General features: G+C 46.9%; 1 protein-coding gene across 1 annotated transcript; it reads right to left on the bottom strand.

The window, feature by feature from the left end:
* Positions 1 to 33,373: 33,373 nt before the first annotated feature.
* LOC100077542 (potassium voltage-gated channel subfamily A member 3-like) lies at positions 33,374 to 57,543 on the bottom strand. Its single transcript, XM_029069668.1, has 7 exons — positions 57,418 to 57,543; positions 53,989 to 57,357; positions 52,590 to 52,630; positions 51,096 to 51,133; positions 50,725 to 50,853; positions 50,391 to 50,509; positions 33,374 to 40,061 (listed from the first exon to the last, which is right to left on the bottom strand). Exons 1-2 carry the CDS (start codon positions 57,541 to 57,543, stop codon positions 55,792 to 55,794), a joined length of 1,692 nt encoding a protein of 563 aa, XP_028925501.1. The 3' UTR covers positions 33,374 to 40,061; positions 50,391 to 50,509; positions 50,725 to 50,853; positions 51,096 to 51,133; positions 52,590 to 52,630; positions 53,989 to 55,791.
* Between the last annotated feature and the right edge of the window lie 14,546 nt (positions 57,544 to 72,089).

Here is a 72,089-nt window from a genome sequence, read left to right as displayed (position 1 = left end):
AGGGTAAGAGAAAGGTCACATTCAGGTTATTTCTGCCAGACCTTCTGGAACCCTTCCGCTGCTCTTCAGGCACCTCTCTGCCATCCAGCTGAGAAGTTGAGTGACAACATAGCCTAATGGAAGGAGCACCGGACTGGGAGGCAAGAGACCTGATGGCTAATCCTGGTTCTACCACTTGCCTGCTGTGTGACCTTGGGCAAGTCACTTGCACTCTCTGGGCCTCAGTTTCCTCATCTGTAAAATGGGGATTGAATACCTGTTCTCCTTCCCCATTAGACTATAAGACTCTGAGCCCCATGTGGGCCAGCCTGATTATCTTGTATTTTCCCCAGAGTCTAGTGGGGTGCTGGGCACATAATAAGCTCCATGAGGTCAGGGAATGTGTCTACCAACTCTATTGTATTGTACTCTCCCGAGTGCTTAGTACAGTGCTCTGCACACAGTAAATAAAAAAACACTGATTGATGGTAAACATTTAACAAATGTTAATTAATTGATGAATTCATGCCATGATGGAGGAGCTTCCACTGCCCAGACCATGACAGAAGGGTTCACCCTGGCCCAGACCAGGTGGTGGCCAATGACAGTGGATGGTGGCACAGTTGGTCCCCTCCCATCCCAACTCTCCCTTTTCCCACCACTCCCCTCTCCCATCCTTCCCTCTTCCCCCTTCTTCCTATATTTTCCTTCTCTCTCTCTCTCAGCTCCATCTGTTCTTACCCCCTTGTTATAGAAGAAACTGTATCACAAGACAATAGGACCATAGGAGCCAGAAATCCAAGCATTAGATGGGATGGTCATACTTTTGGGGTTAATTAATTATGGCATTTGTCAAGCACTCACTGTGTGCCAAGCACTGAACTACCTGCTGGGGTAGATGTGAGATAATGGGGGAAACAGCGTGGCATGAGCTTGGGAGTCACAATTCATGGGTTCTAATCCCAGCTCTGCCACTTAATAATAATAATATTAATAATGTTGGTATTTGTTAAGGACTTACTATGTGCAGAGCACTGTTCTAAGTGCTGGGGGAGATACAGGGTAATCAGGTTGTCCCACGTGAGGCTCACAGTTAATCCTCATTTTACAGATGAGGGAAATGAGGCACCGAGAAGTGAATTGATTTGCCCACAGTCACACAGTTGACAAGTGGCAGAGCCGGAATTCAAACCCAAGACCTCTGACTCCCTAGCCGAGGTTCTTTCCACTGAGCCACACTACTTGTCAGTTGTGTGACTTTGGAAGAGTCACTTAACGTCTCTGTGGTTCAGTTACCTCATCTGTAAAATGGGGATGAAGACTGTGAGCCCCACGTTGTACGACCCGATAGCCTTGTATCTATTTCAGCACTTAGAACAGTGCTTGGCACATAGTAAGCACTTAGATACCATCATCATCATCATCATTATTATTATTAGAAGTTTTACACAGTCCCTATCCCACATGAGGCTTACAGTCTAAGGGGGAGGATGAAAAGGCAGTGAATCCCCATTTCACAGATGAGGAATTAGAGGCTCACAGAAGTGAAATGACTTGCCCATGGTCACACAGAAGGCAAGTGGCTGAGCTGGGATTAATAACAATGATAATAATAATAATGATAACTGTGGTATTTGTTAACTGCTAATTATATGCCGAGCAGTGACTGTACTAAGCATTGGAGTAGATACAAGCTAATCAGGTCCCACACTGGGCTCAGAAGTAGTCTACCGAGTAGTCTAAGTAGGAAGGAGAGTGGCTATTGCATCCCCATTATGAAGATAAGGGAACTGAGGCCCAGAGAAATTAATTGACTTGGCCAAGGTCACACATCAGGTAACTAGTGAAGTAAAGATTAGAACCCGAGGCCCCTGCTCTTTCCTCTAGGCCACGCTGCTTCCATTGCATGATAGGTCCAAGGCAGAATCAATTAACGATCCTGCTCTGGGCAGGGGTGGCAGGATGGATGGAACTTGCGATCTTGATGGCCTGGCAGAAAAAAATTGCCGTTAACTAGCGCTAAACAAGAGGCGCCTCGCTGGTCTTCAGCCGCGGCAGCAACAACCACTACCGCTAGGGCTGCCACTGTCATCACGGCCCAGAGCCGCTTAACACAGGCAGCAACAGTAATAATAATAATAATAATAATGTTGGCATTTGTTAAGTGCTTACTATGTGCAGAGCAATGTTCTAAGCGCTGGGGTAGATACAGGGTAATCAGGTTCTCCCACTTGAGGCTCACTGTCCCAATCCCCATTTCACAGATGAGGTAACTGAGGCACTGAGAAGTGAAGTGACTTGACCACAGTCACACAGCTAAGTGGCGGAGCCGGGATTCGAACCCATGCCTCTGACTCCCAAGCCCGTGCTCTTTCCACTGAGCCGCGCTGCTTCCCGACAGTGGTCCTGGGCCATGCTGGAGAGCATGGGGGAGGAAGAGAGGGCCTGGGGAGAAGGAGAGGGTATTCTTATGGGGGTTGGGGAGGCAGGTCCATCCAGGGGCAGGGAGGAAGAGAAGGCCAGTGATTCCCAGAGGGCGGAGACTGCTGGTCTCGCTACCCTGGCTCTTCAGCCCCTGAGGAGCCCTGGGAGATGAGGTAAGGGCATTCCCCAGGCCCTCTGAGCCTCTCTTGTTCTGGGTGGTGAGAGGGAGCAGAGATTTGTGCTCCCAGTGCTCCAGGTCTGGGTCACTGCTCGGTTTGAGAATGGGACTCATCAGCTTGGGAAGGAGGAGAGTCAGAGCTCTTGTCACGGCAAGTGTGAGGAAAGTGCAGGCCCCTGGATCGCAGGGGGGAGGAGGCCTTGAGGGAAGGTGGTTTCTGTTATACTTTCCCAAGGACTTAGTACAAAGCACCATACTCAGCAGGTGCTCATTAAATGCCAGTACCCTTCCAAAATGGAGGTAGCCAGCCAGAAACCCTGAAGAGTGGAAATTGGGGCCTAAGTACCAGTCGTCAGGACCCAAGGAGGTCCCTGAAGAGCCATGGGGATTCTTCTTCAGTCTAGGTATGCAGCCTGGATTTGAGGTCTGAGTTTGTGGCCTGGGTGGAAGCCTAGGCTCAAGACCTGGGTCTCAGGCCTGGATCTAAAGCCTGGGTCTGAGACCTGGGACTGGGCTGTGGGTCTGAGGCCTGGGCTTGAGTCCTAGGTAGCCTGATCTTGAGACGAGCCAAAGGCAAAGAGAGAAAGCCGCAAAGACTTTTTTCTGGGACAGACCATTTGGAACAGACCCTGGTCAGACACCCAGAGTTCTGAGTCACCTTCGGTCAACGAGACCGGAACATCCAGTGGCCAGGATGACACAGGGCAAGGAGATTAACTGAAGGGAATATTGTGCTTGAAATAACCTTGCCTGAGCCAGATTTTGTCAGCAGCTACAAACAATTTGAAAGAAGAGGGTCATCAGGGAGGGCCCCACTTTGGGGGCTCTGGCTTAGGCCCCTGACAACAGGGCAGGACAGATGAGGGTGGTCTCCCCTCAAGGGACCGGCCCTGTGGCCACACACAGCGACCTAACAGCGTGGCTCAGCGGAAAGAGCCTGGGTTTCGGAGTCAGAGGTCATGGGTTCGACTCCCGGCTCTGCCACTCGTCAGCTGTGTGACTGTGGGCAAGTCACTTAACTTCTCTGTGCCTCAGTTACCTCATCTGTAAAATGGGGATTAACTGGGAGCCTCACGTGGGACAACCTGATTACCCTGTATCCACCCCAGCGCTTAGAACAGTGCTCTGCACATAGTAAGCTCTTAACAAATACCAACATTATTATTAATATCCGTTTAGACTGTGAGGCACCGTCTGAAGTTCCGTTTAGACTGTAAGCCAGTCACTGGGCAGGGATTGCCTCTATCTGTTGCCGAACTGTACATTCCAAGCGCTTAGTACAGTGCTCTGCACCTAGTAAGCGCTCAATAAATACGATTGAATGATCCATCCAAGCAGTGCCACCTGGTGGTCATGGGGCTGACACCCAAGGTAGTCGGAGCAGACTCACAAATACAGTCAGACGTGACCAAAATAAACACCTAAAAAGAAACATGAGGATTGGAATAAACGAATACTGATAGAACTAAACAAGTCATCTTCATTGCAAGGAGTTTGGGAGTGTAGATAGCAAATTCCTCTTGGGCAAGGAAAGTATCCTTGGCTTTCATTGTACTTACTCCAGTACGTATTGAGTATTGAGTGTACATTGCACACTGTAGTTAATCAGTAAATACCATTACTGTTTCTGCTATTATCTAGAGTAGTTTGGAATGAGGAGGTGCCTGGGCGGGGGGGAAGGGGGACAGTCTAGGTGTGGTGGTGGCAGGTGCGTTGGTTCGGAGGTGATAATCGCTTGCATAGAGCAATGGCTGGGGCAGAGAACAGGGACAACTTTCTCACTCTACCTCCATCTCATCTATCTCCCCGCCCGCCTCTCGCCCATGTCCTGCCTCTGGCCTGAAACAGCTTCCCTCTTCATACCCAACAGACAATTATCTGTACTAGTTTGGAATGAGGAGGTGCTGGGGGGTTGGGGGAGGGGACTTTTACCTTCCCCTTTACCCTCCCCTCCTTCAAACCCTTACTGAAGGCCCATCTCCTCCAAGAGGCCTTCCTTGATTAAGCCCTTATTTCCTCTTCTCCCACTCCCTTCTATGTCACCTTGCTCCTTTATTCATCCCCCGTCCCAGCCCCGTAGACTATGCATGTACCTGAAATTTTATTTATATTGTCTGTCATCCCCCCGCCACCCCCCAGACTGTAAGCTCACTGCGGGCAGAGAATGTGTGTGTTATATTATTGTATCGTACTCTATGTGCTTAGTACAGTGCTATCCGCGGGCAGAGAATGTGTGTGTTATATTACTGTATCGTACTCTATGTGCTTAGTACAGTGCTGCACATACAATAAGCTCTCAATAAATACAATTGACTGATTGACCGACTGGGGCCGTGTCCAGGGCTGAGGAGGACTGACATGGATGAGGAACTGGGTCCTGGTGCTGGAAATCCAGAGCAGTCCATCCCAGACTCCTAGGGAACACAAGGCCATCCACCTCCGCATCAAACGGAAACTCATCACTATTGGCTTTAAAGCACTCAATCCCCTTGCCCTCTCTCACCTCACCTCACTACTCTCCTACTTCAACCCAGCCCACACACTTCACTCTCTCAGTGCCAACCTTCTCACTGTACCTCGATCTCATCTATCTCACCGCCATCTTGCTCACATCCTGCCTCTGGCCTGGAATGCCCTCCCTCCTCGTATAATAATTATGGTATTTGTTAAGCGCTTACTATGTGCCAAGCACTGTTCAAAGCACCGGGGTAAATACTGGATGTTGGGGTATTTGGGATGGATCTTGGGGTTTTCTCCAGGGCTTCCTGAGGGCCAAGCAGGAGATCGTTTAGACTGTGAGCCCGTTGTTGGGCAGGGATTGTCTCTATCTGTTGCCCTCATTGTACACTCCAAGCACTTAGTACAGTGCTCTGCACATGGTAAGCGCTCAATAAATACGATTGAATGAATGAATCGAGCCCTGGGAAAACTCCCACGTGTTTGATTGACAGCATAAGGCACCCTCTGACAGGCAAAGAGGGCATATCTGCCCCCTGTTCCCGGAGGGCATCGAAGGCCGCAGGAAGGGGCGTCCTTGAACCCCATGGGATTCCCTGGCACGGGCCGGGGATCTCTGAGAAGGAGAGTCTCACCTCTCTGCACACCCTGGCTGCAGTGGGAGAGAATCATTCATTCAGTCGTACTTATTAAGCTCTTACTGTGTGCAGAGCATTGGACTAAGTGCTTGGGAAAGTACAATACAACAATAGTGTCAATCCCTGCCCACAACCAGTTTGCAGTCTAGAGGGGGGGCGAGGGAGAGACAGACATTGATACAAATAGACCTCAATATAAATAAATAAAACTACAGAGATATAAATAAGTGCCGTGGGGCTGGGGGTGGGGAAAGAGCAAAGGGAGGAAGTCAGGGCCGGTCAGTCAGTCGTAATTATTGAGTGCTTACCGTGTGCAGAACATTGTACTAAGTATTTGGGAGAGTTCAGTATAACATATAACAGTCATTCCCTGCACACAACAAGCTGACAGTCAGGGTGATGGAGAAGGGAGGGGGAGATGAGGAAAAGTGGGGCTTAGTCTGGGAAAGCCTCTTGGAGGAGATGGGCCTTCAGGAAGGCTTTGTACTTACTGTTTCTTGCTCCCTTTGCTCTTCTCCCCTCCCAGTCCCTCAGCACTTACGTACATATCTGTCACTTTATTTGTACTGATGTCTATCTCCCCCAGTCTAGACTGTAAGCTCGTTGTGGGCAGGGAATGTCACTGTTAATCGTCGTATTGTACTTTCCCAAGCACTTAGTACAGTGCTCTGCACACAGTAAGTGCTCAATAAATACTATTGAATTGAATGTTTTGTTTTTCACTGGCATTTGTTAAGAGCTTACTAAGTGCCAGGCACTGTACTAAACGCTGGTATAAATACAAGGTAATCGGGTTGGGCACAGTCCCTGTCCTACATAGGGCTCACAGTCTTAATCCTTATCTTACAGCTGAGGAAACAGGCACAGAGAAGTGAAGCGATTTGCCCAAGGTCACACAGCAGACGTGTAATAATAATAATAATAATGTTGGTATTTGTTAAGCGCTTACTATGTGCCGAGCACTGTTCTAAGCGCTGGGGTAGACACAGGGGAATCAGGTTGTCCCACGTGGGGCTCACAGTCTTAATCCCCATTTTACAGATGAGGGAACTGAGGCACTGAGAAGTTAAGTGACTCGCCCACAGTCACACAGCCGACAAGTGGCAGACTGGGATTCGAACTCATGAGCCCTGACTCCAAAGCCCATGCTCTTTCCACTGAGCCATGCTGCTTCTCTGTAGCAGAGCAAGGATTAGAATTCAGGTCCTCGACTGTGCTCTTTCCTAATCAGATCTGTGCTCTTTCCTAATGGCCACGTCGCCAAGGTCCTGGCCCTGATCCCATGCTGCAGTGGTGGTACACAGTGACTTGCCCACGGTCACAGCAGAGAAGCGGCAGAGCCGGGATTAGAACCCACGACCTCTGACTCCCAAGTCCGGGTTCTTTCCGCCGACCCACACTGACACAGTCCTTGCCCACATGGGGCTCACAATCTTAATCCCCATTTTACAGTTGAGGTAACTGAAGTACAGAGAAATTAAGTGACTTGTCCAAAATCATACAGCAGACAAATGGCAGATCAGGAATTAGAACCCAGGTCCTTCTGAGAAGCAGTGTGGCTCAGTGGAAAGAGCGCGGGCTTGGGAGTCAGAGGTCGTGGGTTCTAATCTGCCACTTGTCTGCTGTGTGACTTTGGGCAAGTCACTTCACTTCTCTGGGCCTCATTCACCTCATCTGTAAAATGGGGATTAAGACTGTGAGCTCCACGTGGGACAACCTGATTACCTTGTTTCAGAACAGTGCTGGGCACATAGTAAGCACTTAAATACCAAAATTATTATTATATTCTGACTCCGGCAAGCTGCTCCTTCCTCTCCTCTCTGCCCGCCCCCCAAAATGGAAGGAAGACTGAAGGAGACAATGCCCTAAGCCGAGAGATCGCAGGAAGCCCCAGACCCTTTTCCCTACTAAACAAAACACGGAGTTGCACAGCCATAGAGTACATCAGGCCGAAGTGGGTAGACAGCCTTGCCCTGTACCCACAGGTGCCCATTTCTGTAGAAGGAGCATGGTCTAGTGTAGAAGCAGCGTGGCCTAGTGGAAAGAGGACAGGCCTGGGAGTCAAAAGATCATGGGGTCTAATCCCGGCTCTGCCAGTTGTCTGCTGTGTGACCTTGGGCAAGTCACTCCACTTCACTGTGCCTCAGTTTCCTTATCCGTAAATTGGGGATTAAGACTGAGCCCTCTGTGGGACAGGGACTGTGTTCAACATGATTTTCTTCTGTCCACCGCAGTACTTAGTACAGCGCCTGGCACATAGTAAGGGCTTTATAAATAGCATCATTATTAGAGAAGCAGGGTGGCTCGGTGGAAAGAGCACGGGCTTGGGAGTCAGGTCATGGGTTCGAATCCCGGCTCTGTCACTCGTCAGCTGTGTGACAGTGGGCAAGTCACTTCACTTCTCTGTGCCTCAGTTCCCTCATCTGTAAAATGGGGAAGAAGACTGTGAGCCTCACGTGGGACAACCTGATTACCCTGTATCTACCCCAGCGCTTAGAACAGTGCTCGGCACATAGTAAGCACCTAACAAATACCAACGTTATTATTATTATTAACTTCTCTGTGCCTCAGTTCCCTCATCTGTAAAATGGGGATTAAGGCTGTGAACCTCAAGTGGGAGAACCTGATTACCTGTATCTACCCCAGAGCTTAGAACAGTGCTCGGCACATAGTAAGCGCTTAACAAATACCATCATTATTATTATTATTATCATTATTATTATTATTGTCTCCGAGGCACCACCCGCAGTTGCGCCCACAGACCAGCAGGTGGCGGCATCGCCCAGAAGCCGCAGTTCTGTCCGAGAGGCGGGATTGGAATCCGGAGCCGAGCCGGTTGAGGCCCCAAATCATCCTTCCTAAATCGTGGGGATCCAAGCCCCTAGCCAGACCCCCTTCCTTCCTTCCTTCCTCTCCCCTCTGTAGCCCTGGCAGCTCCAAGGTAGGGTGGAGAGAGGCTGGGAAGAGCCCTGGAGGCAGGAAAACGACATCCCTGGGCCTAGGATACCTCGAGGGCAGGGGAGAGCTGTTAGGAAGAGCCATGCGGGACCCACCCCTGTGTTGGGGTTAGAAGTGGCGAGGTTTTCTCTGAGGAAAAATGATGTCGAACTGGGACTGGTGTTGTAGTTGTCCTCCAGCCGGTGTCGTGAAAGGGTCAGCACAGTGCTCTGCACAGAGTAAGCGCTCAATAAACACTACTGAATGAATGAAAGGGTGTAAGTCATCCAGGGCGGAGAGTTAGTGGAGGAAGCTTAGGGATAGGTGGGAAACAGAGGGGACCTCGGACTCAGACTGACAGACTAAGGGTGAAGCCAGTTGGAAGTGAATTCTGCGTTCTTGGTAACGCTGCTCTTGGCCACGGAAGGGTCTGTCAGTCGGCACCCCTGGACTCATCGAGATAAGCCCCTTACTGGACCGGTAGGGACACCCAGAACTCCAGTCGAGCTTCGGCTCCAGTGCTGTCTCTCCACTTAAGGAAGGGCAGATGTGAGAGGGAGAGGTTTCCTCAATGAGCAAAAGCTTCTGGGAATTGGGTTCTGAGGTCCTGGGATGCCTCACTGAGTAATAATGATAACAATGGTATTTATTAAGCACTTACTATGTGCCAGGCACTATACCAAGAACTGGGGTGGATACCAACAAATCAAGCTGGACACAGTCCCTGTCCCACGTGGGGCTCACAGTCTCAATCCCCATTTTACAGATGAGGTCACAGACCCAGAGAAGCAAAGTGACTGGCCCTATGTAACCACACAGCGGACGAGTGGCAGGGTCAGGATTAGAACTCATGACATCCTCATTCCCAGGCCTGTGCTCCATCCACTACACCATGCTGCTTCTCTAGGCTGTGAGACCTAGAACGCACTCCCATCTCCTGGAGTTCTTAATGTTCTCATGGAGTGGGCTGCTCCAGCCTTCCCTTCCACCTCCACTGAGATACCTGAGAGAGCCTCAAGGCCCAGCCCAGCTTTGGGAGAGGACAAGACTTGAAATCCATAACTCGGAGAAGCAGCGTAGCTCAGTGGAAAGAGCCCGGGCTTTGGAGTCAGAGGTCATGGATTCAAATCCTGGCTCCGCCACTTGCCAGCTGTGTGACTGTGGGCAAGTCACTTCATTTCTCTGTGCTTCAGTTACCTCTTCTGGAAAATGGGGATGAAGACTGTGAGGGCCCATGTGAGACACCCTGATTATCCTGTATCTACTCCAGCGCTTAGAACAGTGCTCTGCACATAGTAAGCACTTAACAAATACCAACGTTATTATAACTCCCGATCCCAAACACTTTGGACCCCCCCAGGCCTGAAAGAGCCAGTATCCAAGCACCAGGCCAAACACTCTTGATTGGCCTGGCCGAAGTGGAGAGAAGCAGCATGACCTAGTAGAATGAGCATGGGGCCGAGTAGCTGGGTTCCAATCCCGATTCTGCCACTTGCTTAATGGATGACCTTGGGCTAGTCACTTAACTCTTCTGGGCCTCAGTTTCCTCAACTGTGAAATGAGAATTCTCTCTCCTACTTAGACTGTGGACTCCATATAGGACAGAGACTATCTTTTTTATTGCTGGTATTTGTTAAAGACTTACTATGTGCCAGGCACTGAAGTAAGCACCGGGGTAGATACAAGCTAATTAGGTTGGACACAGTCCAGTGACCCACATGGGTTTCACAGTCTTAATCCCCATTTTACAGATGAGGGAACTGAGGCACTGAGAAGTGAAGTGAATTGCCCCAGATCACACAGAAGACCAGCGGTGGAGCCAGGACTAGAACCCAGGTCCTTCTGACTTCCAGGCCCGTTCTGTATCCACTAGACCTTGCTGCATCTCTTGTCATGTATCTATCCCAGCTCTTAGTACAGTGTTTGGCACATAGTAAGCCCTGAACACGTACCACAGTCATTTTTATTGCTAGAGTTGCCTTAGTGCTCGGCAGTCTGCAACTGATGAGGAATTTGGCCCTGAACAGAGAGAGGGACACCCCCTAGGCCCACTGGTCCAGCCTGCACCTGCTCCTTGTCAATGGGGCCTGACGTAATTCCTCCTCCACCAAAACTGGGATCCAGCAGCTGGGGGAGATCACTTGGACCGGGGAAAATTTTCCCAGGCAGAGGAACTTCTCTGAGAGGGAATGTCAGGGGACCTTTGCCGGTGAGTGAAGCCTCGGGGTCAAACCATCTGATTCCAGGCCTGAGATCAGAAGTCTGGACTGGTGGGGAAGTGACGCGTTTTATCACTTCCTGTCTCTACTCCATCCTGCTGTGCTGTCATCCCTCCTGGGGCCCAGTGGGGAGGAATTCATTCATTCAATCGTATTTATTGAGTGCTTACCAATAAAAATAATAAATGATAGTAATTTTGCCATCTGTTAAGTGCTAACTATGAGCCAGGCACCATACTAAGTGCTGGGGTGGATACAAGCAAATCACGATGGACGCAGTCCCGGTCCCACGTGAAACTCACAGTCTCAATCCCCATTTTACAGATGAGGTACCTGAGGCACAGAGAACTATTGATTTGCCCAAGGTCATACAGTGGACAAGTGACGGAGCCCGGATTGGAACCCATGACTTTCTGACTCCCAGGCTCATCCACTACACCATCCTGCATACTGTGTGCAAAGCACTGACACTAAACCCTTGAGTACAACAGACACATTCCCTACCCACAATGGGCTTACAGTCTAGAGGGCCAGAGACCTTAAGGTGAAATTTTAGGGAGCAAAGATCAGAACACCCAGCCACCAGAGAGAGTTTCTGCCCAATGAGGGCCTCAATCACCTCCTGCTTGTCCCTGGGCCTGTACCCATGTCCTGCTCACTTCCCTGGCCTCCTGAGCCTCCAAGCCAGAACAGAATGCAAGCAGCTCTTGGGCTAACAGATCCTGCCCCAGGGGCTACACCAGACTGGGGAGTTTGCTAGGGCCGTGTCCATTCTACAGATGGAGAAACTGACCCCACAGCAGGACTGCCTGTTTATTATTATGAATAATGAGTAATGGTATTTGTTAAGCACTTACTATATGCCAAGCACTGTTCTAAGCGGTGGGGTAGATACAAGGCAATCGGGTTGTCCCCCGGGGGGCTCACAGTCTTCATCCCCGTTTTACAGATGAGGAAACTGAGGTGCAGAGAAGTGGCTTGCCCAAGGACACAGCAGACAAGTGGCAGAGCTAGGATTAGAACTCACTTCCTCTGACTCCCAAGCCCGTGCTCTTGCCACTAAGTCACACTGCTTCTCTACTTGTTTGCTTGTTTTGCTGTGTATATATCTATAATGCTATTTATCTGTGTTGATGCCTGTTTACTTGTTTTGACGTCATTCTCCCCACTTCTAAACTGTAAGTGCAGTGTGGGCAGGGACTGTCTCTCTTCGTTGCTGAATTGTACTTTCCAAGCGTTTAGTATAATGCTCTGCACAGAGTAAGCGCTCAATAAATACTATTGAATGGAGTGGCTCAGAGAAGGCTTCCCAACTTCCAGGTCTGTGGGCCAGCTCTGAAGGCAGAGGCTCAGCGGCCGCTCTCTGCTGTGTGTGGACACTTAGTCCGCCCAGCAGAGCAGGCCCTGCAGGAGCATAGAGAGGCTTTGCTGGATCACAGATGCGCAAGGTTCTCGAGGGTGGGCACCGCTGCCTCAGTGTGGCTTCAAAAAAGGCAGTGCCTTTTTGGAGAAGCCTGAGGAGACCTCGTTGTAGGGTAGGGAATGTGTCTGTTTGTTATATTGCATTCTCCCAAGCTTTGCATACAGTAAGCACTCAATAAATGTGATTGAATGAACGAATGAGAGGGGGCTGATTAACAGGAAGCTCCTTGGGGACCACTGCCGGGCACTGTAAGCACTGGTTGGGCAGGGACTTTCTCCCTCCTCTTTCTCCCTCCCCACAGTAGAATTATTGTTATTATTATTCTTCTTATAGTATTTGTTAAGGGCTTAATGTGTACAAGCACTGTTCTAAATGATAGGGTAGCTACCGAGTCAGTGAGGTTGGACACAGTCTCTGTTCCACATAGGGCTCACACTCTTAATCCCCATTTTACAGATGAGGTAACCGAGGTACAGAGAAATGAAGTGACTTCCCCAAGGACACACCGCACAGATGTGGTGGAGCTGGGATTAGAACCCAGGTCCTTTTGACTCCCAGGCCCAGAAATCTATCCACTAAGCCAAGCTGCTTCTTTTCTATAGAATATAAGATCCTTGAAGGCAGGGATGGTGTCTGCTTAGTCTACTGCATTCTCTCAAATGTTTAGTCCAGTGCTCTGCCCAAGGTAAGTAGTTGAAAAATACCACTGATTGATGGGTTGACAGCTGCTTTGGCACAACAAGGCTATGACTGATTGGGTGGCACACGAGAAGTAGCACGGCGTAGTGGGTAGAGCACGGACTCGGGACTCAGAAAGTCATGGGTTCTAATCCTGACTCCACCACATGTCTGCGTGACCTTGGGTGAGTCACCACTTCTGGGTGCCTCAGTTACCTCATCTGTAAAATGGGAATTGCGACTGTGAGCCCTACTTGGGACAGGAACAGTGTCCAACCTGATTTGCTTGTATCCACCCCAGTGCTTGGCACATAGTAAGCGCTTAACAAATGCCACAATTATTATTATGATGTTTACCCCTAGGTCTCCTCAGCTCTGTCCCCACTCCCACCCAGTCTGACCTCTAATGCCAGTTCAAGACCTGTGGACCCCTCTCCTGCCCCACGCCAACCAGAGTCTATCACAGCCGGATAGATCCGTCTTTTGGACTTCAAGTCCCTCTCCCAAGCCAGGAAGCCTTTCCTGCCCCACGCCAACCAGAGTCTATCACAGCCGGATAGATCCGTCTTTTGGACTTCAAGTCCCTCTCCCAAGCCAGGAAGCCTCTCCTGCAGATCAGAAAACTGTGGGGAGCCTTTGAGAGGGCCCTCTAGAGTGGCCTTCGACACTAGGGATGGGTTCCTGCCCCAGAGGAATAACCCAGTCCCTCTCCCTCTCTTTGAAAAGAAATGACTCCGGGCAGATCCTGAAAGCTGCTGGCTGGAACCTTGAGAAGCTGGCAAGCCTGAGAGACAAAGAGGGCCTAAATTAAACATTTCCTCAGAGAGGTTTTCTGAAGTTCCTTAGCCTGACCTTGGGAGGAGATTTGTTTGCTGTTCTTTCAGTTGCTTCTCCAGAACAAGGATGTTAATAAAATCCTGTTTGGACGTTTAGGGTCAATCTTCTAACCTTGTGTTTAATCGCTGTGGCAGAAAGAGAGAGAGGAGAGAGAGATAGTGTGTGTGTGTGTGTGTGTGTGTGTGTGTGTGTGTGTGTGTGTGTGTGTACACAGAAGCGTGTGAGCACACAAACTAGTGGGCGTGATCATTCATTCAGTCATTTATTGAGCGCTTACTGTGTGCAGAGTATGTACTAAGTACTTGGAAGAGTATGCTACAGCAATAATAATAATGGTATTTGTAAAGCGCTTACTATGGGCTAAGCACTATTCTAAGCCCTGGGGTTGATACAAGGTAATCAGGTTATCTCACGTGGAGCTATCTTAATTCCCATTTTACAGATGAGGTAACTGAGGCAAAGATGAGTTAAGTAACTTGCCCAAAGTCACACAGCTGATTAGTGGCGAAGCAGGGATTACAGTTACATTCCTTGCCCACAGTGGGCTTCCAGTCTAGAGTGGGAAAGGCAGACATCAATACAAATAAATAAAATTACAGATATGTACATAAGTGCTGTGGGGCTGGGAGTGGGAAGAGCGCCTCTCATCCCCAATGATCTGGCCACCTATTTCATCACAAAAATCAACACAATCAGGTCTGAGCTCCCCAAAGTCACCCCTCCGCCTCTCCCCTCCCCTCCCACCAACCCCCTCCCCTACTTTTCCATTCTTCCCTGCAGTATCCTCAGAGGAGATCTCCTCCCTCCTCGCAAGTGCCACCCCCTCCACCTGCGCCTCGGACCCCATTCCCTCTCACCTTATTAAAACCATCGCCCCTGCCCTCCTCCCTTCCTTAACTTCTATTTTTAACCACTCGATCTCCAATGGCTCCTTCCCCTCTGCCTTCAAACATGCCCAGGTCTCCCCCATCTTAAAAAAACCCGCTCTCGACCCCACTTCCCCCTCCAGTTATCACCCTATCTCCCTACTACCCTTCCTTTCCAAAATCCTAGAACGAGTCGTCTACAATCGATGCTTAGAATTCCTTAACTCCCATTCTCTCCTGGACCCCCTCCGATCTGGCTTCCGTCCCCTCCACTGTACCGAGACTGCTCTCTCTAAGGTCACCCGTGACCTCCTTCTTGCCAAATCCAATGGCTCCTACTCCATTCTGATCCTCCTTGACCTCTCTGCTGCCTTTGACACTGTCGACCATCCCCTCCTCCTCCATACCTTATCTCACCTTGGCTTCACAGACTCCGTCCTCTCCCGGTTCTCCTCTTATCTCTCTGGCCGGTCATTCTCGGTCTCCTTCGCTGGCGCCTCCTCCCCCTCCCATCCTTTAACTGTTGGAGTTCCTCAAGGGTCAGTTCTTGGCCCTCTTCTGTTCTCCATTTACACTCACTCCCTCGGTGAACTCATTCACTCTCACGGCTTTGACTACCATCTCTACGCCGATGACACGCAGATCTACATCTCCGCCCCTGTCCTCTCCCCCTCCCTTCGGGCTCGCATCTCCTCCCGCCTCCGGGACGTCTCCACCTGGATGTCGGCCCGCCACCTAAAACTCAACATGAGCGAGACTGAGCTCCTCATCTTCCCTCCCAAACCCGGTCCTCTCCCAGACTTCCCTATCACCGTGGATGGCACAACCGTCCTTCCCGTCTCTCGGGCCCGCAATCTCGGTGTCATCCTCGACTCGTCTCTCTCGTTCACCCCATGCATCCTATCCATTACCGAGACCTGCTGGTTTCACCTTTACAATATAGCCAAGATCCGCCCTTTCCTCTCCACCCAAACGGCTACCTTACTGCTACGGGCTCTCGTTATATCCCGGCTAGACTACTGTGTCGGCCTTCTCTCCGACCTCCCTTCCTCCTCTCTCACCCCACTCCGGTCTATTCTTCACTCCGCTGCCCGGCTCATCTTCCCGCAGAAACGATCTGGGCATGTCACTCCCCTTCTTAAACAACTCCAGTGGTTGCCTATCGACCTCCGCTCCAAACAAAAACTCCTCACTCTAGGCTTCGAGGCTCTCCATCCCCTCGCCCCTTCCTACCTCTCCTCCCTTCTCTCTTTCTACCGCCCACCCCGCACGCTCCGCTCCTCCGCCGCCCACCTCCTCGCCGTCCCTCGGTCTCGCCTATCCCGCCGTCGACCCCCGGGCCACGTCCTCCCACGGTCCCGGAACGCCCTCCCTCCTCACCTCCGCCAAACTGATTCTCTTCCCCTCTTCGAAACCCTAATTAAAACTCACCTCCTCCAAGAGGCCTTCCCAGACTGAGCTCCTCTTCTCCCTCTACTCCCTCTACCACCCCCCCTTCACCTCTCCGTAGCTTAACCCTCTTTTCCCCCCATCTCCCTCTGCTCCTCCCCCTCTCCCTTCCCATCCCCTCAGCACTGCACTCGTCCGCTCAACTGTATATATTTTCATTACCCTATTTATTTTGTTAATGAATTGTACATCGCCTCGATTCTGTTTAGTTGCCATTGTTTTTACGAGATGTTCTTCCCCTTGACTCTATTTATTGCCATCGTTCTTGTCCGTCCGTCTCCCCCGATTAGACCGTAAGCCCGTCAAAGGGCAGGGACCGTCTCTATCTGTTGCTGACTTGTTCATTCCAAGCGCTTAGTACAGTGCTCTGCACATAGTAAGCGCTCAATAAATACTATTGAATGAATGAATGAAAGAGCTAAGGAGAAAATCAGGGAGATGCAGAAGGGAGTGGTAGATGAGAAAAAGTGGATTAGAGACCCAAATGTTCAGTTTCCTGATTTCCTAGGCAATCAGCCTCAAGACTCTCCACCAACACACTCCACCTCTCCTACTGCTCCCTTCCTTACTCCCAAGCCTAACTCGGCTTTTCCCAAATAATTTCCATGCTGGTCTGAACCTTTCAGCCAACTCGAGAGCTTACAAGCATATCTGTGCCGATCCTCTGCAGTCCTGTATAAATGTCTATTCAATTGCACATTCAATCAATCGTATTTAATCGAGTGCTTACTCTGTGCAGAGAACTGTATTAGCACTTGGGAGAGTACCACATTGATCTTACAATCATTTATTTTCTACTCCTGTAAATAATTTTTATGCTTGTCTCTCTCATCAGAGTGGAAGCTCTTTGGGGGCAGGGAATGTGTCATCTTTATTCTGTACTTCCCTAGTACAGTTCACTGCACAAAGTAGATGCTCAATAAATACCACAACTCTTATGGCTACCACTTCTCCATATAACTACATCCACCTAGGCTCCCCTCATGTTCAGATACATCTTGAATCTCCTCCTCCCTCTCTCTCTCTCACGCGCACACTCACTGATTCACATCATCAAGCACACTCATTTATACACACCTGCTTAACCCACCAACACGCCAGACAGAGACAGTTCACTGTTTAATCGGGCCCATCTAAGGAAAGAAGTGGCAGTGAGAAGCACGCAAACTAATCAGATGTATTTTTTAATCAATTAATACTATTTATTAAGCATTTACTGGGTGCAGAGCATGCTACTAAGTGCTTGGGAGAGTACACTAGAACACAGTTGGTAGATGCTCTCCCTCCCCACAAGGAGTGTACATTCTATATCGAATTTCTAATTCCTGGCAGAGATGGGGAAAACTACCATGTGGGAATGCAAACCTGGAAATACTGAGGTTGAAGTGACAAGGATGTGGATGAAGCAGGGGCCTGGGGCAGCAGTGTGGTCCCTTTAGGGCAGACCTGAATCTTTATAGGTGCAAATTAATCAATCAATGGTATTTATTGAGCACATATGTTGTGCAGAGCACTGTACTAAGTGCCCGGGAGAATACACCACCACAGAGTTGATAGACATATTCTCTGCCCACAACAAGCCTACTGACTTGAGGAGGAGACAGATATTAATATAAATTACAGATATGTACATAAACGCTGAGAGAGGGGTGAATAAGGGTCAATTCCAACTGCAAACCCATATTCTGGGGATCCTTCAGGGTGGGGATGAACCAAAATGGTTTTGCCTGGTCCCATTTGTCCTGGGAAGCAGTGAGGGCCATGAGCCCGGGAGTCAGAGGCCTTGGGTTCTAATCCCAGCTCCACCACTTGACTGCTGTATTACCTTGGGAAAATAATAATCATAATTATGGTATTTGTTTAGTGCTTACTATGTGCCAGGCACTGTACTAAGCAATGGGGTGGATACAATCTAATCAAGTTGGACACCATCCCTATCCCACATAGGGCTCACAGTCTTAATCCCCATTTTACCCGATGAGGCAACTGAGGGACAGAGAAGTGAAGTGGCTTGCCCAAGGCCACCCGGCAGACAAGTGGTGGAGCTGGGATTAGAACACATGCTCTCTGACTCCCAACTCATGCTCTTTTCACTAAGCCACGCTGCTTCTCCTAACTCCAAATCACCAAACTCCTCTGGGCCTCGGCTTTGTCATCCGCGAAATGGGGATTCAATACCTGTTCTCCTTCCTACTTCCTCTGTGAGCTCCATTTGGGACCTGATTATCCTGTATCTACCTCAGCACTTAATACAGTCCTTGGTATAGAATAAGTGCTCATCAAGTATGGCAATTATCATTATTAGGAAGGACTTCTGGGATGGGTGAGGAGGTAGATAATAATAATAATGGTAATTGTTAAGCGCTGACTATGTGCCAAGTACCGTTCTAAGTGCTGGGGTAGATTCATGGTATTCAGCTTGTCCCAAATGGGGCTCACAGTCTTAGTCCCCATTTTATCTTAGTCTCCATTTTACAGATGAGGTCACTGAGGCACAGAGAAGTTAAGTCACACAGCTGACAAGTGGCAGAGCCAGGATTCAAACCCATGATATCTCACTCCCAAGCCCGGGCTCTTTCCACTAAGCCACACAATCAGTAGTATTTCTCTCTCTACAGAAAACTCGACTAAGCACTTGGTAGAGTCCAAAGCTAGTAGATCCAATTCCTTTCCTCGGCAGTCTTTTCTGGAGCTCAAGTTCGGACTCCTTCACAAGCTCTCCAGAGCCCCCTTTCAGGGTGATCAGTGTGGATGTCCCCACCAACCAGCTGGCCAATGAAGCGACGGGGACTAGGCTTGGCAAGACCAATCCTTGCTCTTCTTGTTGGATATTGAAATGAACTCCAACTCCTCTAATTGTGATATTTATTAAGCCCTTAATATTTGTTCAATATCAGGTTGCTACGAAATTATCAGGTAGGATACAATCCCTGCCCCACAAGGGACTCAAAATCTATTCTACACCCATTTTGCAGATGAGGAAACTGAGACCTAGAGAGGTGAAGAGATTTGTCCACCACCACACAGCCGGCAAACAAAAGAGCTAGAACTAGAAGCCGGGTCTCCTGACACCTAACCCCAAGTTCTTTTTTCCACTAAGCCGAGCAATCTCCCACCACACTTCATCTTGTTCTTTGGGTTCCATTTTGCAGGGGAATGACTCCCTTTGACACTGGGAAAGCCCAGCAGACTGCCTCTGGAGCTTCTGTCTCCGTCAACTGTCGAACAACTACAATCAGTGGTATTGACTGAGCACTTACTATGAATAAAGCACTGTACTAAGTGCTTGGGAGGGGACAGTACTAGAGAATTAGCAGGCATGTTCCCTGCTCATAAAGAGCTTACAGTCTGGAGGGGAGACAGACGTTAATATGAAAAAGTAATTTATAATACATAATTGGCTTTAAAGCTCTCCATCACCTTGCCCATTGCTACCTCACCTCCCTTCTCTCCTTTCTACATCACAACCCACACACTCCACTCCTGCCATGCTAACGTTTTCATTGTGCCTCGAATTCAGGTTGTCCCAAATGGGGCTCGCAGCCTTAGTCCCCACTTTACAGATGAGGTAACTGAGGCACAGAGAAGTTAAGTGATCTGCCCAAAGTCACACAGCTGACAAGTGGCAGAGCCAGGATTCAAACCCATGATCTCTCACTCCCAAGCTTGTCTCGTTCTCTATCTCGCTTGTCTCGCCGTCGTCCCCTGGCCCACGTCCTGCCTCTGGCCTGGAAAGCTCTACCTCCTCAAATCCACCAAACAATCACTCTTCCCCCCCCTTCAAAGCCCTACTGAAGCACACCTCCTCCAAGAGATCTTCCAGACTAAGCCCCCCTTTTCCTCAGCTCCCCTCCTTACGTGACACCACAACTCACTCCCTTTGCTCTTCCCTCCTCTCCCCTCCCCACGGCACTTGTGTACATATCTATAATTCTATTTATTTGTACTGATGCCTGTTTACTTGTATTGATGTCTGTCTCCCCCGCAAGACTGTGAGCCCGTTGTGGGGATGGGTTGTCTCTCTTTATTGCTGTATTGTACCTTCCAAGTGCTTAGTAGAGTGCTCTGCACACAGTAAGCACTCAATAAATACATTTGAATGAATAAATAAGTCCTGTGGGGTTGGGCAAATATTGATTTTTTTATGTTATTTGTTAAGCGCTCACTAAGTACCAGGCACTTTTCTAAGCACTGGGTTAGATACAAGTATATCAGTTTGGACACAGTCCAGTCCGTGTCTAACAGGGAGCTCACGGTCTTAATCCCCATTGATCAGATGAAGTAACTGAGGCCCAGAGAAGTGAAGGGACTTGCCCAAGGTCACACAGCCGACAAGCGGTGGAGCTGGGACTAGAACCCAGGTCCTTCTGACTCCCAGGCTGTGCTCTGTCCACTGGACCACGCTGCTTCCCTCCAAATGTCACAGATCCAAGTGCGTAGATGACGCAGAAGGGAGAACGAGCCGGAGAAAAGAGGGCTTAATGGTGGAAGGCTTCTCGGAGGAGATGGGATCTTAATGATGGAACCCCAACTAGAAGGAATGGGATTCCTTGAAGAGAAAACTCTGGACCCTTAGATTGACCAGTTTAATATCGAAGGAGATGGTTCCAGGCGGCCCTGGGAGGGGCAGAGATCGAAGGCGATACCCTCCCCGCATCGCTCCTCACTCCCCACAGGCTCTACTAGCTCTCTAGCAGAGCATCTCAGAGTGTAGAGACAGAGCCCACGCCTCCCAAGGGGATAAGTCAATCTGCCAAGGGTCCCTTCTGAAAACTGCCTTGACAGATTTCTGATTACATGTCATTTAAGCTCTATCTATTTTCTTTTTTCTTCCTCTCTATTTACTAGTCCTCCCTCTCTCCCTGGAGATGGTGGGCTGGTTAAGTTGTCATGGAAACCCCTTTTTTCCCTTGCTTCTCCACTATTTTCATACATTTTTATAAAATTGCTATTTATAGCCTTCTCCGCCACCTCTGCTTTGCCAAGGAGGTTTCCTGTCTGACCAGAATACTAATGACTCAGCTCTTTCCAGCGACGAGGGTCCCCTCCATTTCACGCTCTTAAGCAAAAGCCTGTGTCTTGTTGGTAATGACAATAAAAATACCTGGATGGTGCAAAACATTCTTGTTTCCCAAAGAGCATCCACTTCAGCTGTCTGCGTTGTCCTCACGCTGCTCCGGAGAGGCAGAGGGGTGGGAATTGTTCCTCTTTCTTGACGAGAGGGGAAAGAAAGAGAAAATACTGGGGAGGAAAGGCTGTACCTTGGACACAAAACAGGCAGGTCCTCCCCAGCCTTATATCCTTTGTGATGGTCGAGTGCTCTGAAGTAAGCACTTGGGGAAGTACAATATAACAGAGTCAGTAGACACATTCTCTGCTCACACTGAGATTAAAGTCTAGAGGGGGAGACAGACATTAATAGAAGTAAACAAATTACAGATATGTAAGTAAGTGCCATGAGGCTTAAAGAGGAATGAAGGAGCAAATTCACGTGCAAGGGTGATGCAGAAGGGAGTGGGGGAAGAGGAAATGAGAGCTTAGTCAGGGAAGGCCTCTTGAAGGACATGTGCCTTTAATAAAGCCGTAATGGCAAGGTAGCTACCGGGATGGAAAAGGGAAGGGGAAAGGACTCCTCAACCTGGTCCCACCTTTGAGGGGGGTTTGTCCTTGACTTTAAGGGTCTGACTGTCTCCCTGTTCCCCCTAGGGATAATTCAGAGGGAGCTTTCCCCTTATCACAGATTCAGCTTCATTCAAGAAGCAGAAACCACTTTTATCACTAACATCCCCAATGTTCCCCTCCAGCGGGCACCAATTTAGGGTGATTACTCAGCCTGCTTCCCTTACAAAATGATAGAGTCTGAGAAAAGTGCTTCCTCTTTCTGCAGGGCCTTTAGGGCCTCTGTTGATGTTGTATTTTTCTCCTGTCTGTGTGGAAAAGAACATTGTTGGGCAGAAACTGGGAAGATATTGGAGCCAGCAACAAGCATAATTACTGAAGCATCACCTTGGAGTTTCAACTTCTGCCTAACGGCATCGGTTTGCTTTCCCGGAAGCTTTCTCAGATGGTCCCCGTTCAGGCCCTTGCTCAGCCCAAGGAGCCAGAAATAAGTGATGCTGAGCAGCTGCAAGAGAATTCATGCTTTGCCAGCAGAGAAATCAGAGGATAAAAGGCTTAACGGCTTTGTAAGATGAATCAGAAGTGACTCACAAATATGAGTTGTATGATTAAAAAAAACCCTCGCATGCCCCTTCATGAGGAGACCTAGGTGCTAGGGCGACAGCAGGAAACCAAACCCGAACCTGACTCTCCCGTGGAAGCTACAGAGTGCCTCGGAGGAAGCCACCTCTTTTGGCTGCGTCCGTGGTTCCCAAACTTTAGTGACTGATGTTTCTGTCCCTCTTCTCATCCAGCCCTCCACCTTAATTTGGGAAAACTTCCCCTCTCCTTCTCTTTCTCCCCCACTCTATCCCCATGGGAAGGCCGGGAAACAGGCAGGTTTAGACTCTGAGTTTAGTTGGAGAGAAGGAACTAAGCAGCTGGAGGAGGAGGTAAACATTGAGCTTGCTCTTGAGTTCTCACAGACAATTAGGGTGCCCCATTAATGAACCACAATGGAGCTCAGAATCCTAGGATGGGTTAGACACCCCCTCCAGAGACATCTCTAGTCTACAAGCTTGTTATGGGCAGGGAATGTGTCTGCTGTTTCTGTATTTTACTCTCCCAAGTGCTTAGTATAGTGCTCTGCCCATAGTAAGTGCTCAAAAAGTACCATTGGTTGGTCTCTCGTCATTATCTTGTCCATGCTCTGACCCAAATGGCCTGTTCACTAACGGCCTCATATAACCCAGTCTCTCTCGCACTGGGGTAGATACAAGCTAAGCGGTTGAACTGAGAAGCAGCGTGGCTCAGTGGAAAGAGCACGGGCTTTGGAGTCAGGGGTCATGAGTTCGAATCCCAGCTCTGCCACTTGTCAGCTGTGTGACTGTGGGCAATTCACTTAACTTCTCTGGGCCTCAGTTACCTCATCTGTAAAATGGGGATTAAGACTGTGAGCCCCACGTGGGACAACCTGATTCGCCTGTGTCTACCCCAGCGCTTAGAACAATGCTCGGCACATAGTAAGCGCTTAACAAATACCAACATTATTGAACACAGCCCATGTACCACACTGGGCTCACAGACCTAAACCCCATTTTACAGATGAGGTAACTGGGACACAGAAAAGTGAAGTGACTTGCCCAAGGTTACACAGCAGACATGTGGCAAAGCCAGGATTAGAATTTAGATCCCTCTGCCTCTGGGTCCGTGCTCTATCTGCTAAGCCATGCTCTTTTCTCTCTCTCTATTTCTCTCTCTCTCTCTCCCTCTCTCACCAATCAGTTTAAAACTACTCAAATCCTGGGGAAATTTCCTTTTGGGGGGACCCACCTCCTCCCCCATAGGGGTACCCCCTCCTACAGCCATGGTCTTGCCTCCCTGGGATCCTTGAAGGAGGAGAAAGATGGGTGAGCCGAGGAAAAAAAATGTAATTAAAGCAGCTGTCTCCCTGCAGTCACAAACAAGAAAAAAGCAAGCTTTTCAACAGGAAACTGGCGGGCAAATTCACCCTCTTCTAGGTGAGGCTCACATAATCTGCTTTCCAGCTGAAAGGGTATTGTGCTCAGAGATAACCACTGAAAAATGCATAAAGAGGCCTGCCCAAGGTAGTGATTATGACCTGTCATTAAGACCTAGCAGCCTGGTTCTTCTGAAGCCCGTGAAAGGTTGTTACAGTAGCATTCTTGTAATTTGTCACCGTCTCAGTCACCCTACCATATTAATCACAACTTCCTGTTTGACGCCTAGCCTTCCTCCTTTCATGGTACCTCAGGAAGGTGAGATGTACTGGTCAGTGATAGGCACATTTTGAACCTTTAGAACCTGCTCTCTGGCTTTTGATCCTCTTCTCGCCCAGGTTCCCAGTCCTGGAAGGTAACCCTACCCAAAGCATTCTATTTTTATCCTTGAAGAGATCTTTATGTCCCATACCCTAGGCCAACCAATCAATCAATCGCATGTATTGAACACTTACGGTGTGCAGATCGTGGTACTAAGTGCTTGGTAGAGTACAGTATAACAGAGTTGGTAAACACGTTCCCGGCCCACAATGAGCTTACAGTCGAGAGGTGGGGACAGACATCGATATAAGGGAATAAATTACGGGTTTGTACATAAACGCTGTCCCCTCTCAGGGTCACAGCTGGAGAGTTTTCAGTACTCCACCAGTCTCGACAACGGGAGAGAGAGACACAAGCAGAGGCATATCCATTCCATTCCTAGCTTAGGCAGTGGCTGACGAGTGGAAGGTAATCTCCTACAAGTCAAAACTCACCAGTGCTGGGCAGCAGCGGCATGCGAGAGAGTCGAATGGTGGAGACTCAAGTTTACTGCGTGGAAGAAGGCGATGGCAAACCACTTCCATATTTTTACCAGGAAAACTCTATGGATACGCTACCGGAACGATGACAGATGGAGGTGGGGCAATCTGAGAGAGATGTGTCCACGGAGTCACTATGGATCGGAAATGACTCAACAGCATAAGACAAGACAAGACGTAAGTTCTGTAGGACTGTACACTTTCAAAATCCGTGTTGGAATCTGTGGTTCCTCACAACATGCCCTCAACCAACTGGGAAAATTCCCTGGTGTAGGGAGCATCTCGGGGGCAAAAGTTCTGGTGTGGTTCTTCAAGGGTAGACCGTCCTGTGGGACATCTTTCGGGGCAGAGTCCATTAGTCAGATGATGCCATGGACCAACAGGCAAATGTGGATAGAGTATGCGTCTGGGAGTCAGAGGGCCTGGCTTCTAATCCCACCTCTGCCACTCATCTGCTTTGTGATCCCCTTTTGTGTGAGAAGGGGATTAAGACCGTGAACCCCATGTGGGACAGGGACTCTGTCCAACCCGATTTGCTCTTATCCTCTACAGTGCGTGGTACATAATAAGTGCTTAATAAATGCCACAATTAATAATAGTAATGGTAGTATTTGTTAAGTGCTTACTATGTGCCAAGCACTGTTCTAAGCACTGGGGTTGATACAAGGTAATCAGGGTGTCCCACGTGGGGCTCACAGCCATAATTCCCATTTTACAGATGAGGTAACTGAGGCACAGAGAAGTTAAGTGACTTGCCCCAAGTCACACAGCTAAGTGGCAGAGCTGGGATTAGACCTCACGACCTCTGACTCCTAAACCTGTGTTCTTTCCACTAAGCCACACTGCTTCTCTAATTACCCCAGACCCATAGCACTTATGTACATGCCTGTAATTAATTAATTCATTAATTTATATTAATGTCTGTCTCCCCCTGTGGACTTTAAGCTCACTATGGGCAGGAAATGTGTCTGTTTATTGTTATATTTTACTCTCCCAAGCGCTTAGCACATTGTTCTGCACACAGTAAGTCCTCAATAAATACAACTGAATGAAAGAATGAATGAAATATCCCCATTTTCCCTAGTGCTCTTGATGGCATAAGAAGGAACCAATCGATCAGTAGCACTTATCAAGCAGTTACGTGCAGAGCCCTGTACAAAGAGCTTGGGAGAGTAATAATAATAATTATGGTATTTGTTAAGCATTTCATTTATTATGTGACAAGCACTGTACTAAGCTCTGGGATGGATACAAGCACATCGGGTTGGACACAGTCCCTATCCCACATGGGGTTTACAGTCTCAATCCCCATTTTACAGGAGAGGTAACTGAGGCCCAGAGAAGTAAAGTGACTTACCCAAGGCCACACAGCAGACAAGTGGCAGAGCCAGGATTAGAACCCATGACCTTCTGACTCTTCGGCCTGAGCTCTATCCACTACACACCGAGGACAATTTAATAGTTGGTAGACACATTCCCTGGCCACAAAAAGTTTATAATCTAGAGGGAACAGAATGGGCCCGGGCTTGGTGATTGCCATTTGTCTGCCGTGTGACCTTGGGCAACTCACTCCACTTCTCTGTGCCTCAGTTCCCTCATCTGTAAAATGGGGATTAAGACTGTGAGCCCCATGTGGGACAGGGACTGTGTCCAACCTGATTAGTTTATAACTCCCCCAGAGCTTAGAACAGTTCCTGGTACAAAGTAAGCACTTAACGAATATCATAAATAAAACCCCAAAACCTGGTCCCCGGGAAATAACTGCAAATGGGTGAGAGATGGGAATTTCCTCCAACCAAGTTTAGAAACCACTTGAATCTCCTGGTTTCTCAGTTCCACCCGCTGCTTTGCAGGAAAAACCTGATTTCCTGTTTCTAGTGAAGATTTGACAGCTGGAGCCCAGGCGGTTCCTTGAACACCACCCATCCCTTCTCAAATAGGAGTCGGATGAGGTAAGTGGGAGTGAAACAGAAACACAGATTCATTTCCTTTTACATTACATTTGGGTTTCAAAATTCAGAGAAAAAGAGAAAAATGCAGGCGGGGGAGTTCTGGTATGCGATGGGGTTTCTTAAACATGAAATGCTGTTCAGCTCTGGGGTTTCAGGTTTTGGAATTCAGTCAAGGATCCAAACCCCATCTCATCAACCCGACTTCTCATCTGCTGAATGGCGACAGCACCATCACTGCCTAGGGGGGAAGGGAAGGAAGTAAAGAGATAGTATTTCCTGACTAGAGAGGGAAGACTAGAGAGCACTGTCTGCTCTCAAAGCTGCAGGAAACAGCTGGGGTGAGAGTTGTAAGGGCCAGGGGTAGACCCACGGTCAATCAACCAGTGGTATTTTTTGAACACTTACTGTGTGCAGAACACGGTACTCAACCCTTGGAAGAGTACAATACTCAGTAGACATTCATTCATTCATTCAATAGTATTTATTGAGCGCTTACTATGTGCAGAGCACTGTACTCAGCGCTTGGAATGTACAAATCGGTAACAGATAGAGACAGTCCCTGCCCTTTGACGGGCTTACGGTCTAATCGGGGGAGACGGACAGACGAGAACAATAGCAATAAATAGAATCAAGACACGTTCCCTACCCACGAAGCAGACAGTCAAATAAATTACAGATGTGCACAGAAGTGCTGTGAGGCTGAGGCTGGGGTGAATCTCAAATCCTTAAAGGGTGTTATGATGATGTGTGTTTGTGGGGAAATGCTTTTCTAGGAGATTAAAACAAATCAGTCACAGAGCAAATCAATCAGTGGTATTTATTTAGTGCTTTCTGGGTGCAGAGGCTGTATTTAGAGCTCGGGAAAGTACAATACAATATAGAGTTGGTAGACAATATCTTTGCCCATGAGGTGCTGACCATCTAGAGTGGAAACAGAGATGGAGAGCTCGGCCGCTAGACTGTAATAATAATAATAATGTTGGTATTTGTTAAGCGCTTACTATGTGCCGAGCACTGTTCTAAGCGCTGGGGTAGACATAGGGGAATCAGGTTGTCCCACGTGGGGCTCACAGTCTTAATCCCCATTTTACAGATGAGGGAACTGAGGCCCAGAGAAGTGAAGTGACTCGCCCACAGTCACACAGCCGACAAGTGGCAGAGCTGGGATTCGAACTCATGAGCCCTGACTCCATAGCCCGTGCTCTTTCCACTGAGCCACTGTAAGCTTCTTGAAGGTCAGGGATCATGTCTACCTGCTCTACTGGACTCTTTCAAGTGCTCAAAACAGTGCTCTGCGCACAGTAACTTTCAATAAAAGCCATTAATGGATTAATCGATTTGGGTGCTTGCTTCACTGGAGGAAGAGGAGAAAATAGATGGCAGAAAGGAGAGAACCTTTCTGAGTCTTCCTGACATCTCTCGGACCTCTAAGTACACTCAATCACTTTGCCCCTTCCTACCTCACCTCGCTTCTCTCCTACTACAACCCAGCCGGCAAACTTCACTCCTCTAATGTTAACCTTCTCACCGTACCTGGATCTCGTCCAACTTGCCACTGACCTCTTGTCCACATCCTGCCTCTGGCCTGGAATGCCCTCCCTCCTCATATCCAACAGAAAATGACTCTCCCTACCTTCAAAGGTTTATTGAAGTTTGAGAAGCAGCATGGCGTAGTGAGAAGCAGCATGGCGTAGTGGGTAGATCAAGGGCCTGGGAGTCAGAAAGTTGTGGGTTCTAATCCTCGCCCCTCCACTTGTCTGCCGTGTGACCTTGAGCAAGTCATTTCACTCTGGGCCTCAGTAACTTCATCTGTAAAATGGGGATTAAGATTGTGAGCCCCACGTGGACAGGTACCGTCTAACCCGACTTGCTTGTATCCACCCCAGCGCTTAGTACAGTGCCTGGGACATAGTAAGTGCTTAACAAATACCACAGTTATGATTAGTAAGCACTCATTAAATATGATTGATTGACAGAGTGGCTGTGTCCAAATTCCCTGCCAAAGACAGTGACCTCTTTGACGGGCCATCCTTGCTGCCCAATCAGAGCCCTCTCTAGCGATAGACCACCATTTTCAATCTTGGGGCAGCCCAAGACACAGTCTCCACAGAATGCTGATCCTTGAAACCATGGCAGTGGGTTTCATCCTTGCCTGTATCCCCTGAAATCAACCCAGGCTTCCAGGACTACATAATACAGGCTTGGAATCGGTTCCAAATGGCTCTCTCCACATCACGAAAGTCCTCTCCAGTCATCCCCAGTTCCTTCTCACTGGGATAAAAGCAGACCACCACTCTAAGCCACAGGAAAATCTGGACCCTTGGGGCTCCTCCTCTCTCCCCCAATCAATCAAGTCTCCCCCTCTAGACCGTAAGCTCCCTGTGGGTGGGGAACGAATCTGCCAACTCTGTTATACTGTACTCTTCCAAGCGCTTAGTACAGTGTTCTGCACACAGTAAGTGCTCAAGAAATATGAGTGATTGCGTAAATTCAAGCAACAAGGGAATAGAAGGGAAGAGAAAATGAAAGAGAGCGAATAAAAGTGAGAGGGAGAGAGGAGGGCTATATTAAATGCCTTTTGGTCCTGCTTCCCTAGTCTGTTTAGGCCACTGCCTGATTGCTTTCAGGTCCAGGGCAGATGGGTCAACGCTTAGTTCCAAAGCCCCAGTGAGACACATAATCCTGACTGTGCCCACCCCTTCCTCATAGAATGCTTTCAGATTAATGAGGCATGTCCTATGTGCTACATTCTGCCCTTGATGAAAATGGAACAAGGTAGATTCAAGGGGTTAATTGTGTCTGGTGAAATCAGGAAGCATTTCCGAGTGGTCTGCTGTTCTCTTTTTTTGTCTTAGCAAATTTGGAGCAGAAAACACAGTTTCTTAACAGTCCTCTGGGCTTTATCCTGCTTTTCTGGATGGCAGTCTCTCCTTCTGACGCAAGTCACCAGTCATCATGGTGCCGAGCAAAAGGGAAGAGGAGAGGTGCTTCTTGCATTGGGACTTTCATTCTTTCAGTCATATTTTTTGAGCACTTACTGTGCGTAGAGCCCTGTACTTAGCACTTGGAAAGTATGATTCAGCAATAGAGACAATCCCTGCCCACACCGGGCTTACAGTCTAGAGGAGGGGAGACAAGACAGCAGAACAAGTAAACAGGCATCAATACAAATAAATACAATTATAGATATATACATATATACAAAGTGCTCTGGGGGAGAAGGGGAGAGCAAAGGGAGTGAGTTGAGGTGACACAGAAGGGAGAGGGAGCTGAGGAAAAGGGGGGCTTAGTCTGGAAAGGCCTCCTGGAGGAGATGCACCTTCAGTAGGGCTTGGAAGTGGCGAAGAATGACTATTTGGCAGATTAGAGGAGGAAGGACATTCATTCATTCATTCATTCAATAGTATTTATTGAGCACTTACTATGTGCAGAGCACTGTACTAAGCACTTGGAATGTACAAATCGGTAACAGATAGAGACATTCCAGGCCAGAGGTTGACAGCGGGACAGGCAAGATCGAGGCACAGTGAGCAGGTTGTCTCCAGAGGAGCGGAGTGTGCGAGCTGGGATGTAGAAGGAGAGAAAGGAGGTGAGGTAAGAAGGGTCGAAGTGATGGAGAGCTTTGAAGCCAATAGTGAGGAGTTTTTGTTTGATACGGTGGTTGATAGGCTCATTAAGCAGCATGGTCTAGTGGAAAGAGCCTGGGCCCGGGAGTCAGAAGGTCATGGGCTCTAATCCCGGCTCAGCCAGTTGTCTGCTGTGTGACCTTGGGCAAGTCACTTTACTTCTCTGTGCCTCAGTTACTTCATTTATAAAAGGGGTATTAAGACTGTGAGCCTGATGTGGGACATGGACTGTGTTCAACCCGATTTTCTTGTATCCATTCCAGCACTTAGAACAGTGCCTGGCACATAGTAAGCGTTTAACAAATACCACAATTATTATTATTAGTGTAAATGGGAAGGAATCCCCCAAATTGCACTATTTAAAGAGGCCAAAATAATTGTATAATTAATATTATAATTGTAATAATATTTAAGTGCCAGTAGGTAGAGGGTTGAGCGACTTTTAGATCTCTCCATCTGGTCAACCAAATTCAACCTGGAACGTCTCCAAATGCCTTGAGTCCAGTAGATCATTTGCGACAGAAAAACATAGACATTACTGAAAACAGGAAATCACCAGGGTCTTCAAAAGGTCCGTCCAGATTTCCAACCCAAGGTAGCAGTATGGCCTAATGGGAAGAGCACAGGCCAGGGAGAGTCAGAGGACCTGGGTTCTAATCCAGGTTCTGCTGATTGTTGCCATGTGACCTTGGGCAAGTCGCTTAACTCCTCTGTGCCTCAGATCTCTCAAACATAAAATGGGAATTCAATACCTGTTCTACCTCCTATTTAGACTGTGAGCCCCATGTGGGACAGAGCCTGATTAACTTGTACCTACCCTAGTTCTTAGAAGAATGCTTGACATATAGTAAGTGCTTAACAAATATCCTAATGATAATCATACCACTGGCTTTGTGGAAACGCCTCACCCGGAGAGTGATGATGACGGAGGCTCCCACCGAAACAACAGGCAAGCTTCAGGCCCCTCAGGGTCGAGAACCTGCTCGAAGAATTGATTGTAATAATTATGGTATTTGTTAAGCACTTACTATGTGCCAAGCACTGTTCTAGTGCTGAAGTAGATACGAGGTAATCAGGTTGGACACAGTCCCTCTCCCACATGGGGCTCGCAGTCTCAATCCCCATTTGACAGGTGGGGTAACTGAGGCACAGAGAAGTGAAGGGACTTGTCCAAGGTCACACAGCAGACAAGTGGTGGAGCTGGGATTAGAACCCACATCCTCTGACTCCCAAGCCTGTGCTCTTGCCACTAGGCCATGCTGCTTCCCTTGCAGTGAGAGTGGTTCGAGAATGTACGAGAGCTTTCTCATCTCTGCCCGGTGTGTTACGGTTAGGGCACAGAGAGCCATGAGCAGGTAGACGGGCCCGGATCGAAACAGTAGCACCACAAACCAGCAGCTTTTTCTTAGCAATTTCATTTACCTGCTCTCTTCCATCTGAACCTACCCACATGGAAAAAATGTCCCAGGTGGGTCTGTAGCCAAACACCTTTGCCATTTTGCAGATGAAGAAACAGAGGCACAGAGAGGTTAAGTGACTTACCCAAAGTCACACGGCAACAATCAGCAGAGCCTGGATTAGAACCCAGGTCCTCTGACTCTCCCTGGCCTGTGCCTCTGTTTCTTCATCTGCAAAATGGGGATCCAAGCCCTGTTCTCCCTCCTCCTTAGACTGTGAGTCCCTTGTAGGACAGGGACTGTGTCCAACCTGATTACACTGCATCTTACCCTAGTGCTTAGAACACTGCCTGACGCAAAGAAGTGTTTAACACATACCATAATTTCATTTTTTTTTAATTTAGTACAGGGCTCTACACACAGTAAGCACCAATAAATACTACTGACTGATTTAATATGATAGAGTCAGTAGACCTGATCCCTGCCTTGAAGAAGCTTACATTCTAGTGGAGGCAGACAGAAATTAAATTACAGATAGGGGAAAAGACGATGGGGTGTAGGTTGGGTTCTGGAGAGCGCAGGTAACTGACCTGAATCTTCGGCTTTGGGACTGTGTATTCCTACAGACCTTCTGTATAATTGTATATCTATCTGCAGATAAATAATAAATTAATAATAGATAAATGTAAATAAATAATTTAGAATACATAATTATCTTCCTATCTGCAGATAGATAATTATATATTCTAAATTAGGTATTTATATTAATATCTCTCTCCACCTCTAGACTGTAAGTTAGTCGAGGGCAAGGAACATGCCTGCCAACTCTCTTGTATTCTCTCAAGGGCTTAGTACAGTACTCGGGCACACAGTAAGTACTCAGTAAATGCCAGTGATTGATTGATTGATTGATGCTGGTCCACTCTGAGCTGCTCCCCTTCATCCCGCTTTCTGGGGCCTGGAGGTGGGCCTGAAGCTTCCCAGGATGGGAGCACTATGAGGAGACATGGAAAAGAGCCAGAAAGGCTCAAAGCATCATCAGCCAATCCAGCCACTACGCTGACACTGGAGTTCCTGGAGCACCCCAGCTTGGAGTTGGAGATTTGAGATTCCAAAAATCTTAGTCCTGTCAGCTCAACACTCTCCCTACCACTGTTAGTTTGGTGCCAGGAGTTAGATTTGGATCACAAGCAAAATTTTCCACTAGAAAGATCCCCACAAAGAAATATTCCCAGCTCCTTGCAGACCCAGACAATGAGGATTCCTTGATGATGGGGAAATGGACGTCATCTAATGGCAGGGGAAGAGGCTGAGCATGATTTATTTCTTGGTGGGGTTGGGGGAGGTTGATTATAAATTGTATCTTTCGGTTCGTATCATTTGCATCATAAAAGATGATGAAAAGCTTGGCGTAGTTAATTCACTGAACTGCCATTAGCTGAAGAGACTGTGTAAGCGGTGAACTGTTTCAGCTAACAAGCAGTGGGATGGAAGATGGCATTTGGAATATCATCAAGAATACTTTTTCAGGTAGGTTACGGTCTTGACTTTTGAAAAGAAGAATGCTATGGGAGCCCGCTGACTATTTTCAGACCTTTTAGTGGTTTCCCAGATGAAACCCCTGACGAGGAAGAGGAATTGGAGGTGATTCTCATTTGCATCTGTCTCCTCCTACTAAAAGGCCAAAAAGCATGATTGATTGCTGAAACATCTATCTTCTCCCACTCATAGGAAATAGAAGTCAGAAAACTTATGCACAAGTGAAAAAACGTGCTACGGATGGTGATTAAATTTGATCAATCAGTGAGTCATATTTATTGAGTGCTTAATTTCCCTCCCTTTTGTTTGTATCTCACCTGTACAGTAAAATGTCCCGGAAAAAGAAGCAAATCAATAGGGAGTATTTCAGTGATTTTATTGAACTTTGCATATGAAATAATTTAACAGTTCAAATTCTAATGCAAAACATTAAAAAAATAAACTGAACATTAGATTAAAAAAATCACAACCAAAACTCTGGTACTTAACAGGTTTGGATCATTATGGCGTCTACATCGAGGAACAGTATGTGAATTCATTTTAGCATCATTTTGAGGGTGACGATTTGACTCTACCAGGGTCTGAAACAGTGATGAGAAATTCAGTGATGGAATATAGACTGTGGATGTTGGGTATCACCATTCTGTGATTCCACTGTTTGTTATGGTCCGTACCCAAGGGTGATTAGTCATTCCATTTAAAATAATACTTATTTGGTTTTCCTGTTTGCTAGGAAGAATTGATGAAATATAGCATTTCAAGACAAGTTGGAAACTTCAGTTAAAACACATTCATGGTTCCATTTAAATGTTCACAGTAACTGCAACATTACATTACTAGCCATTATAAGTGCAGCGTATAACAGTACTCTTCATTTACATTGGGAAAGCAATGACCTAACATATACTGAGTTATCCAGGAAAACCTTAACGACATACACAGGTATTCTGGCTAATGTTATGATACCCACCTTATGTTTTCATTTTCCAAATGAGTGGCCCTCAACTTTGAATTGACAAAGTGAATTTTAGAGGGGAAATCTCACCATGAACTTGTGGGAATGCAAACAAGTGTTCGTGGAGGCGCTTCTGATCATTTGAGTCTAAAACTTTAGCAATCAAATCTTTAATTCATTCAATTGTATTTATTGAGCACTTACTAGTGCTGTATTAAGCGCTTGGAATGTACAATTGGGCAACAGAATGATACTGAGACATATTCTGAGCGACGTGTGACCACAAGAACAGGTACGATAACAACAACAAGCAGATTGAGAGGAAATAACTTTAGCCAGAGGCAAACATTTTTGAGATGGACAGAAATCTATCTTTTAAGGCACAAAAGTACGGTCTGTAGAGTCTAATAACAATTTGAATTATAATTTTAAAAGGTTGATCACATCATAATCTGGGAAAACACGTTTGCAAGATTTTGGCTACCTGTATCAAAGTATTTTCAAACTCCATCCAAACATTTAAATCCCAGAAGTGGGTAATTAAATTAGCTAGTCTCCTCCAGTGTTCATTTACTGTTAGATATCTTTCAAGAGAAATAGATGCTATTTTCTGTAATGAACGCAGCAGAATCAATAGACTAAAAACACTAGGACAGAAGAAAGGCAGGGGACTTGTTTTATGAGAAGTAGTTTCACTGTTTCTCAGCAAAACTGCTTTATCTTTGAATTAACAAAATCAGCTGCATTTGTTTTGGAGTACTTTAAAGGAAAATTCAGTTCTATCACCAGGTTTAAAGAAAGAGGAAATGTAGAACTCAGGAAATGAATTGGTTTCGAGATGATATATTTGTGTTGAGTCTAAGGGCAAAGTCAGATGCCAGAGGTGGTGAGAGTTCTCTGGGGTGGGTGGGGCCTGGGGGAGGGGGGAGGGGGCAGGGAGGGGAGAAAGGGGACAGAGCAAGGAGGAAGAGCAACCATGACAGGGAATGGCCAGAAAGAACTTGTCTCCCCTGGTTTCCCAAAGCCTGGTATCTTTCCTTGTCTCCCTACACTAGTCTGGAACCAACTTTCTCTGTCTGGTCTTTCTCCAGGGGGTAGCAATAAGAAAAATATGCATTGATCAGAAATTCCTTAGGTATGTGCAGAAATTCCTGATAAATAGCAATATTTCTGGGTCACCATGCTGTTCAATAATATAGTAAATTCAAGACATCAGTCACATTCTAAAACTTTAATGACCTTCCATCACATCAGCATAAACTGGAAATGGGCTGGTCTCTGGAATACGTTTCCCTACCGTTGAATAATTCATTGAAAAAACACAAAATACTTCCTGGATACTCCCATTGGTTTGCTTTCCCTTGTAAATGTGAGGGATGGCATTTTTTGGACAAAAACAAAATGTTTGTATGACAGTTCAAGCATATATTCTATTCTCTGAAAATGCACGTGGCTGATTCTGAATTTATTTATGGCCCCACAGTAAAATACTAGTCTGAAAAGTCAGAAGAACAAGAGTTCATTTCCATTTAGAAAATCACACTGACAATTGTCTTTAAATAAACTCACAAAACATTCTCAAGCCCAGCATTAGAGATACATCATGAAAACATTTAGCTGGAAAAAGAACGTGTGGTGAGTTAGGTTTTATTACGATCGGCTTCACAAATCACCATTAGGTAAAATGATCGTACTAGGTTGAAATTGGGCCAGTTCTAGCAACCTTTGTATGGAGCAGCTCACTACTTAGAAAGACCATGGTACACAAGGCTCAAGTTTACATTCAAAATGAAAACTCCTGATTCACAACCTTACCAGACCAAATCATCTGCGTATGTATCACTTGTCGCTTCAAAATACACATTTCCAGTTCTGACAGAGGCTTTTCAGAACAACAGCCTCTTTTCTGGATGGAGAGGATATAATCAAGTCACCTCAACTTCAGGTATAACAACTTCATAATGCAACAGAAAGACACTCATTTTAGTTCGTTCTGGTGTTATAAAGCCACCGTCCTTCCAGCCCAACTTTGTTTTAACCCAACGGACTAGCACCTAAAATGCATTCTATTACTGAGAGTGAAATATCCATTTTGTTTATGTGGAACCAGGTTATGCCTGCCACTCTGAATGCCTTACTCCTCCATCCTTTTCATTTGACATTCCTGGGCTATATCATTGTTTATTAATGGACCCAGAAATAAATTTGAAACCAAACATCAAGGTTTTAGATTTTCCAAGAAGTTACTTTATCCATGTGTTACACACCTTAACTAAGCCAAGCCTCCTATAGTTTTTTAAATCCTCCCAAAGCCAGGTTCTAAGTAATCTAACCTGTGTGTGAGTTGGGGGTGCGTGGGTGTGAATTGTCTGTGATTTGGAGGGGCTAGCTGACAGTGGTTGTCCTTCATGGGTGTAAATATGGCTGAAAAGATTAATATGCTAATGCATAAAAAGATTGTCCTTGAAGTGGGACTGAAGCCACTATTTTCGAAGTCTGACATGGTTTCTACTCTGCCTCTTCAATTCATCATCTTCCTGACATTTTTTGGCTCCAGGAGAGTTTCCCTATTTCCAGTTGCTGCCTGTTCGGTGGGCTGTCTGCCCCTGTGTCTTCCCAGAATTCCACACCTTTGTCATGCCTAAAACCTGCTGAAAGCATTTCTTCTGTTCCGTTGGCCTATAATTCCCCAAACCAGTGCAGCCCACTATTCATCAGTATAGCAGAAAGGCACCTTATTCATGGTCACCCTCTGCTCAAGGGTGATGGAGGTGATCGCCCTCAAAGCTTTCACTCCATCAATTGTATTTACTGAGTGCTTACTATGTGTAAAATACTGTACTAAGTGCCTGGGAGAATACAAGAGAGTTGGTAGACACAATCCCTGCTCACAAGGAGCTTCCATTGAACTGGAATTCCTAGACTGACTCATCCCAGGGCTCTAACAAGCCCCGAGAGTCTCCAGTCAGGGTTGAAGAGGCCCAAAATAGTGCCTCTCTGACCAACTGGCTCTTGAAAGCTGGTCCCGTCCTAATCCCCATTTCCCCATCCCCTCTCCCCACCTCTGCCTTAACCCACTTTGGCCTCTATGCTCAAAATAAAAAAAATTGTCTCCCCTGGCCCTATTATTTGGGTAAACTCTTTCGCACATGTGGAATGATTCACACCTTAGTTGCCAGTCTTTGCTGAATTCATTCAAGTCCCAAGAGTTCAAATTCTGCAAAAACCTTAAGCAGCAGGCAACAGCATCAACACATATCTTGAATGTGAACCTAAATCAACATTCAAATAGTGAATTTATGAAGTACACAAGTAGAATCTTCAACTGCTTAGGATACCAGGATACTTGATAATAGTGTTTAATTGCATTTACAATTTGATGAAATGGAATAAGAGGGTTGAACACAAATGCCCATGTTAAATGCCCTTTCATTTCAGATCTTCCTAAGCGCTTAGTATAGTGCTTTACGCACAATAAGCACTTGATCGATACCACTGAATGGATCTCCCTCTGTCCCTCGGGGGCACAGTACCCCAGACTCATTGGTTTTACCTGCTCTTTTACACAGTAACAACCGTCATGTCGTCAGCCGTGTTTAACTATTATAGGACAGTCATAGTTTGTCGCCCGATACGCAAATTGATCAGAAGGCTCAAAGAGGAGGCACTGAACTTCCAAAATGCCTCAAAACTCTGCTTTGCTTTACATACTAGGAAATTCAGATACATTTATTTCAGAATTTAATGATCAGAGGATACGCTAAATACACTGACTACCGTAAACAGTCCTCTTGAAGACTTTATTCTGTAGGTCTTTACCTTCTTGAAACACTATTGGTCTCATTAAAATTATGCTGCCAAGGATTCCAGGGGCTACCGGTTTTCCCTCTGTGGGAAATGAACTCCTGTCCTGGTCTTCTTCAATTCTCTTCCCTAAATCAGGGTGGATTTGATTGAAACCAAACCAATTTAAGTCACGATTTAAATCCTATTTTGAATCACTGAGCAGGAAGTCTTAATTTAATCCCTTTTCTACACAGACCGCATTGCTTCCCTTCTATATGCCCTTAATGCGCCATATTGACAACTCAGAGAAATAGATGTCGGTTTCATTCCTCACAACTTCTACAAAATTATCTTCCAAACATTTCCCTTCAGCTTCTATTACCCTGCCATCCTAGAATTTATCACCAGACACCTTCTGCTTTCCCCCCGTTTACCATCTCTCAACAATCTGCCGTTCATTTCACTTTTTAAAACTTTGTACCTCCAGAGAGAGGCGAAAGTTTGGGCAAACAGAGCCAGCTCCAGCAGGGTCAATGGGTAAATCATCAGGATTATTATTTTCAGCTCCATCTCTGATTGTACACAAGCTTGGCACCTCGGAAGGCAGTTTGAGAACTGAGACCAAGCCTCACAGAGATGGTTAGTGGGATTTTCTAGACTAGTGATGAGTCTCATCAGGTAGGATCATTTTCCTTTATCTCCGTTAATCTTGAGAGAAGCCTTTGGGGACCATAACGTGGGCTCCTCTTAAAGGTCTTGCCCCATATTAATGGAACTTGACTCAAATAGTTACATGGGAAATCATCCCAATCTTGGGACAAAGAACTGGTGTTTTGCCATTTAAAAAGAACGTTAGTTTTAACAACTAAATTTGAGGTATACACATCTCTCTCCAGGAAATAAAGAATGGTTAAAGGCACCACCTCAGTTCTCTAGCCAAAAAGGATCCCCAGTAGGTGCTTTGGACAAGTTTAGCAGTTGGGTTATGTCTTCAAATGACAAAATTGGGAGTGGATTCATACAGGGGAACAGACATATTTCAAAAGAATTAGTGGGCATAAAGGAGATAATCTGTTTTACACCACATTTTCACAGTTAGAATTTGCATAAGGCCTACTGAAGTACAAATAGCTACCATTTTGCCGTACTGTCACAGTAAATACAGTATAATGGCCCAGAAGTGAACTGCCACAAAAAGAAAAACACTTTACCCCCAACTTTGCATTCCTTTTCCAAAGAAAACTCTCCTGTGCCTTCTTTTTGCAACAACGCTTTAATCTATAAGAAAAATGGAAATATAGAAAGTATAAAAAATGCAAATGTCACAGAAGGCAAAAAGTTCAAATCTATCACATATTCGCCTTTTAAGAAACTGCTCTCAAATGTTGAGTAAAATTCTGCACTTAAGAGGGTTAGAGTCAGCATCTCAAAAGTATCAAATCAACATACCATGTAACAATCACAGTGGAATGACTATAGAAACAGTAATTATTTTTAGTTTAATTATCCTGTAGTGGTCAAGATCGACCACTTTAATAGCAAAGCGAAGAAAGTACTAGCTGTACTGTTGTGAAGTTCAGCATAGTTAACACTTAAATTGGAATCACAGTAATTTGCAAATCTATCGTTTTGATTTTCTTTTAAACGGGATGTATGTAGTTTGCTTAATTAAGCAAGGCACATCTTTTTTAAGTAAGTTCGCTTTAATAACCTTCCCCTGGGCACAGTGAAGACTGCTGCTTCTCTATGCATAATAGGGCTAACATAAATACAAGAGCCTTTGGTAAAGTTCATGCTTTCATAAATGAAATCTCACAACATAACATCAACTTACTGGACACATTATTGAATGTATGCCACATAAATTTCTTTTGAAAGAAAAAAGTTGCCTTTTTCAAAAACCAAACAATTTATCAGACTTTCTTCATTAGCAGCACTGCCTTTTTTGTTTCTGATCATGATTCACAAAGATTTCAAAAGGCCGAAATGATATCCAAAATAACATTTTGCATTTCCTTCCTCTCTTTGATCAGTCTGTTTTATATTGCACATGATTTGAAGACAGTCCTCCAAAGGTCTTGGCTTGTTCCCTCCATACAATGCACTTGTTAGGAAACACATTACTTACGGAATTGTTTTGTGCTAACAGAAACAAAAATATATGCAAGCAGGCAAATCATCTATCCATTAAAGAGGTACACAGTATTATCACTGCATTCTTGATCTTTGTGGTTCTTTTATAAATTTTTTACTGGTCTCAGTACAGTTCTGTAGCTCTTTAACTTGAGACGACTTCTGTTATCTGTTGGGTAGAGTAAACAACAGTATTTACTGCATATCCCAGCTTTGGATTCAAAAAATACAGTTTTAAAATAATAGAATCCTAGCCCCGAAAGAGACCTGGAGAGGTCAACTAATCCACCCCAAGCCTCAGGTGAGGAAATATAGTAGGGCATAAAATAGAGTGAGAAAAGTGCCCATGATTCCCCATAGAACTTATGAAATCTTCTTGCCCTAAAATAAAAACTAATCAAACAATTTAACATGCATAGTTAAATACATAATATTAATATGTCACATGTAATATTAAGATAATATCAAAATCAGGAAAAGTTCAAAAATTAGCAAACGTTGTAGGTTCATGCTAGCTAGTCTCTCCAACTATGTACAAAATCTCTCTCTCCCCCCATCCTATCAATAAGTCAATCGAATTTTTTGAGTGTTTATTGTCTGTAAGACACTGTACTAAGTAGTTGGGAGAGTACTATCTACATCCAACCCTCCGCCAGCTCAGACATCTTATGCACTTGTTTATTTCACCTGAGGTTGTTAATATATCATAATTCTCACTTGTAAGTATTACACATTCATCAATTAATGCACTCTTGACTTCTTCCAATAGATTGTAAGCTTTTAGGGAACAGGAATCATGTGGCAGTAGTAATAATTATTATTATGGTGTTTGTTATGTGTCAACTACTATTCTAAGTGCTGGGGTAGATACAAGTTAATCAGATTTGGATACAGACCCGATCTGTCCCACATACATCTCAGTCTCCATAGGAGAAAGTGTGTCTCTCCATCTAGACTGCAAACTCACTGTGGGCAGGGAATGTATCCACCAGCTCTGTTGTATTGTGCTCTCCCAAGCACTTAGTACAGTTCTCTGCACATGGAAGACACTCAGTAAATATCACTGACTGATTGAGGGGGTAGGTTGTATTCTTCAGTACGTTCTCCATATGACTAGAACACTGACCTGCCTAGTACTGATACTCATTTTGATCTTTCCCTTAATTTTCTTTACCTGAATTCTTTCTATTCTTTCATTCATTCTATTCATTTAATCGTATTTATTGAGCGCTTACTGTGTACAGAGCACTGTACTAAGTCCTTGGAAAGTACAATTCAGCAACAAAGAGAGAGAATCCCTGCTCACGGCGGGCTCACAGTCTAGAAGGGGGGAGACAGACATCAAAACAAGTAAACAGGCATCAATAGCATCAGTATAAGTAAATAGAATTAGATATATATATATAGACACACCAGAACAAGTAAAACAGGCATTAATATAAATAAATAGAATTATAGATAAATACATATATACACAAGCGCCGTGGGGCGTGGAGGAGGGGTAGAGCAAAGGGACTGAGTTGGGGCGATGTGAGGGGTCGGGGGAGCTGAGGAAAACCTAACCAATCTCATATAGGCACCAAATAGGATTAGGCAACAGGGAAATATCTACTCTGGCCATTTTTCCTACGACCCGAGTCATCAGGTGCTTGTTACTCCAAAATCCCACTGTTGTCAACAATTGCAAGTGGAAAATAAGAGATTGGAGGAAGATGGTTCAAAAACATTTGAAAAGGGTGTGGCTTCCCTCATACTGGTGAAATTCAAAGAGGTTGCTGAATGAGAAAAAGCTTCATAAAGTTCATTTCACTTCAAGTTTTAGCTTTATGAGGGCAACCGTGCTACTTTCCTTGCTTCTCTAACATTTCTTGGACACTTCGCAGTGGTCCTTGTCATCTCTCAGGGAACCCAGCTGGCCCAGCTTAACATCAGTTTCTAGTCATCAAAAACAGGTTATCGACTGGATCCTGTCACCTACCAAAATGATGACCCTGACAGTCCCGGTGCCTTCAAACCAGCTCCCAGCCAGTTCACAGTGCTGTAATGTTGACTCACTGCCCCTGGCCTTTAGCTGTATTCTATCCAAATTGCACAATGAAAGCACGCAATGATTATATACATAAAGTTGTCCTTCGGCAATGATTATATACATAAAGTTGTCCTTTGGGCCCGAAAGATGGCGTTACTGATAGTGAGATTGTATCAGCGTGGGTGCGTGCGGCTGATAAAATGAATGCCAGTGGTCGAGAAAACAAAATATTTGATTTTCACCAGTCAGAATGATGACCAGATTGAAAGATGATCTTCTTTATCCTTCACATAGCCTGAAGACTCCCAAATGTTTATTGATCTTTTAAAATGAGTATCATTTTCTTTCCTGTCTTTCTAGAGCCTTACTTTTTCTCTTGTCCCACACCCCACAAAGCGAATCCTAGATCAGAGCTCCTTTTGAAGTCTGTGGAAGTTCCACACTCAGATCAGCTCTGTAGGAAATGAAGAGGAGAAATCATCTCCAAAGGAATATGGGGAACACTGCAATCTAAGTACAAGAGCAGCATGGTCTAGGGAAAAGAGTCCAGGCCTGGGCATCAGAAGACCTGGGTTCTAATCCCAGCTCTGCCACACCTGTCTGCTGTGTGACCTTGGGCAAATCACTTAACTTCTCTGGGCTTCAGTTTCCCCATTTATAAAATTGGGATTCATTATAATCTCCCGCCCCCTTAGACTGTAACTCCCATGAGGAATAGGGTCTGTGTTCAACTTGATTCATTTTCATTTACTCCCGGGCTTAGAACAGTACTTGACACATAATTAACTAATAATAAGAATAGCTCTTCTGGTGCTAACCTTCTCACTGTGCCTCGATCTCACCTGTCCCGCCATCAAACTCTGGCCTGGAACATCCTCACTTCTCAAATCTGCCAATCACTCTTCCCCACTTCAAAGCCCTATTGAAGGCACACCTCCTCCAAAAGGCCTTCCCAGACTAAGCCCTCCTTTTCCTCAGCTCCCCCTCCCTTCTGCGTCACCTAGATTCGCTTCCCTTTGCTCTTCCCCACTCTCCCCACCCTACAGTACTTACAGATATATATATATATATATATATGTATATATCTATAATTCTATTTATTTATATTGAAGCTTGTTTACTTGTTTTGCTGTCTCTCTCTCCCACCCCTAGACCGTAAACCCAATGTGGGCAGGGATTTGTCTCTCTTTATTGCTGAATTGTAACTTCCAGGCACTTAGTACAGTGCTCTTCACACAGTAAGTGGTCAATAAATGTTATTGAATGAATGAATGAATAATACTGAAGGTATTTATTAAGCACCTACTATGTGTCAAGCACTGTTCTAACTACTGCGGCAGATACAAGCTAATCGGGTTGGACACAGTCCCTGTCCCACATGAGGCTCACAGTCTCTATCCCCATTTTCCAGGTGAGGTAACTGAGGGCCAGAGAAGTGAAGTGACTTGTCCAAGGTCACACAGCAGACAAGCGGCGGAGCTGGGATTAGAACCCAGGTCATTCTGACTCCCAGGCCCCGGCTCTATCCACTGGGCCATGCTGCGTCCCGCGATCCCATTGTGACTATTATTATTATAAGGATGGCGTGCCTATGTTCATCTTGTCTTTAGAGATCAATTTCAAGTTGATGCCTCGAAAAGAGAAGATCAGTCACCATGGTCTGCTGATCTGTGGCTTTCCAAGGGTGTAGCCGCATCGCTTCGGGGACCACATGTTCTTTCTGCCACCTCTCACTTTCCACTTGGTGCAGGTTTGCAACGACTTCTCACCCAGGTAGTTCCTCACAGCGTCGAGTAGCTTCCCGAGGTTAGGGTAATCAAGACTGCCGGCATTCACATCACGTTCCAAGGTTGGGGAGAGGGCCCTGGTTTCACTGCTTCCAGTTCCCCGCAATTTAACCCAACTACTATGTTTTTATTTTGCCTTCATGTTTTGTTTCATCTCTCCTTGTGTGTCTGTTGCCAGGCTCCTCTCCCCTCTTATGATAATAGTAACCATAATAGCATTTGTTAAGCAGCGTGGCTTAGTGGAAAGAGCACGGGCTTGGGAGTCGGAGGTCATAGGTTCTAATCCTGGCTCTGCCATTTGTCAGCTGTGTGACTTTGGGCAAGTCACTTAACCTCCCTGTGCCTCAGTTACCTCATCTGGAAAATGGAGATTAAGACTGTGAACCTCACATGGGGCCACCTGATAACCTTGTATCTATCCCAGCAGTTAGAACAACATTAGGCACATAGTAAGAGATTAACAAATACCTTTATTATGATGATTATTATTAATTCATTCATTCAATCATATTTATTGAGCACTTACTACGCGCAGAGCACCGTACTAAGCACTTGGAATGTACAATTCGGCAACGGTTTATTATTAATCACTTATTATTAAGAAGTATTAATAATTGTAGTACACAATATGTTGTAGTGTATAATTATATAATTATAATATTATAATTGCTCATTATTAATTATTAAGCACTTACCATATGCCAAGCACTGTTTTAAAAGCTGGCAAAGATACACGTTAATCAGGTACTGTCTCTGTCTCCAATGGGGCTCACAGATGAAGTAGGAGAAGTTTTGAATTCCCATTTCACATTACCCTTCTCTATTCCCAGCATTTAGTGCAGTGCTCTGCCCACAGTAAGCACTCAGGAAATACTCACGATTGATTGAATGATTGACTGAGACTCCAGAGTGGTGGCTACAAGCGCAAAGAGCTGGAAATGACATCATTGGCTGCACGGGGACTTCAGCTCCAACTTGAAACAGTCAGTCGTACTTATTGAGCGCTTATTCCGTGCAGAGCAATGTACTAAGGGGGAGGAATGGAAGCCACCAAACAGAGAAGCGGTATAGCTTAGTGGAAAGAAGTCAGGCCTGGGACTCAGCAGACCTGGGTTCTAATCCTGACTCTACCACTTTCATTCAATCATATCATATTTACTGAGCACTTACGGTGCATAAAGCAGTATACTAAGCTCTTGGGAAAGTATGATATGGTAACAAAGAGGGACAAAGTGACACTTGTCTGCTGAGTGACCTCGGGCAAGTCGCTTAACATCTCTGTGCCTCATTCCCCACATCTGCAAAATGGGGATTAAATCCTACTCCCCTTACCTAGTCTGTGAGCCCTAAATGGGTCAGGGACTCTGTCCAACCTGATAACCTTGTATTTACCCCAGCACTTAGAACAGTGCTCGGTACATAGAAAGCACTTAACAAATACTATAATCATCAACCCCTCCAGTTGTATATTAGGGATATCTGGCAAATGCCCAGGACAAAAATTCCACTGGAGGAAGTTAAGAGAATTCCCAAACTGGAAGAAGAGAGTTGGAGCATTTCTGCAATTTCCCCACTATATTCCTAAAATGTCATCCAAGGGGTGGGAGGTGGGGGTGGTGAGATGGAAGGAGTTCAAAAAATCAGATTTAGCAATTAAAGGTGACAAACAGCCAACTCGGATTCCGTTCAGAAATCCGTGGAGTCATGAGAGAATTACAGTCTGTGAAGTAATTCTTTCGGTCGTATTTATTGAGCACTTACTGTGTGCAAAGTAATCAGTTCAGGACTGCCTTGAGGAGCATTGCCATTTAAGTAAATGAATAATGAATAATTCTGACTTTCCACAAAGTTACTTAGAAAGATAATGGAGTTTTAAAATGAGTTTACCATTTTTGAAGACCAAGGGTAAATTTAGGTGCAGGATGATCTCGTTCTGCTCTGACAAGGTCGCAGTCAAATTCCACTCAGGTACGTTCTAGGTAGTTATCAGCAGGCAGAACTTTATCTAAATAAATTTCATATGGACTCTGCCCTCCCTAAGTAAGAAGTCATATCCCATTTCTGTGATATTTCCTTTCCCTATCTTCATATCCCTTATGTCATACCAAACACAACCTGCATACAAACTATAAAAGCACTCAACAGAGGCTTCTTAGCTGTGGTACAATAATAAATGACAATGATGCTCTGCCAGGTTAAGAAGGAACAGCAAATCAAAACCAGATTGCTGGGGTTTGAATAATAAAAATAAACAAGGAGAGTAAACCAAACAATCAAGACCAACTAAACGAGCCAGACAAAAAACGTAACCCAATCCTCAGAGTAAAGCTCAAAAATGATGAATAAAAACCCTTCTTCTTTCTCATATCCCCCTGTGCTTTTCAAGTCCTGAAGTTTCTCAGTCCAAAGTTTCCAATCTCTCCTTGCGTCAATATTATTGCATCTCTCGGCTTGTCTTCCCTCCCTTCATCTATACTTTCCGTCTGGCCTCCACATATTTATCTTGGCTGTCTTCTGGCCCAAGAGTGGCCAACTATACTGCCCGAAGGGCCACTTTCCAGGGTTTGAAGTCTGCTGAGGGCCACACACAGACGACTCCACCGGCGTGAGAGCAGGCAGGCAGGAGGGGAGTTTGAAAGGTCTAAGCAGCTGCCCCCTCACTCACAGGAGTTCGATTAATCAATCATGAGCTCGCGGCAGACAGAGCCAAGAGCAACCCTGCCTGCCGTGGCCCAAGGACAGAGGTGCATTGAGTTGCCGGCTAATAATAATAAATGTGGTATTTGTTAAGCACTTACTATGTGCCAAGCACTGTCCTAAGACTAGTGGCCCATACCCAACCCAGCCAGCCTGACTTTGTCCACTCCGGGCCTAGACGGCTCTCCCTTCTGCGTTTCCCTTCACCCACTCTATTACCACATCTATATCACTTCCGATCGTATTTAATGAGTGCTTATTGTGTGCAGAGCGCTCTACTAAGCGCTTGGGACAGTAAAATATAACAATAAACAGCCACTTTCCCTGCCCACAACAAGCTTTCCTACTCTTCTACCTTTTTAATCCCTTATCCTATTTTTTCCGCTTTTCCCGATTGCTTTTCTGACCTTCCTCTGAAGTAAACAGGGCCTGAAAGTCACCAAGCTCTTACTCTAGGCAGAAGACTTGCTTCCCAGATAAGGCTTGTGAAGAGGCACCACGCCTCTGCTACTGAATCTGGGACAGGATGAGCTGGAGAATTGTAAAGGCCCCACCACCCTGACTCTTAAACTGTGCTGAATGTGAATAACAACCCATTATTGTTATCATCATCGGTATTTACTGAGCACCTGATGTGCATGCAGAGCACTGTACTAGGCACTTGGGAACCTACAAACAGACGACACGGTCTGGCAACTGGAAAAACTAAACATGCAAACAGAAGGTACTGGTTCGATTAGAGACAGTGCTACGGGACGGCAGGCAGCTTTTCTCTGGTCACCCCCACTGGCTCCATTAGGGTAGAGGTTGCGACGGAGAAGCAGCGTGGCCTAGTGGACAGAGCTCTAGGTCCTGCGATTTGGAAGGACGTGGGTTCTAATCCCGGCTCTGCCACTTCTCGGCCCCGTGACCTCGGGCAAGTTGCTTCATTTTCTGTGCCTCAGTTACTTCATCTGGAAAATGGAGATTAAAACTATGAGCCCCATGTGGGACAGGGACTCTGTCCAACCTGACAACCTCGTATCTACCCTAGCACATAGTACAGTGCCTGGCACGTAGTAAGCGCTTTAAAAAAGAAGGCCCGGCTATTCCCCTAAACATCTCCCCTAATTATTATCATTATTTCTGACTCTTGGTCATCTGCTGGACTTTTTTCTGGTGCACGAAATAGCAAAGAGAGACTAGGAAGAAGGAATAACAGGGTGGAGACGGTTGTGGCACTTTAATTGCAGAAGCACTTAAGGACCTGCAAATACCTTATTTATCATGTTACTCTATTTTTCCACTCCTTTTGCTGGCTCTTCCCAGAACTTCCTGTCTCTGGAATTCATTTCCTTTGTCTAAAGAAATAATAGCTAATGGATTCGCAAATGTATATTTTTAATGCTCATGTTTGTCTTACAGATGCGAATATCCAAAAAATCAGAAAAGTGTGCTCACTTTTTGGTTGAGGCATTTATTTACATGAAGGATGTTGGAGTGAGAAACTGAAATCTATCCAACCCAGATTAACAAGATGAAAATCAAATTCTGCTTTTGCCCAGTCTAGTGTAATTTTCTGTTCATTGGCCTCAGTCAAAAGCTCAATTGTTAAAAGAATTTACATGCTATGCAATTCAACTGGGAAAGGACGGCATAACCGCCTTTGAAACGTTCTTATTCCATGACGAAATAACAAGTCCTTAATTGATGGCACTAGACGATGGCCAAACATGTGCAGAGCCAACAGGAGGTCAATTGGACACTTAGAGAGGCATGCTGGGTCTTTCGGCTCCAATTTGGGAATCCCCGGTGCCACGATACTCTGCACTGTACCTTCTAGGCACCCAACTTGCTCTCAGGGCGTGCATCTGGCCCTGAAAACAGCCTGGTCCCCCCAAAACAGCAAGACAAAACGTACCCGCCAACAGAGACCCCCTGGGGTTTAGAGTGAGGTCAATCCTATTCTTGAGGAATCCCTAAGATCTGGGTTCACGACTGTTTCACAAAATATTCAGCCTGATCGCTAGCGTGGCTCGGGGGTCAGTATTCCCCCTTTCCTTCAGACCATTAAGAAGTTCCTAAAGTGGGGAGAAAGCTTTAGGGAATTTAGCAACTGCCTTCAAGCTTAAAAGGAGGTTTTAAGAATAGGATGCAGGCCGGCTTTTCTCCTCATCTACAAATGACTGAACGAGAGGAAGAGGGCTTAAAATGGTTCGACATGAGGAAGAACGTCTTGATGCCACAGAGATAAAGCGCTGGGGCTGAGAGGCTGATCATCTATCTTTGACGCTTTAGTTCTTCGGCTGCCCGGTGGTGGAGGGGTGGGATAGGGGAGTTAACGAGTTGGTCTCTCTTGGGTGACTCTGATTCTACGATGGGGCTGCAAGGAGAGTCAGGCCCAAACCAGCAGAGTTAGGTGACAGTGAGGTCAGAACCCAAGCAGAGGTAGGGTCTGGGAAGAGTGGATAGAGCATGGGCCTGGAAGTCAGAAGGTCATGGGTTCCAATCCCAACTCCGCCACTTTCATTCATTCAATCGTATTACGCGCTTACTGTGTGCAGAGCACGGTCCTAAGCACTGGTCTGCTGTGTGACCTTGGACAAGTCACTTCACTTCTCTGTGCTTCTCTGCTCCATCTGTAAAATGGGGATTGAGACTGGGAAGCCCATGTGGAAAGGTACTGTGTCCAATCTGATTAACTTGTATCTACCCCAGCACTTAAAGAAATGACTGGCACATAGTAAGCACTGAATAAGTACCATTATCTTCTGGCCGGGGTGTCTGTTCCATGCAAGTGACTTGACCAGGGACACTAGTCGGTCAGTCAGTCAGTCAATCACATTTATTGAGCTCTTACTGCATGTAGAGCACTGTGCTACGTGCTTGGGAGAGTACAATATTACAATATAACAGACTCATTCCCTGCCCACAACAAGCTTACAGTGTGAGGTCTAATCCTGCATGTGAGATACTGCTATTGTCACTTCTCTCATAGATCTCTGTCACAAGCAAGAATTCACACCTGATGAATACATTTCTTAATCTCAAATATCATCCCAAACACAGAGAAGTTTAAAATCTAATGAGATCAAATGTACTGCCAGGCATTTGGGGCACATCCAGAAGAAAGAAATACACATGGACAAAGGTTAATGTTGTAGCTATAAATGCTTCAAATTTATAGCTCTTGTTTTTGAAAAGGGGAGTCAGTCTATTCATTTGCATTTTGGGTCAGGAGAAGCCATTAGGCATCTGAATTACTTTTTAAAAGGGATGAGGTAATTAAATCCAATATATATTCACCATGAGGCAGACTGGCCCCCACTGGCTTCTCAATCTGAAAGGAGACATGCCACAAATTAAAAGACATGTCTAAACTCATAAAAATGAAAAACTGAAAACTCAGAGGGGATTTATACTCATCATTACTTGTTTGTTATGACACATCTCACTGAAAATCATATTCTAAGATTACTTGCTGGCATACAACGCAGAGAAGCATTTTTTAAAGTTATGAATATTTAAAACTACTTTTGCTCATTTAAGTACTAGAGAGGGACGAGCAGAATTTATAGGATGTACTGTTCACCAGAGCGCTGCGGTTTAGGTAAGAGCAGTGATAAAATGGCTTCAAAGAAAATTGCACGAAGAACCCATCAGAGAGTTGGTATCTAATTTACAAAATGACACCTTTATATCTTTTAACAGATCGCAACAGAATACTTTGAGAAAGTTGGCAAAAAAAGAGTACGGACACGAAATGGCACCAAAGGCCATGGAAACGTGTCTTTTCGAAGTGCATTTTAGGAATGGATAATGACATACAATTGCACTCTCTCTCTTAATGACTTCGTGCATTATTCAAAATCAGGTGTCCAATCAACTGAGCTGAGAATCTGAATCAATCAAAAAAGCATTTAACCTACACAACCCTGACGGAAAGATGGTTGGCCTTTCCGATTGCCGCCGGAGAGTGCTACTTGGCAACAAGTGGCCTCCTTACCCGATGTCCCCAAGTTCTGTTGGCCGCCCTCCACAGCAGCGGGGCGCTGACTCGGTGTGGCTCGTCGCCGACTCCTGCCACGTGAAGAGTTGCCCTGCCAGATACCTACTGGTGGGTACCTGCAGGTGAGTCAGAGAAAAACTAGCTGTGACCTCTTATTACTACCTCCAGGGCTGACCTGATAGAAGCCTACGCCCCTTGCACAAAAATATAATCACGTGTACTCTGTCCCATAGAAATGGGTGGCACCCAAATGGTATTTTCAACCTCCATGGCTTACGAGGGTAGGAATAAAATGTGCAACTCACAACCGGCCAGGTCCCCATCTCCTCACCTCCGCCTCACGTTAGCTTTTCCAGAGTCTTCAGGCTGGGGTTCAGGTGTGCCCGGTTCTTGGCATTTCTTTCACGGGAGAGGGAGCCACTTCCACTTGTAGCTGAGTGGTAGGAGGGACTTGGAACTGCTGGAGAGAAAATTGAGACCTGAAACGTACGGAAACAAGCAAACGAAAATCGTGGCTCCCACATCACTGGAAGGCCAGGTTACACTGCCCACTGGCTGGCTATAAAATGCAGTTTACAGAGTACTTAGGAGCATATACAAGAAGGGGGATAGAAATGAGGACTTAGCACCTCTTGAGCGTCTGCCCTTAAGTGCTCGACCCTGAAATTGCAACTCGGAGTCTGAGATGGACACAATACCCACCTTTCTAGGTGTTTCTAAGGCAGCCATCATCTCAGTTCCTATAAATAAATAAATAATCATGATATTACTTAGATGCTTGTAACATTATACAGAGAGTCCAAACGCTCCTCAGTGAATAAAGGAAGTGGAGAGAGAGGGAGGAAGGTGGAGGTATCGGGTTTGCAAAAAATCACTGTAGGTTTCGTAGGTAGAACTGCTCCCCCAGTGAAATGATCCTTCATAAGGAGCTTTTTTTTTTTTGATTTTTGTTAAGCCCTTACTATGTGCCAGGCACTGTACTAAGCACTGGAATAGCTACAAGCTAGTCAGGCTGGACACAGTCCCTGTCCCACATGGGGCTCGCAGTCTTAATCTCCAATTAATAGATGAGGTAACTGAGGCGCAGAGAAGTGGTGACAATCATAATAACAATGTTGGCATTTGTTAAGCACTTACTATGTGCAAAGCACTGTTCCAAGAGAGGTCACACGGCAGACAAGTGGCAGAGCCGGGATTAGAACTCAGGGCCTTCTGACTCTCGGACCCTTGCTCTATTCATTAGGTCACATTGCTTCTCTGGTGTGCTCTGGTGTGTCGGCCCCAGAAGGAGCATAACTGGGTGGGCTAGGGGCAGGGCCCGTGGTTATGCACAGCAAGGAATTCCGCCGTGCCTGCTCTACATCAGCTCTTAGACGTTTATTGCAAGTGGCTGTCAAGATGGAAATGAGAGAGGGGGTAGCAGGGGAGGAGGAGGAAGGGTTTCTTCACCTCTTTGCCTGTTATGGCCTGCTCTTTTTGCTGTCTTTGTCATGGAGGGGAGAATTGGGAGAAATATTGTAAAATAAATATTAGCTTCAGCGATCATCTAACAAATCCCTAAGGACAATAGCAAAGGGCATATAATTAAAATAAAACTCTCTGGTAAACTAAAACAAATACCCCATGTACAAAGGGATGGAAAACATTAATCATCAAATACCTCCCTCTTTGAGAACATTAAAAGATTTGGGTACAATGCTGGAAAGAATGAGAGTCGCCTTAAAATGGGAAAATTGTTGATACCCCATCAGATACCACTGAATTAACTCTACTTCTCAGGTCTGAGGTGAGCTGGGTCTCCCAGGATAAAAAAAAAAAGGCAATAATCCCTCTTCACTGAAAAATTCAGTCTCCTTACCCTCACGGAATAGTTAGCCTGCATCCTCTTTGTTAGACCGGAGCCACGACTTAAAAGGTTAAATTTCAATCTACAAGATAGGATAAATTCATTTCTGCAGATAACAAGGTTCTTTCCAGAATTCATCAGCTTGGTGGCAAGGACTGGGACTGAGAACATGACGGAGGCATAACAAAAGTGCTTCCTCTCACGTCTCCCCTCTTCTTTACTCTATTCTACAGGTTTTATGCAAAAACAAACCACCAGAGACCATGTTAGGCTCATTTTCAGTACATACAGGTTACAGAAATATTTTAGGTAATAGTAGATGAAATTATGGCTATGTTTTTTTTCCTAACCTTGTCTGATGAGATGATTTCATAATTATGGCGAAGACTTCCTGTAAATAAAAGAAAAGCACACACACTTTTTTTAAAAAAAAAAGAGGGTCATCTTCAGGTTTACAGACTAGCTGATTCCCATTCAGTGGACTATTTTAGCCTAGGAACAATCCTAATTCACAGAGAGAATTCATCTCTGAATCTAAATGGGAATAAAACGTCCACTGGATTTTCTCCATCTTCATTTCTTCATGTCCTTTTCACTTGAGAAAGTAAACAGAACAATCTTCTTCAAGCCAGATTCCTATTGCAAATCTGCTCTGCAGTCTTCCTACAATGAATCCCAGACTCCTGCACCACAAGAGAATTGCTAAACATTTAAAGGACATTTTAATTACAGGTACAATCATGGAAGAAGCTCGCCACTCAGCTCCTGAGGAAAGGCAAACAGATGGATGGTATTTGGATTCATGGAAGGCTACACACACACACACACACACACACACACACACAAATATATATATATATATATATACACCATATATATATACACCATATATATATATATATCCGTGAGTCTAAAATCAGGTCTACAAAGGGAAGTGGAAAAATCGAAGCAATTTACCAGCAATCACAGTGAAAAAAAAATTTTCCACCAAAAAAAATGTTTTAGATAATTGTGGTCAAAATGAGTGGGTACCGCGAGGTGAGGGATTATTGCTTGAATAGGCTGGAAAAATGATGATCTGGCCTAAAATTCCCTTCTCACTCTTCTCCATATGTCTCTCCTCCCTCTCTCATCCCATCAAATAGAATGTTTTGGATGCAATCCCTAACAAATGTGTTTTACTGCCAGAAAGAAGGCAGGGTAGGAGAGTGATTTCGAGGCAAAATGTGTTTCCTCGGTGTCTAAAGTTACAATGGACGGGGATGCAGTATGCTAACTGCTATTTTGGCTTGCGAAGGATGTGCTAATTAGTTTCGACGGCCCAGTTTACGTCGTCTCTCTACGAGTGAGTTTAAATCAGCCTACGAGGTGCAATCCGCATCCCCGTTCCCTACAAAAGGAAACAGGTTGTTGAAAGTGAAAGCGAACGCGAAGAGCAGCAGGCCGTGGCAAATCATCTCTGCGCAGCCTGGGTGGAGGTGGAGGTTACAGCCAAGAGGTGGTGGTCTACCCGGCCTAATACGCATCCCTGGCCCAGGATAATAGAAACCACAGGAAACCGAGCCACGTACTACCCAGGGCATGTCCGCTATTCAGAGGAACGAGCTGGTCTAAGAAAACGCACGTCCCAATTTAAGGCAAAACCGGTCTGCCGTTCTGTTTCTCCAAGAGACACCGAGAATCGGGTGCGCTCTGCTCCGTCCCCTAGGCGATGTTAATGGCTCTCCACAGACAAAACACGCTCCTCACCTGATTCTGTCTGCTGTCTGGCAGCCCCTGGCGCAGGGTTGAAACGAGGCGGGTACTTCTCCCGAGATCGGGTCCCTCGCCATCATCCCTCCTGTTTATGGATTGTCGGTGATTCTGCTTTTCTCCCCACCCCCGTGATGAACTGGCATAATTCTCTATCTTGGAAATAAGCTTCAGACCTAGTTCTTCAGAGGTTAGGCTGCTGGGTCTGGGTGAATTCTTTGGGGAAGAGGTCACCCGGAGGTCATTAAGCACAGGTTTCGAAGGTGCCCTACCTGAATCTTTCGGATTGGCGTAAGTGAAGGAATACAACTCTCTAGGGCTGCTTTCCAGGGGCATCAATTCTGCTAGAGTCTCAGAGAGGGAAAGGGGGAGAGAGGCGCTGTCCTTGAGGAACTGCCTATTGTCCGGCGTTTTACTCCCGTGGCTCGGGTGTCTTACTATTCCGGGGACGACCGTCTCTTCCTGGATCCCGTGGATGGATAGCACGATGACTTTCAGGACGTTATTTCACGCCCCAAAAGATGCGTTCGAGATTGTAAATTTCGACACCTCTAATTCTCGAGGATTTAACTTTCTTGGTGCCAAAGTGGCAGTTTTCCTGCGGAATCGCGTCAAGTGGGAACCATCTGGAAAGGTTACTGTGGAAACGGCAAAGGGACGTGGGGGGGGGGGGGGGAGAGGGGGAAGGGGCAGAGGAGAGATGCCATGACAACCTTTTCGGGTTTCCCAGGAAACCAGGGTTGCTATGGGAACTGCATCACTCGAGTCCGAATTAGTAACTTCCGCTGGAAGGGGTGTCTGCCGCTTTCATCTCCTTGTGATGGAGAGGACGCTTTATCTCAGATGCACCGGAAAAAAAAAATCAAAAATCAAAAATCTCTGTTTTCCACCACCATCACCACCACCACCACCACCACCACCACCACACACACGCATCCCGGCAGAGCCCCGAAAACGTATTTGATTCCAGACTTTCCAACGGGACCGGCTCGGAACTTCTTCACAGTGATTTAACGTCAGTCTAACCCCCTTAGAACGCGTAAGCAGCCCAGGGAGTTAAACTAACAGGCAGTCAAACGATTAGGCTTTGAATCGAGGGAGGCCGTCTTCCTCCGCCGGGAATCTCCGAGGCCGTGAACAATTCCGGGGAGGGAGATTCGATAGAGACTTTACCCCGATCGAGTCTGACTCGTCAAGGCCGGGTTTCCACATCACGGATTTCCTCTAAGAAACGCCCAGGAGGGGAGGCCTGTCTCCGCGGCGCGCCCTCCCTCTTCGAAACGCAGCCTCGTCTGAGCTTCCGTGTCCCTGCCCGGGAAGGATCATCTTCCTTCTCGTTATGGAGCCGACGGGTCGCCCTGTGCGATTTCGATTTTTCTCTCCAACCCCCGCCCCCCCGGGCCGCACGATTCCCCCGTTTGCGATCCAGCAGGTGTCCTAGCAGACCAAGCCGAGAAGACAATAACCCAACCCAAAACGAACGAACGGCGCTTGTGGCCCCCTCTCCCGATACCGCTACTACTACTACTACTACTACTAATAATAATAATAATAATACTGATGATAATAAAAAGATAGGACAGAAGAAGACCCAAAGGCGGGCTGAGAAGACGCAGCCCCTCGGCGCAACGGACCCCTGTTCCTCTCCGAAGCGGGGTGGGGTAGGGGGCGCGGGAAGCGGATCATCCTCCCCCTCCTTCGTAGCCTCGTCCTCTTGGATGAATGGTCTGGAAATGTTTCGAAACGGAGCAACATGCGGACCGATGGGGCACGTCGGACGGAGCGCTGCCGGGCCGGGCGCTAAACGTCGGTGAAGAGCTTTTTGATGCCGGGGCGACCGTCCGTGGGGGCGGGGGCGACGGGGTTGCCCGCTTTGAAGGGGGCCCGGGGGAAGGGGCCGGGGTCGCCCACCCCCTCGTCGACCACGGCGTACTCCGCCTTGCCGAGCGGGGACTCGCCGCGCCCCTTCCCCAGCTCCCCGGCCGAGGCGGAGAGGGGCTGGCACCCCCCGACGTGCAGGTACTGGGCCTGCTCTTCGCCTTCGGTCTCCCGGTGGTAGAAGTAGTTGAAGTTGGACACGATGACCGGCACGGGCAGGGCGATGGTCAGCACGCCGGCGATGGCGCACAGCGAGCCCACGATCTTGCCCCCGATGGTCACCGGGTGCATGTCCCCGTAGCCCACCGTGGTCATGGTGACCACGGCCCACCAGAAGGCGTCGGGGATGCTGGAGAAGCCCGAGCTGGGGTCGTCGGCCTCGGCGAAGTAGACGGCGCTGGAGAAGAGGATGACCCCGATGAAGAGGAAGAAGATGAGCAGGCCCAGCTCGCGCATGGAGGCCTTGAGGGTCTGGCCCAGGATCTGCAGCCCCTTGGAGTGGCGCGACAGCTTGAAGATGCGGAAGACCCGCACCAGGCGGATGACCCGCAGGATGGCCAGCGACATGGCCTGCTGGCCGTTGCCCTGCCTCTCGGCCAGCTCGGTGCCCAGGGTGATGAAGTAGGGGACGATGGCCACGACGTCGATGAGGTTCATGATGTTGCGCGAGAAGGTGGCCTTGCTGGGGCAGGCGAAGAAGCGCACCAGGAGCTCGAAGGAGAACCAGACGATGCACAGGGTCTCCACCACGAAGAAGGGGTCGGAGAAGCCCGCGGCGGCGGCGGCGGCGGCGGCCCCCCCCGGCCCGGCCGAGCCGTTGCCCGCGGGGCCCGGGGTGGGGTCGGGGGGCGGCGGGGGCGGCGGGGGCGGCGGGGCCGGGGGCGCCTGGGGATAGTCCTTCTCGTCGCGGAACTCGGGCAGCGTCTCCAGGCAGAAGATGACGATGGACACGAGGATGACCAGCACGGAGACGATGGCGATGCCTCGGGCCGGGCCCGAGCTCTCCGGGTACTCGAACAGCAGCCACACGTGGCGCTGGAAGTCCCGCCGGGGCAGGGGTCGCTCCTCCTCCCTCAGGAAGCCCTCGTCCTCGCGGAACTTCTCCAGGGCCTCCTCGCCCAGCTGGTAGAAGCGGATCTCCTCGGAGAAGATGTCGATGGGCACGTTGACCGGCCGCCGCAGCCGCCCGCCCGACTGGTAGTAGTGCAGGATGGCGTCGAAGCTGGGCCGGTGGCGGTCGAAGAAGTACTCGTTGCGCAGGGGGTCGAAATGGCCGACGCGCCGCGCCGGGTCGCCCAGCAGCGTGTCCGGGAAGTGACCCAGGGTCTGCAGCTGCGTCTCGAAGCGGAGGCCGGAGATGTTGATGACCACTCGCTCGCCGCGGCAGCCCGAGGCCCCGGCCTGACCCGCCCCGACGGCCGCTCCTTCTCCTCCCGGCTCCGACGCCCCGGCCCGACCCGCCCGGACGGCCGGGCCTTCTCCTCCCGGCTCCCGGGCCCGGTCCCGGTCCCGGGCCCGGTCCCGGTCCCGGTCCCGGTCCGGCGGCACCGCCGTCATCCCGGCCGCGGGGGGCTGGGCCGGCTCCGGGGGGACGGGGCGGCCGGAGGACACCGACGGCCCGGGCGACGGCCGAGCCCGGGGAGGCGACTGCAGGAGCCGGAGCTGCTCGTCCATCCGCCGGGGAGGGACCGGGGGAGGAGGAGGAGGAGGAGGAGGAGGAGGAGGGGAGAACACCGCAAAGAAGAAGGAGAAGCAGAAGCGGCAGGAAAAAGGGGGAGGAGGAGGAGGAGGTGGACGGGAGGAGGAGGAGGAGGAGGGAAGAACGCCGCCAAGAAGAAGAAGAAGCAGCAGAAGCGGCAGGAAAGAGGGGGAGGAGGGGGACGAAGAGGAGGAGGAGGAAGAGGAGGGGAGGGGGAGGAGGTGTCCGCCCTCCTGCTCCTCCCTCCCCCTGCCTCCCTCTGCCTCCCTCCCCCTCCCTCCTCCTCCTCCTCCTCCTCCTCCTGCCGCTTCCCGCCTGTTGCTAGGACCAGCCTCGAACGCCCGACTCCCAGACCGGTCCTTCCCCCGCCTCATCTCGGGATTTCCACCCCTCCCTCCCTCCCCCAGGAGGGGCCGTGCCACCTCTTTAATGATAAATAACAGTGACGGCGTTTGTTGAGTGTTGTGCCAAGCACTGTTCTAAGCGCTGTGGGGGGAATGCAAGTTGATCGGGTTGCCCCACGGGAGGCTCACAGTCTTCATCCCCATTTTACAGATGAGGGCACTGAGGCACCGAGAAGTGAAGTGACCTGCCCGAAGTCACACAGCTGACGGGCGGCGGGGCCGGGATTAGAACCCATGACCTCTGACGCCCAAGCCCGGGCTCTTTCCACCGAGCCACGCTGCTTCTCACTTTGTTAAGCGCTTACTATGTGCCGAGCACTGTTCCAAGCGCCGGAGTAGATCCAAGGTAATCAGGTTGCCCCACGCGAGGCTCACAGATGAGGGAACTGAGGCACCGAGAAGTGAAGTGACCTGCCCGAAGTCACACAGCTGACAGGCGGCGGGGCCGGGATTCGAACCCATGACCTCGGACTCCCAAGCCCGGGCTCTGTCCACTGAGCCACGCTGCTCTTCTCCCCCCACCCCCAAATCCAATGTGGGGAGGGGTGACCCGGACTAGCCCCTCGCCCCCGCAGACAGGACTCGTCCTCTTCCCTTAGCCGTTAGCCCTTCCTCTCCCCGAACCCGGGGGCAGGGAGGTCCCGTCGCCCACCCCGGCGGCCCCCTTGATTTCTCCGTGCCTCAGTGACTCCGTCTCTAAAATGGGGGTTCAGACCGGGAGCCCCGCGTGGGACGGCCTGATGACCTGGTAATGATAGCGGTCATAATGACGGTGTGTGAGGTAGATACGAGGTAAACAGGTTGTCCCGCGGGGGGCTCACAGTCTTCGTCCCCGTTTTGACAGGTGAGGTCACTGAGGCACAGAGAAGTGAAGTGACTTGCCCAAGGTCACGCAGCGGGCAAGTGGCGGAGCCGGGATTAGAACCCATGTCCTCTGACTTTCCAACCCGTCCTCTTTCCACGAAGCCACGCTGCTTCAGTGCTTAGCACAGTGCTTGGCACCTAGTCAGCGCTTAACAAATACCATCATCGTCATCATCATCATTATTATTATTACTCCCAGCCCCAGGCTCAGTCACCCTCGGCGGTTCCGGGAAGCCCCCCACCTCCTCTCGGAGGACCAGCCGGACGGTTGCCCTCCTGGACACTAGCCTCGGGGTCCAGGATGGCCACTCTCCCACCCCAACTTTTTCTTCTAGGGACACCCCCATCGTGGAGCCCATGGATTTCTCTGAATCCCCCCGGAGGCTGCAGCCGGTCACCCCCCCAGCCCAGCCTGCCGAAGAGACCTCCTCCCTCTCCCCCAGCCGGTCAGTGCTACAGGGGGTGGTCCTAAAGGGCAGGTGCTGCATGGCAAGGGGGGACGGGGGGTATCCCCCAGACAGAACTGTAGAGGCGGGGGGTCTACTTCCCCGACCTCTGATTTTAATGCCCGCTAGATTGTAACCCCCAGGGGCTGGGATCCTGTCGACTAACTCTATTGCCCTCTCAGGGCTTAGCACAGCGTTGTGCACACGGCAGGAGCTCGGTAGAGACCACCGATGGATCGACTGAATGACTGGGGTCGAGGATGGTTCTGGAGAGGAGCTGGGGGGCCGCGGAGTTGGGGGGAGGGAGGGTGACGCAGAAAAGGCCTACAGAAGCTTTCACGACATCCGTGGGAGGGAAGACGTGTCCAACCGCCTGTAGCTCTCTCGGTGGCATCTCTCTCCCAGGCCGGGGGGGCGTCGACTGGAAAAATGCACTTACCCGAGGCTGGGGACATTAAAACAACTCTTCCAGAGGAGATGGAGGATGAATTATGCATGGGTCCCATTAAAGGCACCAACAGGTGAAGACTCTAAGCTCCCAGCTCACCCTGCCCCCCCCCCAAAAAAAAAATTGGCCAGAACAGAGGCTGAATCCTAAAATATGTGTACTCTACCTGCACCCCTGCCCATCTCCATTCCCCGCTCCTCCCATCTGCCATCTCCTCCCGTTAATCTGAAGTCCCCGGGCATGGACTTGTTTCCTAATCAGTACAGGTTCCAGGGCAGTACATTTCATTTTCCCTCCTTGATCTTTCCCTTTTCATCAAGGTCAAGCATGATTCATGCACAAACACGCATTCTTAGTGTGCTGCAAAGTGTGTGGGAAACACGTCCAGCTCCCCAAGAAACTAATCAGTGCCCTTTATACCCCGGAAGATTTGGAAGGTTTGCTCCCAAATCGCCCCTGTTGAATTTCAGATTCTTCATGGATCGTTTCTCTATTTTGTGAAGTCACTGATTCGACGGGTAGAGTTCAGCCAACCCGATTTAGCGTTCTCTGCAAAGGGTGAATGCGTTCTTTAGTCCTCGTGCAAGACATTGAAAAAAATAGGAAATAATGCTAGACCACAGACTGAGCCCAATAGAACACGACTGGATACATCCCCATGGGCTGAAGGTAAGTGGTAAAATCACGTTTCCTGAAGGATACACTTGTGCAGTTTTGCCAGGTGGTATAGAAAGGCCAAGGACCACCATTAGCCAATCAGACGAAATCCATCACACATATTCCTTCAATATACTTCAACACACTTCAATATACTGAGAAAAGCGGTATATAGTCATCTTTTTTAACGGAGTCATGCTCCATCTCTGTAACTTTACACGATGTTTCGCCCAGCACCAACTCCATGCGGATATTTAGTAAAAGCAAGAGAATTGATGAAGATGGATATCTGAAATATTAGTCACTCAGAAAGTTTCACAACTCTATGTTGTGCATAGTCATTCACTTAATATTATTTGTGCCTTATTCATCTTGTAAACTTCAGAATGCTTAAGAATTCCGCTTGGGAGATCCTGAAGAAAGCAAAGACCCTATTTCATGATCAGAGATCAAATGTTTTGTTGCCATCCCTGTCTTTTATATTTTCGTTTCATCCTTCCTTATGTATCTGTTACCAACACCCTCTCCCCATCCCTTATTCTTAGATTGTGGGCCCACTGGGGGCCAGGAACCCTAAATTAATTGATCAGTGGTATTTATTGAGCACTTAGTATGGACAGAGCACTGTACTAGGAGCTTGGGAGAGTTCAATATAATAGAGGTGGGAGCCACAGTCCTTTACTACCAGGAGCTTACAGTCTAGAGGGAGGAACTTACATCTGTATCTCAACAGTTTACCCCTCTCCCTGTACTCAGTACCGTGCTTTGCACACAGTAAGTACTATTACTACCATTCCGATAGTCTAAATTAACGAGACAGCAGGCCCATGTCCATAAATCACCATTGCAGGAAGTTCTGTGGTAATAGCACATGGTCTTTATCTAGTACCCCCAACTGCAAAGCTCAGGTGGTTTTTCAAATGTTTCATTAGCCCTCATGGCACCCTTTTGATGAAAGAATATCACTATTATAACCTTCAAGTCTAGAAATGCGGTGAAGCCAAAACACTCCAAAAAACTCCATCGAACATATACAGGTTTTTCACCACGGATCGAGGCCTAAACTTTCACCACTGATCGAGGCTTTCCTTCTGAGCAAAAAGCTCAACCGCCTGTCAGTTGGTAAAATGCCAGCTGAGACTGTTAGCCCTGGGAAGTTGAAAACAAGGTGTGGGCAGGAATTACCCCTCCTGGGCCTCAAAAATCTCCCTCCTCCCTCCCATTTCCTACTGCAACTCGGCCCACACACGTCACTCCTTTTACGCCAATCTAATCACTGTACCTTGATCTCATCTATCTCACCACCAACGCCTTGCCCACATCCTGCCTCTGGCCTAGAATGGCCTCCCTCTTCATATCCAACAGAAAATCACTCTCCCCACCTTCAAAGACTTATTAAATGCACATCTCCTCCAAGAGGCCTTACCCTTACTAAACCGTCATTTCCTTTTATCCTCCTTGCTCCTTGCTGCCTTGACCTTGCACTTGGATTTGCTCCCTTTATCCCCCCCTCCCTCAACCCCACAGCACTATGTACGTATCCGTAATTTATTCATTTATAGTAATGTCTGTCTCCTCTAGACTGTGAGCTCGTTGTGGGCAGGGTTTGTGTCTACCAACTCTGCTGTATTGTACTCTCCCAAGTGCTTAGTAGAGCACAGGTCTGAGAGTCCGAAGGACCTGGGTTCTAATCTCAGCTCAGCCACATGTTTACTACTTTCTGTGTGACCTTGGTCAAGTCACTTCTCTTTTCTGGGCCTCACTTACCTCATCTGTAAAACGGGGATCGAGAGTGCGAGCCCATGTGGGACAGGGACTGTGTCCAACCTGATTAACTTGTGTCTACCCCAGCGCTTAGAACAGTGCTTAGTGCATGGTGCTTAACAAGTACCGTTATTATTATTATTACTCTGCACTCAACTAGCACTCAATAAATGTCACTGATTGACTAATTACCTGCCCTCTCCAGGACTGACAGCCTATACCGAGACCAATCAGCCCTTCAGGGTTTTTTTTTTAATGGAATTTATGAAGCATTTACTGGGTGCCTCACACTGTTCTAAGCTCTGGGGTAGATACAAGGTAATCAGGTTGGACTCTGTCCCTGTCCCCTATGGGGCTCGCAGTCTTAATCCCCATTTTCCAGATGAGGTAACTGAGGCATAGAGAAGTTCAGTAACTTGTCCGAGGTCACCCGGCACACAAGCGGCGGAGTCGGGATGAGAACCCAAGTCCTACTGACTCTCGGGCCCGTGCTCTGTCCACTTGGTCACTAGGCCATGCTGCTTCTAGGCTGCTGGTAAAAACGAGGTCAGAGGGAAGCAAAGGGGAAGAGGTTATGAAAGCTGGTGACCTAAGTCGACAACCTCATTTACATTTATCGTCTCTTCCAAAAAATTCGAAGTACCCCGAAGACCATCGTGACAACCCTCTCCTTCAGCCTCAGAAGCCTCTACCATGCCCCAGATCACCCCCATTTTCTAGCTAGGTTGCCTGCGGGAAGAAAACTGGATGTAGGCCATCCCAGAGCCCCACAGCTTCTGCTGCAGAAGGGAACTGCCCTCTCTCCTCTTGCTCCCACACCTTCCGATGGAGAATATCTTTATGTAGGTCCATGATCTAATGAGTCCTCGCGAGGTGAAGAGGAAGCAGAGAGTCTTCGCCTTTGTGTAACAGATGGGAGAGGAAAGGCGTAGACAGGAGAGTAAATTTACCGAGAGTCATAAAGGTCAGTCATCAGAATTCGTGTATTTTGAAAGAGGCCTTCCCCATTTAAGCCCCCATTTACCCTCCTCCCTCTTCCTTCTGCATTGCCCTTGCACTTGGATCTGTACCCTTCCCTGGCTCCGCCACTTGTCTGCTGAGTGACCTTGAGCAAGTCACTTCACTTCTCCGGCCTTTGGTTACCTCATCTGCAAAATGGAGATTGAGACTGTGAGTTCTAAGAGGGACAGGGATTGTGTCCAACCCGATTTGCTTATACCCACACAATGCTTAGTACAGGGACTGGCCCATAGTAAGTGCTTAGCAAATACAATTATTATATTCATCACACCCTCAGCCCCACAGCACTTATGTACACATCCATAATTTATTTTAATATCTCGCTCTCCCTCTAGAGAGTAAGCTCGTTGTGTGCAGGGAACATGTCTGCCAAATCTGGTATATTGTACCCCCCCCCCCCCCAGGTGCTTAGTACAGTGATCTGCACACAGCAAGCACACAGTAAATAAAAATGATGGATTTTTTTATGGTATTGGTTAAGCACCCTGGTGCCAGGCACTGAACTAAACACTGTGGCAGATACAGGGTTGGATGCAGTTCATGTCCCACATGGGGCTCCCATTCCCATTTTACAGATGAGGTAGCTGAGGCGCAGAGAAATGAAGTGACTTGCCCAAAGACATACAGCAGACAAGTGGTGGGATTAGAACCCAGGTCCTCCTGCCTCCCGCACCCATGTTCTATCCTTGACTCTGAGAGTGGTGGGTGCAATAAAAACTTGTCCCTACTATTCCTGGCCCTACTAGACAGAGGCGCCCATGAACCTGTCCGAATCATCTGGAGGCTTTCAGTAGGAATTCATTCATTCATTCAGTCATATTTATTGAGCTCTTACTGGGTGGAGTGGACTGAACTAAGTGCTTGAAAACCACAGTTCAGCAACAAATAATAATGGTGGTATTTGTTAAGCACTTACTATGTGCAGAGCACTGTTCTAAGCGCTGGGGTAGATACAGGGTAATCAGGTTGTCCCACGTGGGACTCACAGTCTTCATCCCCATTTTACAGATGAGGTAACTGAGGCCCAGAGAAGTGAAGTGACTTGCCCACAGTCACACAGCTGACAAGTGGCAGAGCCGGGATTCAAATCCGTGACCTCGGACTCCCAAGCCCGGGCTCTTTCCACAGAGCCACGCTGCTTCCCTACCCAACAACGGGCTCACAGTCTAGAAGGGGGGAACAGACAACAAAACAAAGCAAAGCAAGTAAACAGACATCAATAGCATCACTATAAATTGAATATAGATATATACACATCGTTAATAAAATAAATAGAATAATAAATATGTACATATATACACAAGTGCTGTGGGGCGGGGGGGGGGGGGCACAGTAGAGGGAGGGATTCGGGGCGATGGGGAGGGGAGGAGGAGCAGAGGAATACCAGATGGCTACCTCTTCCACGCTGTGCCTACTGGACTTCACTGACCAGTACTGTTAACCACGTAGTTAAAAAACAGAAACACTAAGCAAAAAACTTAAAATAAACCTAGCTATTTCTCCTTGAGCCAGGGTGAAAGAGAGAGAATGATCAGAGTCTGAAACACCTGCATGCCCTTTCCCGGAGCTTTTTTTTTGCTTATCAAGAAGGAAGAAGTACCCACATCTATAATTAGAGAGGCGATACACAGTTAATGATGAGATATGCACTGAAGATCGAAAGAGAGCCCCGCCGGTATACAAATTATCAGTTTACAGATGGAAACCTTCTTTAACATTTACAAAATGGTGGAGACTAGTTTGCTTTTGAGCTACAGTCAAATTAGCAAACACATCACAGCTTTTGAGGAAGAGGAGCATCGGCATGTTTACGGAATTTCTTCACGGTTTTCCTCTGAGTAAATTAGACCCCAAATGTTTCAAAACAGTTAGGATGCTAGAATGTTTATATATGACATACCTGACCGGTCATTACGTTTCTTATTTTCTTCTGGTGATGCTGTTTGACCGATACTTTGTTTATGAGATCAGGATGGTAAAATATGATGTACTAAATTTTCTAGGTTAAAGGGGATTATGTGACCACATGATTTCATTGACATAAGTACGTAAACTGTTGGGCTAATGTTCCCACAAAATGTCAGGCTTTACGGGGAGTTTTCAGTAAACCAGTTAAACAGAACAACAAAGCATGATTATACTGTGGAATTAAAATTTCAAAAAATGATGAAAATCGTGTATTGGCACCGTGCCAATGGAAGTCGAAGTGCATCTTTGTCAATCTATGAAATCCCAATTTAAATATAAATCGATGAAGATGACACCACTGTTCTGTTGTATTTTCTTTACAATAGTGGTAATGTTAATGAAAGTGCAAAATGGACTCCATCACGATACGGCCAGGATTGAACACTAAGTTTGCAAAAGAAGAAGTTTGGAATTCTCTGGAGGTCTTAGCTTGCGTGAGATAAACACAGTTGTTGTATTTCTTGAGTAAAACATCGATGTAAAATCAAGTTGGACCCTGTTAGGCTGAAATTTCAGTTATCAAAACTAAAATGGCAAGTCGATGTTAATGGAGGCCTATAATTTACAAATTGACCTTCTAGGGTCAATTAAATACCCAGGGTAAAGTAAATATTTACAACAGAAAACTACCACTTGGATAGTTCTCTATCAGTGACTCACTGGTGAACTCTCAATTACCTGAAGCGCTTCATATTGATTCACCCTACTATTTAAACACTAACTCATATTATACACTATCGGTCAATCAGCCAATTATACACTTTCACTCGTTCATTTATTCAGTCGTATTTATTGAGAGCTTACTGGGTGCAGAACACTGTACTAAGCGCTTGGAAAGTACAGTACAGCAACAAATAGAGACAATCCCTTCCCACAACGGGCTCACAGTCTAGAAGGGGGGAGACAGACATCAAAACAAGTCAACAGGCATCAGTAGCTTCATTATTATAAATAAATAGAATTATAGATATATACACATCATGAATAAAAATTAAAAAAATTGTAATTATAAATATGTACGTAGATACACAAGTGCTGTGGGGCGGGGAAGGGGGTAGAGCAAAAGGAGCGAGTCGGGGAGATGGGGAGTGGAAGGGGAGCAGAGGAAAATGGGGGCTTAGTCTGGGAAGGTCTACCTTTTCTTCTTATCTGGAAATTTGTTCAGTGTCTGTCTTCTGCTCCATTCTCGAGTGCAGGGTTGGTGACTGCTAATTCTTTCAGCACAGCTTGGTGGAAAGAGGAAGGGTTTAGGAGTCAGAGGACCTACATTCTAACCTAGTCTCAACCACGTGCCTTCTGTGTAACCTTGGGTAAACCATTTAAATTCTCTGTCCCTCAGTTACCTCATCTGTAAAATGGGGTTTTGATACTTGTCCTTCCACCTACTTAGACCTGGCTGGGACAGGGGCTGCATATGACCTGATTACTTCGTGTCATCTTCCCCATAATTTAGAACAGTGCTTGGCACATAGTGCTGAAAAATGTACAATTATTTTTATTATTACTCCCCCAAGTGCTCTGCACACAGTTAGCACTCTATAAATGCTATTAATTAATAAGTGATTGATTTACCATACAAGGGACTTACTATTTGAAGGTCTGTTCTACAAAACTCCTCTCAGGATCACATCTGGAGTTTCCAGTACTCTACCAGTCTCAGCTATGGGAAGGAGAGTCAAGCAGAGGGATAGCCATTCCATTCCTAGTTTGGGCAGTGGCTAGCGAATGGAGGGCAATCTGCTACAAGTCAAAACTCACCTGTGCTGGGCAGCGGCAGCACAGGAGAGAGTCAAAGGTGGAGACTCATAGGTTTACTGAGCAGAAGAAGGCAATGGTAAACCACTTCCAGATTTTTACCAAGAAAACTCTATGGATCCACTACCAGAATTATTGCAGATTGAAGATGGAGCTTTCTGGGAGAGATGTGTCCACGGAGTCGCTGTGGGTCGGAGACGACTCCACGGCATAAGACAAGATAGTTAGACAAAATACCACATCTCCAGACTCAGGTTAGCTAAGGTAGCCAAATACAATTTGGCAAATGCCTGTCTAAAGCTTGCCAAATCCAATCTGGGAGGGTATCTGAACTTCGCCTTACGTGAACTAGTCTCAGTCCCTGTTAAGATGATTGGCTTTCTAGTCCACCACTTGTGTACAGGACCAGTGATTCTAATTCTCTCTTCCAAGATCAGAATATCAGTCCATCACTAGCAACACAATCGTGAACTGAGGAGAAAAACCACAAGACTCTCCTTCTCAGCCTCCCCTATTCTTTCCTTTCTCCAGGCTGGGCACAACACAACATTTCTGGTGAAAAAAAATCGCTCTCCAATATTTACCCACCACCTCAACCAGGGTCTCTCCAATGAAGGGGCAGCCGCTCGGGCCGTGAAGACCTGCGGATTTTAGGGACCGGGAGTATGGGGTGTGGGACAATGTATAAGCCCCTCTAGACTGTAAGCTCCCCGTCTAGACGAGCTCTTTGTAGGCAGGGAGCACGTCTACCAACTCTGTTATACCGTACTCTCCCAAGCGCTTAGTTCAGTGTTCTGCACACAGTAAACACTCAATAAATACAATTGAATGGGACCCATATACAAGGAGGGAGTCTTGTAGTGGGGGGAATAGAGAAGATACGGAGAGAAGTGGAAACCATGAGCACATGCATGGAGGGATCTTCCTTTCCCCACTTCTGCTATTGTTTAGTTTAAATATCTCCAGGGTTAGGCCTCCCAGCCCAGTGTTTAATCTGCCCAACAGAAAATGCTCCCTTACATTTGACACAACTCTCTCTTGCTGCAGTTTAAGCCCATTTCCTCTGGTTTGTACCTCTGAAAGCACAGAGAACAACTCCCCAGTGATGTCTTAAAATCCTACTGTACGGTATTACAGTCATTTTTCTCTAAATGGTAAGCTCCCTGAAAGCAAGAAACTTACGTACTGATTATACTGAGCTCAGTAAATGCTACTGATTGATTGAATGATTGATTTTCTAGGCTAAACAACCTTAATTCCTTTACCCTGTCTTTCTAGGACTCATTTTCTATTCCCTGAATCATTTTTACTGCTCTTCTAGAACACTTTCTGGTTTCTTCACATGTGTTTTTTTTGTTTGTTTTTTAAGCGGGCAGCAGTGTGGTCTAGAGGAAAAGACCACAGGCCTGGGAGTCAGAGGACCTAGGTTCTAACCTGGCTCTACCGCATGCCTGCTGTGTGACTTTGTGCAAATCATTTCACTTCTCTGGGCCTCAGTTTCCTTTTCCGCAAAACAGGTATTCAAATCTATTCTCCCTCCCCCTTAGAGTATAAGCCCAATGTGGTACACAGGCTGTTTCTGTGTCTATCTGATTATCTTGTATCCACCCGAGCTCTTAGTACAGTACATGGAATATAGTGAGCACTTAACAAGTACCAATGTCATCACTATTATTAGTAGTAATAAATGTGGGGACCCAAGCCCTCACTCCAGGGAATCCTACTTATCCTGGAAGCTCCAACACCAGGTAAAGGATTACAACAGCCACCTGGGCGAGACTATTCAATCCTCCTCTGTTGTGCCTCTGACTTTTTTCTCCGCTTGTCCGCTACACCTGGAATATCATCCGTCTCCCAGCTCACACCGTCATCCCTTGTCAGAGAGCTTTTGAAATTCCAACTTCCCTATGGAAAGTGTCCCGACAAGGAGTCAGTTTTTCCCCAAAAATATAGGGGAGATAATATTTTTGTTGGTCACCACATCGATTAGGTTAATTACGAAAATGAAGGAGAACATGCTAAATTAAGTATTATATTTTGCTTTTCCCGAAGGCCAAATTCATTCATTCAATCGTATTTATTGAGTGCTTAATGTGTGCAGAGCACTGTACTAAGCGCTTGGAATGTACAATTCGGCAACCGGGAGCAGCAGCAGCATCACTGATATTTATTAAGCATCTACTGAATTTTAAGTACTGTATTAAACACTTGTGGGTGTACAACAAACACAAGATCAATAATCAATCAATCAATGCTATTCATCGAATGCTTACGGTGTGCAGAACACTGTAATAAGCACTTGAGAGCATGCAATTCAAAGCAAAATGTGCCATCACTGGCCTCCGGGAGTTTACAGTCTAATGGAGTGGACAGAACAAAGCTATTTACCAATAGTGGGAGCAGTAAGAAGAACAAGGATGTAATGGAAAATAGATCACTTAGCTGAACAAATAAAAACGCTCGTTATACTAGTGCTGGCGCTTTTTTCTGCCCCAAATATTCCAGAGACAAACAGACTGCCACGGGAGGTAAAATGGATCCCTGGCAAGAAACATTAGTGAGTTTAAAGATTTCTCAATGAAATAGGCTGAGTATTAAACAGAGTTTGGCTCTGTTTTCCTGAAAACCATCTTGAAAACACCATAAGCCTTACCTACTTGTCAATCAAATCTTTCACCTTGACAAACTCTGTTTGGAAGATAGGCTTCAACCGTCCCCTTTCAGAAGCAGGATGGACATTTCAAAATGTGCTCAGTTTCTCTGGTCCCTGTCTAGCTTTCAGGTCTCCAAAGCTCTTAATCTAATCTTTCATTTACAACTCCAATGAACCTTGTAATAAGAGATAAAAATCTTTTGAGTCAGCAGAGACTCAATCAAGGGAGCTTTGGCTCAAAGTTAGTTGAGAAACTGTCTCATTAAATTGAGACAATGACATCCCTGGCCTGAAATCATTAAGAGTGCCAACTGCCTACTAGAAAATCAGAGTGTTTTCAATAGCCGGCTTCAGAGGGGCTCTTACAGATGCTTGAAAGAGAAGTACTGGTTTGTCTTAGAGAGAGCAGGAGCCAGGAGTAAATATCTGAGACCATGAACAATCTTTCTTTTTTTATGATATTTGTTAAGCACTTACCATTTGCCAGGCCCTGTACTAAGCACAGAGGGAGATACAAACTAATAAAGTTGGACACAGTCTCTGTCCCACATGGGGCTCCCAGACCTAATCCCCATTTTATAGATGAAATAACTGAGGCACAGTGAAATTAAGTGACTTGCCCAAGGTCACACAGCAGACAAGTGTGACCTAGTGGATAGAGCATGGGCCTGGGAGTCAGAAGGACCTGGGTTATTATCCGGGCTCCGCCACTTGTCTGCTGTGTGACCTTGGGCAAGTCACTTCTTTGGGCCTCAGTTACCTCATCTATAAAATGAGAATTAAGACTGTGAGCCCCACGTGGGACATGGACTGTGCCCAACCTGATTAGCTTGTATCTACCCCAGCGCTTAGAACAGTACTTATTAATAGTAATGTTGGTATTTGTTAAGCGCTTACTATGTACAGAGCACTGTTCTAAGCGCTGGGGTAGATACAGGGTCATCAGGTTGTCCCACGCTAGGCTCACAGTCTTGAGGCACAGGGAAGTTAAGTGATTGCCCACAGTCACACAGCTGACAAGTGGCAGAGCCAGGATTCGAATCCATGACCTATGACTCCCAAGCCCGTGCTCTTTCCACTGAACCACGCTGCCTCTAATAGTAATAATGGTGGCATTTGTTAAGTGCTTACTATGTGCAAAGCACTGTTCTAATAGCTGGGGGGATACAGGGTAATCAGATTGTCCCACATGGGGCTCACAGTTTAAATCCCCATTTTACAGTTGAGGTAACTGAGGCACAGAGAAGTTAAGTGACTTGCCCAAAGTCACACAGCTGGCAAGCGGCAGAGCCGGGATTAGAACCCATGACCTCTGACTCCCAAGCCCAGGTTCTTTCCATTGAGCCATGCTGCTATGCTGGATGTTGGTATTTGTTAAGCGCTTACTATGTGCAGAGCACTGTTCTAAGCTCTGGGGGAGATACAGAGTAATCAGGTTGTCCCACGTGGGGCTCGCAGTCTTCATCCCCATTTTGCAGATGAGGGAACTGAGGCCCGGAGAAGTGAAGTGACTTGCCCTCAGTCACATAGCTGACGAGTGGCGGAGCCGGGATTCGAACCCATGACCTCTGACTCCCAAGCCCGGGCTCTTTCCACTGAGCCACGCTGCTTCTCTAAGTACATAAGTACTTGACACATAGTAAGCACTTAAATACCATCTTCATCAAGTGGTGGAGCTGGAATTAGAACCCAAGTCCTCCTGACTCCCACGCCCTGCTCTATCCACTAGGCCATGCTGGATCTGATCCAAATCTAGGATTTAAGGCCTAGATTTCCCTTGAATAGATCAAGCAATGGCATTAATTGACTGCTTACTCTCCGCAGAGCATTATACTAAGCACTTGGGAAAATACAATAGAGTAGGGAGACACGGTTCTGCCTTCCAGAAGCTTACAATCTAGTGGGGAGGGAAGATGGTAAAATAAAAGTAAAATCAAGTGGCCCTTCATGGCTAACCCAGCTCCATCATACTCTACTCTCCTATGAAGAATGGGAGAGAGGGAATTGTTTTTCCTTCCCGTTATTCGGTCTGCTGAGCAGGTTGCTGTTTCATCTTCCCTCACCTCAGTGATTCCCCTTTCAACTTTTGTTCCTGATTCACAGTTGAGTCTGGAATCCCAACAAGTGTTTTTGAGAATTGCAATGGGAATGCCAAAGACAAAAGGGACTGAGAAATCACGTTTGAATGGGAAATCTGCCAGAGTTTTGGTTCTCCGGAATCTAAAACGTAAACCAATTGAGTACTTCCTATGTTCAGAGCACTGTACTAAATGCTTCAGAAAGTACAATACAATATAATTAGCAAACCCGTCCCCTGCCCCTAACAGGCTTGTAGTCTAGAGTGCATGAGTGTTTGGGGTTTTTTTTTCTCCCTCCCTCCTTTAATCAATCAGTCCACAAATGGTATTTATTGAACACAGTGCGCGGAGAGGACTATATTAAGCTCTCGGGAGAATACAATAGACACAATCCCTATCTTCAAGGAGCTTGCAATCTTGCACGGGAGGCAGACATTAAAGTAAATTACAGGTAGAGTCAGGTA

Source organism: Ornithorhynchus anatinus, chromosome 7 (genome assembly GCF_004115215.2).
Source record: "Ornithorhynchus anatinus isolate Pmale09 chromosome 7, mOrnAna1.pri.v4, whole genome shotgun sequence".
NCBI lineage: Eukaryota > Metazoa > Chordata > Mammalia > Monotremata > Ornithorhynchidae > Ornithorhynchus > Ornithorhynchus anatinus.
This window is presented reverse-complemented; position numbering and strand designations above follow the sequence as displayed.

Coding starts and splice junctions, on each gene's coding strand:
- LOC100077542 (XM_029069668.1), bottom strand. CDS start 57,543: ATGGACGAGCAGCTCCGGCTCCTGCAGTCGCCTCCCCGGGCTCGGCCG. Junction 57,358..57,417: donor CCGCGGCCGGGATGACGGCG/GTGCCGCCGGAC, acceptor CGGGCCCGGGAG/CCGGGAGGAGAAGGCCCGGC.